At 29.5% G+C, this 60,948-nt stretch overlaps 7 protein-coding genes and 2 pseudogenes across 15 annotated transcripts; 7 read left to right on the top strand and 2 right to left on the bottom strand.

The window, feature by feature from the left end:
• Window positions 1–1,372: 1,372 nt before the first annotated feature.
• On the top strand, window positions 1,373–2,261 carry LOC149894687 (uncharacterized). The gene has a single exon (XM_090088097.1). The coding sequence runs from the start codon at window positions 1,373–1,375 to the stop codon at window positions 2,153–2,155; it is 783 nt and encodes a 260-aa protein (XP_089944223.1). The 3' UTR covers window positions 2,156–2,261.
• Window positions 2,262–5,883: 3,622 nt separating this feature from the next.
• Window positions 5,884–12,951, top strand: LOC145192094 (uncharacterized). 4 transcript variants are annotated; one of them, XM_090089598.1, is made up of 4 exons: window positions 8,566–8,770; window positions 8,845–8,981; window positions 10,894–11,952; window positions 12,235–12,951. In XM_090089598.1, the coding sequence occupies exons 3-4, from the start codon at window positions 10,979–10,981 to the stop codon at window positions 12,623–12,625; spliced, it is 1,365 nt and encodes a 454-aa protein (XP_089945724.1). In that variant the 5' UTR covers window positions 8,566–8,770; window positions 8,845–8,981; window positions 10,894–10,978; the 3' UTR covers window positions 12,626–12,951. The 4 variants fall into 4 exon arrangements, with proteins under 4 accessions (XP_089945730.1, XP_089945738.1, XP_089945724.1 ...); XM_090089604.1 differs by lacking the exons at window positions 8,566–8,770; window positions 8,845–8,981 and adding an exon at window positions 5,884–6,589; XM_090089612.1 differs by lacking the exons at window positions 8,566–8,770; window positions 8,845–8,981 and adding an exon at window positions 6,052–6,589 and having other exon boundaries at window positions 10,894–11,822.
• Window positions 12,926–21,321, top strand: LOC145192093 (uncharacterized). Of its 3 annotated transcripts, none has more exons than XM_090089572.1 (8): window positions 12,926–13,052; window positions 13,162–13,248; window positions 15,434–15,628; window positions 15,722–16,798; window positions 17,013–17,147; window positions 18,378–18,455; window positions 18,756–18,831; window positions 20,635–21,321. In XM_090089572.1, exons 1-8 carry the CDS (start codon window positions 12,968–12,970, stop codon window positions 20,852–20,854), a joined length of 1,953 nt encoding a protein of 650 aa, XP_089945698.1. In that variant the 5' UTR covers window positions 12,926–12,967; the 3' UTR covers window positions 20,855–21,321. The 3 variants fall into 3 exon arrangements, 2 of the variants coding, with proteins under 2 accessions (XP_089945698.1, XP_089945704.1); XM_090089578.1 differs by having other exon boundaries at window positions 15,434–15,638; window positions 15,759–16,798; XR_016453102.1 differs by lacking the exons at window positions 18,756–18,831; window positions 20,635–21,321 and adding an exon at window positions 17,932–18,010 and having other exon boundaries at window positions 18,378–18,460.
• Window positions 21,322–21,397: 76 nt separating this feature from the next.
• Window positions 21,398–25,357, top strand: LOC145192095 (TNF receptor-associated factor 6-like). The gene is made up of 7 exons (XM_080069268.2): window positions 21,398–21,795; window positions 21,879–21,930; window positions 23,577–23,681; window positions 23,805–23,969; window positions 24,149–24,223; window positions 24,678–24,755; window positions 25,022–25,357. The coding sequence occupies exons 1-7, from the start codon at window positions 21,509–21,511 to the stop codon at window positions 25,277–25,279; spliced, it is 1,020 nt and encodes a 339-aa protein (XP_079925394.2). The 5' UTR covers window positions 21,398–21,508; the 3' UTR covers window positions 25,280–25,357.
• A 3,981-nt stretch (window positions 25,358–29,338) lies between these two features.
• Window positions 29,339–39,615, bottom strand: LOC149894686 (uncharacterized). The gene is made up of 4 exons (XM_090078928.1): window positions 39,535–39,615; window positions 38,543–39,200; window positions 35,807–37,688; window positions 29,339–31,540 (listed from the first exon to the last, which is right to left on the bottom strand). Exons 1-3 carry the CDS (start codon window positions 39,613–39,615, stop codon window positions 37,681–37,683), a joined length of 747 nt encoding a protein of 248 aa, XP_089935054.1. The 3' UTR covers window positions 29,339–31,540; window positions 35,807–37,680.
• LOC145191979 (uncharacterized) lies at window positions 33,912–45,788 on the top strand. 4 transcript variants are annotated; one of them, XM_090095842.1, is made up of 2 exons: window positions 33,912–34,199; window positions 44,657–45,788. In XM_090095842.1, the coding sequence occupies exon 2, from the start codon at window positions 44,690–44,692 to the stop codon at window positions 45,662–45,664; it is 975 nt and encodes a 324-aa protein (XP_089951968.1). In that variant the 5' UTR covers window positions 33,912–34,199; window positions 44,657–44,689; the 3' UTR covers window positions 45,665–45,788. The 4 variants fall into 4 exon arrangements, with proteins under 4 accessions (XP_089951968.1, XP_089951989.1, XP_089951980.1 ...); XM_090095863.1 differs by having other exon boundaries at window positions 44,652–45,788; XM_090095854.1 differs by lacking the exon at window positions 33,912–34,199 and adding an exon at window positions 35,984–36,114 and having other exon boundaries at window positions 44,652–45,788.
• On the bottom strand, window positions 41,827–42,887 carry LOC149894685 (uncharacterized; annotated as a pseudogene).
• A 10,331-nt stretch (window positions 45,789–56,119) lies between the features above and the next one.
• Window positions 56,120–57,402, top strand: LOC149894684 (uncharacterized; annotated as a pseudogene).
• A 767-nt stretch (window positions 57,403–58,169) lies between these two features.
• Window positions 58,170–60,901, top strand: LOC149894683 (uncharacterized). Its single transcript, XM_090078917.1, has 7 exons — window positions 58,170–58,214; window positions 58,331–58,429; window positions 58,550–58,877; window positions 58,952–59,186; window positions 59,285–59,568; window positions 59,762–59,906; window positions 59,992–60,901. Exons 1-7 carry the CDS (start codon window positions 58,170–58,172, stop codon window positions 60,899–60,901), a joined length of 2,046 nt encoding a protein of 681 aa, XP_089935043.1.
• Window positions 60,902–60,948: the final 47 nt, after the last annotated feature.

Here is a 60,948-nt window from a genome sequence, read left to right as displayed (position 1 = left end):
TCTTGTTCATAAAATGTACCTTGTATTTCTTCGCTGTGATGGTCTGATATTTTATACGTAGGCGGGTCTGTGTACTGAATTTTTGATATAGTAAAAACCTCCTCTGTCCATCTCGGTGTATACCCCTTTTCAAAATGTGATTTCTTTTTAGTGATCCTCACTTTATCTCCAATGGAAAATTTAGGTTCTTGTCTTTCTGTTCTCACCTTTCCATTTAGGGTTATCCATACCCTGCTTTTATTCTTTTCATCGCTAGCTTCAACTGGAGTCATTTTAATGGAAGAGTGTTTGGTGTGGTTGTAGTTATCAACCATTTTGTCTAAAACGTCAATGTATTTATTGGTGTTGTTAGCTGAAAAGTATTTAAACATTTTCTCTTTCATTGTTCTATTCCATCGTTCAACAACGGAACTTTTTTCTTCATTTTCAGTGGAGTATAATTGAACACCTAGAGCTTTTACATGCTTGTTATAAAACTCTTTACCTTTATCCACCCACATTTTGACGCACTTTCTCTCCTCAAATATTTTGCTTAGAGCGCTAGCTACATCAACTCCAGTTTTACTCTTTAACGGAACAGTCCATCTATACTTTGAAAACACATCAATAACCATGAGCAAGTATTTAATTCCGTTGTTGAATTTTGAAAACGACTGCATGTCAACCAAATCTACAGCCCATATTTCATCAATGTCATTCACAAACACTTTTCTTCTTCTGAAATGATGTATTACTGGTTTATGAAGCTCGTTTGCAAGTTGATCAGTCCATTTCAGGTTCTCCGGTGGTTTTTTTTTATATTCGATTGCGAATCCGTGGAAAAATCTGTGATTTTTTTAACACCTAATCCGAATTTGGCTTTGGCTTTGATGATGGGTTCGATGATTTCTCGTTCGTTTATTTCTCTCTGAGTGGGATTTTGTATAGAGTTCATTTCTTCAAGCATCATTCGATCTGCTAAATTTCTGTTTTGCTTGTCGTTAAAATACTTGTAAGCTAAATCGTGGTGATATGCAGCATTGTCTACTCTATCCACCGGTTTGCTCCAATCTTGATACATGTTTGTGGAAGTGAGTCTTTTATCTAAATTGGTTCCAGGCCCCGCAAAGTTCATACCTGGAACGTGCATTTCTCCCGGAAACTTTGCCCATGGAAGCTTTATTTTGTTTGAGAGTTTGTTGATCGATTCCACCAAGTCTCCTCCGCTAAGCGCATGCGCAGAAATAAATTTGTTTTTGGTTATTCCACAGATGACGCAAGTTCCTTTAAGCATATTTCTATTGCTTTTGCTTATAGCATGTTGCAAGTTGACCGTTTCTGTTATTCTTTTGCATTTGACGCAGTACATTTTTTATATTCAACATAATAAAAAATGGAAGTGATTGATTTGTCATGGAATGTAAATAAAAGCAAAAGGAAAAACAACAAACTTTTGCCTAGAAGTATACGCGGGATCATTATTGGAAAATCAGGTTGTGGTAAAACGACGCTGCTGCTCAATTTACTTTTAAGACCTGGATGGCTAGACTATAATCATTTACAAGTGTTTGGAAAATCTCTTTTTCAGCCAGAATATAAAATATTAAAAAACTCATTCGAGAAGAAATTACCGAAAGAGGTTATTCTTGATTTGTTTAACATTCAAAGCAAAATAGAGCAATTAAACGTAAGTCCTGAATGTGTTATTGATGAAATTTCAAAAAAATGGAATAACACAGAGGATATGGAATGTCAATTTTTTGAAACAGCAGACGATGTGCCAGAACCAGAAGATCTTGATTCATCCAAAAACAATTTAATGATCTTTGACGATTTGCAATTGACTAAACAAAACAAGTGCGAAAAATACTATATCCGAGGAAGACATTCTAACGTCGACTGCTTTTACCTCGCTCAAAATTATTTTATGCTGCCTAGACAAACCATCCGAGAAAACGCTAATTTCATTTGCCTGTTTCCACAAGACTCGAAAAACATTAACCACATTTACCAAGATCATGTTTCAAGCGATATGAAAATAGAAGAGTTTAAAAAGTTTTGTAAATATTGCTGGTCTCAACCTCACGGATTTGCAGTCATTGATTTATCCTCAAAAAAGGATTGTGGAAAATATCGAAGCGGATTTGACAATTTTTATTTTCCCAACTCTATATAAAAAGATGAGCGGATTTTATCTCCTTGCAAAAGCAAAAAAAGAAACTCCAACCGTAAGAAACAGCGTCATCCAAACCGAGTTTGACAACCCCATTGAATTCGAGCCTAATAAAAAGTATGAAATGGCTCTTGTTGGTTTTGACACTGTTCACAGTTACACCAACATCAATTCGACAAATAATGTTTTCAGATACAGCCCCAACGCCGGTTCAAACAGCTACACCATTTACATCGAAGAAGGAGCGTATGAAATTAGCGAGATTAATGATTATCTTCAGAATGAAATGAAAAAACAAGTTGGAAACTTGTATAGAGCGGATGGTGTTGTTATCGGTGCAAACCTAACCACTTTAAGATCTACTCTGAAATTTGGAAAACCTGGAACTACAACAAAATATTGGGTGGATTTTAACGTGAATAACAGTTTATCCACTGTTCTTGGATTTAATAAAGCAGAATATACCTATATAGAGAAAAAGGAAGATCCGACAGATCCAAATAAAGTCACAAGTTGAATTGACTATTACGAGTCTGAATCACTTTCGAGAATAGACGATGTAACCATCATCAGAATCACAAACGATGTTATTGGATCATCTTATGATAACGGAAAAAGAACATCTGACATTTACTCTTTTCATCCTGACTCTCCTCCAGGCTACAAAATTAGCGAAAAGCCTTTCCACTTGATATACTTACCTATCATGGTGGGTAGAATTTCAAGAATGGAAACAAGAATTGTAGATCAAAACGGTAACTTGATCGACTTTAGAGGTGAAGACATTATCCTTAGATTTCACATTAGAGAAAGAATAACCTCTGTGCTCCAAGACCTTTTTACGAGCAGCGCAGTTCAGCGATAATTTTTTTTTTTTTATTTAAAAAATGAGCTACCAAAAAGTAAAAATAAACATTTCACAAAGTCAATCTGACAAAATAAAAAAAGCGATCCAAGAAAAGACTGATGTCAATATAAGACTATCTCATTCAGATCTAGAAGGTGAACATGTTCTCGCTATCACTAATGTGCAATTGAACAAAATTAAAAAAGCGTATGAAACTGGTAAAGGAGTCACACTCAAGCTGAGTAAAAAACAATTATCACACAACTCAACCATTGAAGGTGGATTTATCGGAGCTCTTTTACCGTTATTGGGTATGATAGGCAGCACTCTTGCCACAAAAGTAGTTCCAGCTCTAGCTACTGGATTGTTAGCAGGTGTAGGTTCTTCTGCTGGTTCTGCTATGGTTGATAAAATTGCTGGAAGAGGAATCGTTTACTTGAAAAAGAATGGAAATGGAATGAAAATGACTGCTGCAGGATCAGGAATCTTTTTAAGACCTTGGGTAAAACCTACTATTGGTGAAGGACTCTTTGTTAAAAATGGAAAAGGTTATCAATCTGTTGGAGCCGGATTATTGCTCGGACCAAACTCACCTTTCTCAAGCATTCCTTTTTTAAATTTAATTTTGTAAATTATACAAAGAAAAAAACTTTTTTTCTTGTTATAAAAAAATGTCAATGAGTATTACAGAACAAGATGAATATGAGGAATTTTGTTACAGTGAACTACAGCAAATAATTAATCCCACTTTTGACCCGGAATTACACAGAATTGCTACACAATTCCACAATGATAATCGCAAAAAATTAAATACCTTACCCATTTTAAAAAATGCATTTGAAGAAGAACAACAAAAAAAGAACAGGCACAAAGAATTAGAGAAACGCGAAGAGAAAATTATAAACACCTTTTTCCATACTTGAAGAAGAACCAAAACAACTACATGCACAAACAATAAGACAAACACCTTTTTCATAATGTGAACACATTATAAAAAAATATCAATCTGCCGGAAAATCGACATTATTATGCAAAAAAAAAGTAGCAATGAGCTGGAATCGGCATTTCATAGTAGTATTATGTTCCAGCCGCCACCATTCCAGCCGCCACCATTTTCCAGTTAAAAAACAATGAGACTAAAGCTAGACCTATCTTTAGCGATGGATTGTGATCGCCATGAAATCTCCGATAAAGCAACTGCTGCATTAGCTTTAGCACTCACGGAGGATTTCGGGTTTATATCACCAGAAAAAAACAAGGTGAACTTTATTGATAAAGGTAAATTAGATGAACACGAAAAAGAGAAAGAACTATTTTAACAGCCAAAAAAAATATTATGCTGCCATCATTCTTTGACGAAAGTAAATACCTTACTACCAATAATGCACAGAAAGGAAGCAGATGGTACAGAAGGAAGCCAGAAGAACATACGTCATTGGTAGAAGAACTAGGCTCAAATTATCTAGGTAATGTAACGCCTCCATCAGGGACTTCTGAAAATATAAAGTCTATTGAACTTTTTGAAGGAAAAATATGAGTCATTTGATACATTCCTTGTTATTAGTTAAGACGGTAAAAACGTCAATGGCGGATAAATTAGAGTCGTGAAATTCATAAAAAAAACTCAAAAAACCATTGCAGTATCTCGTATGCTTGTTGCACGCAGTAAATTGCCACTATGTTACCTATTGATACATATGAATGGTGCTATATGAGCTCATCTTGCTATTACAGGGTTAATTAATTAGAAAAGGCAGGTTTTGAAAAGCAGCTAATAGTTAGCTTTAATGACACCATGAATTTTAAAAGTCTATGCATCAATCCTATTAAAATTATAAGTAAAACGTCTTGCTAAGATGGTGCTTGTTATCTATTTCAAACTATTTCCAAATCGCGATATCTTTCTAAGGAAACTTTAGACCCATCAAATGATGCTACATTTTAGTATAAATGCTCAATATTGCATATTAATTTGTTTTTTATGTTTATCTAATAAATTGCATGAAAATCTTTATTTTGTCATTATCGAAAAGTTAGTGAAATTAGCAATTTCAACAATGCAACAGCATAAAGAACGTTAAAACTTGGCATCAACATTGGCTAATGGATAGACTATCAACATGATGAGAGTTCAAAAAAAGGAAATGAAAGAAAAAAATCACAAAAATGCGACACTACATCACATATGGCTTGATTTATACTGTAAAATGAAAATGGTTATAGCGCTAAAATGTTTTTCAGCTACTAAACTTATCTCATATTTTAATTTCGCTCATGATGACTTGATAGTGACATAAAACCAATATAGCTTAATTAATTTAAATAGAAGCGTATTTTTTAGGAAATTATTACGGAATAAATTTAAAAAAATAATAATTTCAATAGATTATTACATGGAAGTCAAGAATTTAAAAAGAGGATGTTTATAAAGTTATCTGCTTTTTAATTAAATTTCTGTACGCCTTCCCATATTATCAATATAGTTTCTTATTTCCATTCATATGTTTGTTTATTCTAGGATTTTGTATGCCTGTGAAATTAGAGCGTAATTTATGAATAAAGTTCACCATCTGATAAGCTTTTATTATTGCTTAAATACCCTAATCAACAGAAGCCGGATATGTGGGCCATAAGAAAGCCTACATATGTATTTACCTTGTTTACAACAAAAGTTAATAAAAATTCATGAAATGTATTTTCTATGAAAAATTAAAAAAGGTATTTTTTTTGTAAGAAAAAATTATGAAATATAATGTAGCAACCTGTTTTTATAAACTCTAAATAAAAGAAACTTTTTCTGTATAATTATGCATAATTATTAATAATTATGCTCAAAATTTGTAACTATTTCTAGGTTCATGTTCTATTACTCTATCAACGTAATAAATTAAAATTTCTTAAAATATGTTAAACTCGTTTCGAAGTTAAATGTTTTGCCTCCTCACGAATCAAAAGGAATTCTATTATCACAACCAACATTATTTAAGTTGATTCTTTGCGTGAAAAACCTGAATTTCATTTAACAATTTAAAAATAAAAATTTGTTTCCTACGAATGTTTGGGCACTAGCCAAGAGGTTAATATTAAAATCGTATCGCTAGAATTTGTAGGTACAGATTTAAAAAAAAGTTTTTTCTGAAAAAATCTATTTCTGCCAGTTCCATTCTATTTTAATTCGACACAAATATCCGGAACGTGGCACTTGAGGTAATTGTTAAGCTTGCTATTCGTCCTAATTTACAGGTACTAATGAAAATTCGCGCCTTTGAAAAATACGCAGTAAATGAAGATCTAAACAAGGTTTAATGTTAAAGAAAGACGGCAATAAATGACACTGAGAGTCCTATCTTTCTTTGCAACACGTGTGTGTGTGTGTGTGTGTGTGTGTGTGTGTGTGTGTGTGTGTGTGTGTGTGTGTGTGTGTGTGTGTGTGTGTGTGTTTTATTGTATCTATTTAACTTTGTATTAAAATATTTTGTCTTTTTTTTATACATTAGAGTTATAAATGCATTATATAGGTATAAGTTATTGTAACAAATGTACCAAGTGAGCAAATGAGCAAATTCCAAGTGGTTGCTCTAATAAATATTGTAAGTTGAACAGCTTTTGTATTTCTTTTTTTCCCCTTATAATAGATATCTTATGAATAAATGTCGCATCAATCCTTCTAACTGTTACTTTAGAGTAAAAGTTAAGACATTTTTAAATTTAGGATATCAGTAATATTACGTTTGTTCTCTTAAAAAATTGCTTATGAGTATAAACACAATTATGCATTTTTAAAGATAAAATGAAGAATAGAAAGTGGATCAACTAAGTTTACAAGCTAGTAGGTAAGGTAGGATTCAGTCTAACCAATAGAAAAACACCATAAGGTTATCAATATCTAAGAATCGTGTCAGACACACTTTAAAAATTCTTAAGACAGGTGTCAAACACATCTCAATAAGTAATTTTAATACCATACGTGAGAATAATCTTATAAAAATCTGTGTTCAACTTTTGCATTTAATAAGATTTCAAAAATTTAAAGTGTATTTTACATTTTTTAGAAGCTCCTGTTTTCTAAACAGTTGTAAATTTTTTGAGTAATGTGTTTTTGTGTTGTTTTCCATTACAGGCATATCAAAGCACCATTTTTCAGTTTTTAACTTATCTTGACCAAGTTCTTATAAGTGAGACTTGGTAACATCCTTTAACATTCAAGTGTAATATTTATCTTTCACTTTTACAGTTTTAATTGAAGATCAAAAAGCAAATAATGTTTAAAGCAATTTCTGTTATTAAGGGTAGTTTAGATTATGTTTTATGAATACGCTTAACATGCTAATTTTGTCTACTTTTTTTTTACCACAACTTCCCATAGATTTTGAACTAAAAATTTATAAAAAAGGGTCATTAAACAGATTTCAAATACTTTGATTTGTGGGTCAGATCATTTTATTTCAAGCAATTTCAAGAAAACTTTGTGGGGCGCCATCTCTGATATTCCTGATTTTTACATATTATCTACGTTATGTAAATAGGTTAAATTTATACTTTCAGAGCTCCAACTGTAGCAGTTTAGAAATTAACCAACATATTTAGAATTATTTTTATAATAGCATAATTACATTGAGTGATCTAGCAGTATTTGCAACAGAATTACACATTTTGTTAACTAATTCACCTATAATACTTAGAAATCCTAATCCAAAAGCTTTAGCTTCAGTAGCTGCTACTGCAGGTGCTGCAACAATAGTGGATAATAGTCCACCACCAGCAATACCTAATAGATATAGCACTAAGTGTCATATTGCTAATTCTATTTGAGATTCTATGGTATTTTTTACCCAGCTCTTCTCTAATGGATTGCTTTGATAAATACTGAATTTCATTTATCTTTTGTAATCTATATCCAGAACTAGCAGCATAAGGATCATCAATCATCATCAACTGAGGAGCAGTTGGAAGTATTGGATAAATTTTTGACTCTTCCTTAATTTCCATTTTCATAAATGAAAGAAATTTTTTTTCTCAGAGCTAACACTCACTCCAAATAATGCAACATACAAATGCCTTTACCTTTTTCAATGACTATATTAGTATTTAAATTTGGATTCTATGACTACATTAATTAGAATTCTTCCTAATATAAAGCAACAATATTGAAAGTTAGCCTTAAAATAACAAATGATGTCAGTAACCATACCAATGAATTTTGATTCTTCTAACTATTTCTGGTAAAGTTCTGATATATTGCATAATATAACTTGCTTCTGAATGTACTGTCTACCATCAACTATCTTTATTATAATATAATCCTTTACTCCTGGCAATAACCTGCTGTTATTATCATCCTCATAAAAGTTGACAATTTGATTTACAATCTCAGTAGTCAATTTTTTAGGATTCTTTTAGCTCTGTTAATCTTTCACCAAGGATTCCTTTGATGTTCTTCAAAGCTCAAGCTTGCTTCATATATTGTGTTGTTTTAAATTCAATTTATTGTTTCCTGAATAGTTTGATGGACTGGAACTAAAGTGTGCAATTTTATTGTTTGTGAAATATTGATCTCATGAAACTTTTGTTTAAGCTGTTCCACAGTAAAATCTAAAGAGGAACTTTTAAACATAATAATTTTTGGCTCTGCTTTTTCAGATGCATTTGATTCTTTTAGCAATTTAACTTTCTTTTTATTTTATTGTCTATTTGTAGCATACTCATGCTGGATGATCTTTTAACAGGAGAAACACCAAATTTAATAAGAAAGGGATTTATTGTATCAGGTGGTATGTAATCTGGGTCAAGTCTCTGTTCAATTTCTTCAACACTTTTGATTTTTCTTGCATGTTTTTTTCCCCAGGAACTAAAGTAGAGTTCAGTTGATTATGCTCCAGTGACAGTCATTAGCTTTTATTTAACAATCATAGAATAAATTAAGAGAGGGTCACAGAATGACTTATGGTATGTTGAACAGTAATTAATAAATTATAACCTATGGTGAGTACAAGTTGTATGCAGATGAATATTTTTTATTTCAGTTCTTTAGGTATTTATCTTTATTAATTATTTCCAAAATTTCAAACTGGCTGCAGTATGTATTTCTATAACAATCTAACTTAAGTTCAATACCAATAGAATGAGTACTCATGACAAAGTTCTAAGAAATTTACTTGAGATTAATTATTATTGAAACTTCTTCTATATAATTTTTTATAAAGTTAAAATAATATAGAAGGTTAGAATTTGATTCAAATAATATAATGAAAAAAAAAAACTGAACCAAACTGCAACAACAAAGTTTATTGAACAGAAAAATATCAAGATAAGTTATTTTGAGTTACAAACATACACATATATATACATTTGCAAAAAGGTATATTATATAAAATCATTGTATTTTTAAATAAATAGTTAGACTAACAAAATTGAAACTCATGTTTTGTAAAAAAAAAAAAATGATTTAAACAAAACATCAAATCAATATTGCAATTGCTTGATTAGTCTTGTTCTACTTTATATTGCTTGTAATGCATGACTCTAATGTCCTACTTTTGCATTGAATTATTAGTAATTCAATCAACTATAAAAAAATCTATAAGAAATAATGATTAAATTGCTATTTCAAGATTAACTAAAATCGTTTTTGAGTATCACATTTGAACAATAGTGCAGGGCTCTATATAGTTATGAAAAAATGCTCCCATTTTTGTTGTGAACATGACAAGTTTATTATGTTTACATTTTTATATAGTTAGGCCTACTGGCCTTATTTGCTGTTAATATTAGATCAATACAAAGTGTTAGAAAAATTTTTGAGCTGTTCCAAAATGGTTGAAAATGGGACTTTTTACTCGTGTGAACTATATTTTTAGATACACTTGATTTCTAAAATGTAACAAGCTTTTTATGTTTTGCCCATTTGTTGCAGACGATAGTAGCTAATCAGAAAGCTAATATGTAAGGACTTGTTAATGAATAAAAAAAATACTACAGTTAACTTCATTTTGCTACTTTTTAGCATTTTTCAGAATTTTCCCAAATTTGAGGTTATAATTTTTTTCTAATACAAGCTAATAAAGCTAATAAAAGTCATTATTTTTAAGACAGAAATATCCAGAAAGTAGTTGTAGAAAAAATTAGTCATTTGTTGAAAGTTATAAAAAAAGTTATAAGACTTTAAACTTGTCTATTTTTACCATTCAAGAAACTGAGGGTTGCCACCTGAGAGTGTTTTTAAGGCTCTAATTTCTAAACTGCTGCACTTGGAACTCTGAAATTGCAAATTTAACCTATTTTCATAATGTAGATAAGGATATGTAAAAATCATGAAAATTAGAGATGGTTTTCCATAGGCTATTGGTTGAAATATAATGATCTTAACCTTGTATATTAATTAAAACAAAGTTTACCAATGCTAAAAATTAACTATATACAAAACTAAAACAAGTTTAGCATAGCTATCTGAATCTACTTTAACTATTTCTTGCCTAGATATGTAAATCACTGCAAAAAATTTGATATTAAATGCAAACACTTTTTTATGCCCTATCAGAAGTTACTAATTCATAATATCAGTTAATCAATTTTGATAGAGTGTAATGCATTGCACAATTACTGCACACCTGAGGTTCTGATTAAAAAATGCTCATTAAGGTGCAAATATTTCCACACAGAATTATATAGTCCTTCCCAGCATGAAGGAGTTAAATAACTAAGAATTGTTGCACAAGTTCAGAAGGCAAAAAAGAAGGCTTGAATTTCAAAATAGCATCGCCATCTGATTTGTCTTGTTCAGTTATCCCTAAAACTGATCTTAGGTCATTTTTGAAGAAAAAATTTATGTTTTTTGTTGAGCTTTATTTTTAATAAAATATTTTGTTTTCAAAATGCTATTAATACTTTGTTTCAGGTGCTGTACTCAGTTGTTTTGATTGGTTGGATATTTGTAATTTATGCTGGGTACATAATGACAGAGAAAAAGCTTTTGTAAAAATATGAAGAGAATGCTTGCTAATAGATTATTATCAAGAAAAATTCATCCAATCATTTGGCTTATGCTTACAGTTTTTGTGGTTATAGTTTGTTATTACAGGAATTCTATTTTAATCTCTTTAAAATCATTTTATGAAACCCAAAATGATACAAGCATGGATTTTTCAGATTTGAGAAAGTTATGTTTCAAGGGAAAGTACATAGATTCTGTTGAGAGTCTTGGAATATATTTAAATAATGCAATGTTAAGTAAAAATAAAAAATGTCGACAGAGTTATGACTTATTTCATTCTATATACAATATTCGCATTAAATACACTCAAATTTATGTTAGCAATACATTTAGAGAGAGACTAGAAAAGTGGCTAAATGGTGACAAAAATCTTATCAAATCTACAGAAAATCAGTCATTGGTCTTTGTTGATAACTTGTATTCTCATGAAAGTGTTGTTTTTAATCCAGTTCGTTCTAACAGACCTGGTGTTTCCTCTAATAGTACTTTTATATATTTACAAAAATTGCTTGATTCTTCAAAAAAAGAATGCGATTTTTGCTCCTATGAAAAATATACTGCTAGTGATTCATTTGGGTATATGAAATCAAAGCATGCAGTTGTTGTCTCTAATGCATTCAAAATTGAAATGTTTCATGGTATGTTGTTATTGTTTAATCATGATTATAAAAACATTTCTGAAATTCAGTTCTTGAGTGGAATAAATTTGGCACTAAAGTGGTTTCAAAAGACTCATTCCTTGATACCAAGTCATGAGTATCGAATAATTTATTGGGATATTTTGCCAAAAGCCAGCGCCAGTCAAGTGCATCCGCATCTCCACCTCACACTAGGTGATTATTCATATTACTCTAAATGGAATAATCTTTATCACACTGCTCTTCATTACTCTAATCAAAATAAAGGTAGCAGCTACTTTCAGCAATTGATTGATATTCACGATACATTGGGGTTAGTTTTCAAGTAAGAAATCATTTTCATTATTATTGTTATCATCATCATCATCATCATCATCATCATCATCATCATCATCATCATCATCATCATCATCATCATCATCATCATCATCATTACTATTATCATTATTTATATTGTTGTTATTATTATCATGATTAATATCATTATTGTCATTATTATTAGTAGTATTATAAGTATTATCTTTAATGTTATATTAGTATTTTTTTATTATTATGTATTTAATAGTTACTACATTTAACTTATATTAAATATTTGTTTTTTATATAGATTTGGTAAAGCAACACTACTGATGTATTTGACACCACAAAAAGAGTATGAAATCTTGGTAATTTCAAAGCAGCCATGCCTTGATTTTTTTCGCCTCTCATATTACACCTATCAAGCATACATAAATGTACTAAATGAGTATGCTCTTAGTAGTGGATATGTATTTCCAAAACTGAACTCAATGTCTGAAGAAGAGTTGCCAATGATGATGCGAATTATTTCTCGAGGTCCTGCTGATAACATAAGGTCTGATATTTCTTCATTTGATCTATTTGGAACTGCAAATGTGAATAGTGATCCATTTAATGTTATGCAGAAAATTTATCCGTATATTGAGAAGAAGATGAAAGAAACTTTTCAATTTGATGAAGTATGGTCAGAAGAACTTTAGAATTTAGGAAGGATTTGAATTATAAAAAAAAAAATTCTGTATTTTGTTTATCTATTCATTTGACTTTTGAAGTAATATTTTGTAAATATGAATTTATGAATTAAAAGGTTGAAGTTTTTTGTATGAGAAAACATTTAACATTAAGTTTATTTCTTGAATATTTTACTGTTTTTTTTGGTAAGTTTTAAATTTTTTTTTTGTTATTATTTTTGTTCAAGCATTAAAATTTTTTTATCAGCTTTTAAAAGGAGAACTTTTTTGCAAAAAAAAAAAAGCCAACCAGGCATATGTATATTTATTACAAAAAGAATATATTTTAAAACTCAGGGTATATTTTATAAAATGCATCTTGACACCTTGGAAATGTTATGTCTTCATTTTATTTCCAAGAATGAGTTTGTCCATTGCTACATAAATGTTATTAAAGGTACTTGAAATTTATATTTTCCTGTTAGCATCATTTTCTCTGATCAGAAAGGATAACTGCTTTAGTTTTTCCTAATGACAATTTACTAAATTAGCTATTTATTACTTAGATATGCCAGCTATACTTATTCAGAGACTAGCCTATCATTTGTCTCCTTATGGACTGTACTTATTGGAAAAAAATGGGGCATTTCAAGGTTAGCATTAGGTTTTTCAAAGTAGATTTTTAAAGTTTGTTTGAATTAGTGGTACTCTGTTCACATAAATTTTACCATATGCAATTTTTTATTTTAATATAGCTCATTATTAATAAATTAAATCAGTGGTAATAAATTAATTCAATTAGTTAGCAATTAGCAATTGTATTCAATTGAAATGATGTTAGTTGAATAAAATGATAGTAATTTGAAATGGTACAAATTAGTTGACATGGTTAAAGTTTAAATGAAGTTATTCAATGGTAGCAAAGAAGAAGCTTTTAGAAGAGTTTTAAAATGAAAGAGAGTTAAAATAGAGTAGGAGATAACAAACTTCTTAAAAAAAAGTTTAACTGTACTAACGGTTTTTAACTTGAGTATTGGAATTTTTTCAAATAGCCTTATGTATTGCATCTTCTGTTTATCTGAAGTTGTTGTTTTCTTATGTATTTTTTGGTGCTGAGTGAAAGTGACCTTTTATTTTTGCCTATGTTTGATATTTTTAGAAATTATCTAAGTTCTGAATTTAATTTGCAAATTTTATGTTGAGCTCTAGATGTTGGTTGTTTTTTTGTTTGTTTGTTTGTTTGTTTTTTTATGTAGGTTAAGAGAAAAATCGATCAAACATTTTATTCTTACAAATCTCTCCAAATAAATGTGTATAAAAAATTATTATATTTGGGACCTCAGAAGTGCTTTGAAGATAGCTTCTTTTTTTCTTTTTTTATTTTATCTTTTATAATCAGCTACAATATAATCTCCATCATCGCAGCATAGCAAATTTGGAACCGTTCTTTTGGAATTTTATGTGCTATCTGCTTTTGTTCAACATAATATTAAAAAATGTGACAAAATTTTTGATTGTTTTTGGATTTTCAGTATTCCAAAAAGTTAAATAATATGCAATACCAGAAATCAATCTGAGACAGAAAAATGTTATTTTAGAAATTTGAGATTTTAATTTGAGATTTGTAGATGAAAAGGCTAATTAAAAGAGTATTAATTAACTATGCAGGTACTTAAATCATAAGTATAGGTATAGGAAGTGAAAGTAGAGAAAACTAATAATAGTTTCAGAACTACCCCATTTAATTAGAAATACTTAAAAAAATTGTTAAAAATAAAAAATCTTGAAAGAGACCTAGAAATTGATATGCTTCTCTATTTCTTATATTTTATGTACAATTCATCTGAACTAAAATCTGAACTAGAATCTGAACTAAAAAAAAAACTTTTGTACGCAGATTTTTTGACACAATAAGTCTGAAAGAGGAAATTTTCCTCTACTCAAAATGATGGAAGTTTTTTAAGATGAAAATTTTTTAAGAAAGTTTTTTTAAGTTAAGGCTTTAGAAAGTTTACTTTTAAAATTTTATTTTTAAAAAATCTCAGAAAATGTTCTATATATATTTTCAAAAAAGGACATTTTTTCAGTTTTTCCAATTATTTTGGGTAATATTTTCTGATTTTTCTCTAGCTTTTCTAAAACTGCTTGAAGCACTGATATACTGAATCCAAAACTTGCTTTGTTCCGTAGTTAAGGCCAAAAAGAATATATGACCTATTGATATTTATTTTAAAAGATATTTCCACATAGCATAATACAGATGGCTTTTTTGGCCTTGGTAAGGTTATACCTACCATATAAATTTGTAAATACAGCAGAGAATTGATTGTGTTAGGTTCAGCTTCTGACAACATAGGTGCCTCATTCTCACAAAATGAACATTCATGTTTTAAAAATTTGTAGCTAGATGTTATATCTTCTAAGAGTGAAGAGTTCTGAGGTTCCAGAATGAGTTTTCCCACAAGCTTTTTTTAGTTTATATACATTGATTTATCTCACAAGTTAGTCTTAAAGATACTTGAATCCTCATTCTCTTCTTCCAAATATTCTTCAAAATAGATAAAACTTAAAAGGGGATTCCCCTTCACCCCAATTTCTTATAAGATCTAATGTTTAAACTAATAAATAGAGCTCCTATCACTTGCTTCACTTGCCTCAGAAATCAAATGGTTTATATATTTCTTTTAGCAATGAGTTACTTCTCTATACTGAACCCAATTCTCTAAGCAGATCAATAGTATATGCCTTCCCAGAAATGCTTTTTAATGGATTTTCATTAGAATAGATTTCATAAGAAAACCTTTTGCAGCATGCTCCCTTTAAATTGTTCTAATTTAGGTTCCTGTTTAAAAGAAAAGTGGTTAACCCAATGGCAACTCCCTATTTGTTGCCGTTTAGATATTCGGAAGTATCTAGAAGAATCAATCAAATGGCAAACTTATGGTTCAAATAAACAATTTACTGAGCAAGAGATTTTCTATAATTGTCTTATGAAGGATATTATTGAAAGTCTTCAACTTAGAAAACCTGTTGGTAAAAACCTGTAAATTAATTTTTATTCATTTTATATATTTTTTCACTCTAGCTTATTATTATTCTGCGTTTTTATCTTTTTTGTTGCTTTAGAGCAATGTCACGAGACTGCACTTTTACATTTTTTAAGCTATCCAAATTGTTGTTGGTTAAGAACTTCCAACAAATGCAAAGATAAAGGTTTGTCTGAAAAATTTTCCAAAATTTGGGATCTCAAATCCTTTCTAATCTGTTTATCAAGTCATGTGAATCTATTGCATATAACAGCTTCTACAGCAACTATAATTTTTGAGTGCATGGATGTTTTTCAAGTTATTATAAATAAGATTTTTAGGATTTATATCAATTTGATACATGGACCCTATATGAAACTAAACAGTTTATGTTCAATCATAACTCAAGCAAGAAAATATAACTTGCAATCCATAAAGTTATCATACAATTCTAATTTGAAAAATTTTGATTCAAGTGGTGTTCAAAAAATTTACAGTTCAATTTGTGATGGTTTGACATTGGCTAATAGTTTTTCTGTGGATGATTATGATAAAGAATTAATTTGTAACGAGGATGAAACAACTCTTAACTGTAATGATGATTTATTTGATGTTGCAGTTGAAAGCCTTTTAAAAAGTAAACCTGTTGATACTAAAATCACTGAGCTTGAAATTATAACAAATGATAAAGGATTTTCGAATGTTCTTGTAGCATACTTACCAATGTGGACAAACCTAGAAAGTTTGCATATTAATACTATCAGTATGGAAGAAAACATTTTCAGTTTTTTTCAAGAAAATAGACTTTCAAAATCCAGTTTGAAACTGTTAGAAATCAGCCCATTTGATGTTTTTCCTGATTCAAATATCTTAGATATGCTTTATTCAAGATGTTTAGTTCATCAAAGAAAAGAATTTCATATAACAAAATTTGTGTACCATGGTCAAATACCGTTACCTGTGTTAGCAAATATCTTAAAGACACCTGTCTGTCTAAATGAAAAAAATCACAATAATGAAAGTTGTCACTTTACTGGTATTACCTCATTAGCAACATACTTGGGAACAGATTTTAATATAGCCCCATTTCTAGTTGGAAACATTTTGCTGAAAGAATTAAAACTCTACCAATCTTGTGACTATCAGTATGATAATGATATATATGAAGCACTGATAGGTAAGAAATATTTTCTTATTTTTATATGGTTATTTCATGTTTTTATAGAAAAAAAAAAACTCAAAATAATCTCTCAGTAGCAGATACTTACATTTTTTAAAACAGTTTTTTTAAAATAATATTTTTAGTATTTTTGTGGTAAATAAATTTCCTTTGGCTTCTAGTGAGTCACTGATCTTTTTATTCAGGTTTTTTTCTTTTACTATTTTTTTAGATCATCCTTTTTTGGAAACATTTAAAATGGTGGCAAACTACAGGAAGATACCTTCTCCTATCTTTCCATCTTTTTCTTCATTTTTATACAACAAGAACTTAACTCAGTTATCAATAGAAAGATGCTTTAATTCTGGTAAAGTTTTTAAAATTTTAATTCTTTCACTTTTTATCAATTTCAGTAAGCATGTAATAACTGCAACTTTTCCAACAAATATTTATTCACTTGTTTTTAATCTTACACTTACTATGAGCTAAATGACTTTTTAATGTTATTTCATGTGAATTTACCTTTAAATACCAAAAAACTAATATTTCTATTTTTTTTTTTCCTTTTGTTATGTGAACATAGCTAAAATCTGTATTTAAGTGATAATTCTAAACAAGATGAACCATTCAAAATCCATCCAGTGATCTTTGATCATGTTTTCATCCAGTGATCTTTGATCATGTTTTGCCAAAACTGTAATTGAACAAGAGCTTTAACACTCGATTGAAGAAAAAATGATTCCTGCCAAAACAAAATTTAGTGTTTTTTTTTTTTTGTTTTTTTTTTTTTTTTTCATTTCTTCCTAAAAATTCTTAATTTTTATTTAAAGTTACTTTCTTACAGTATTATGTTTTTATTTCTATTCCATAAATGTTCAGAATAACCATAATTATTGACAAAAATGCTGATGCCAGCAAAAAAACATGATCTGATATCAGTATCATAAATAATGAACTTGTTCTAAAGCAACAAATCTTCATTCAACCCTAAGACATGGTGAGTTGTAAAGGGAAAAAAATGTTTTTGATTTTTTAAGGTAATAATAGAAAGAATATTGTTAAAGAACTTTGGTTCTTTAAAGATGTTCCCTCTATCTTTTAAGAAACAAAGTGAACTTATTTTGCTGAGCCCTTTATATTCTTACCTTTAGTATAATCATATCATAGTGTTACAATGTGCTTGATTGTAGTTCATTTCTGTTTTGATGCACATTTTCATGTCATTAATCAGTAAGTTCATGAAAATTTTTAAACATGTTTTCAAATATGACAGCTTGTCTTGAGTTTTTATTATTAGGAAAAATTATTCAATATTTAAAATTAGAATATAAAGTAAATATAAAACAAAAAATGTTTAAAAACTTTTGAATTTTTTTTTTTTAATGTATACATATATTTTTTCAACATGTCATTTTATCAAAGGAATAAAAATTTTTTTTTCTCTCTAAATTTATTACTTAATCATTAATTAATATTATAGTTGTAAGTCATGAAAAAGTGGAAATTGTGAAGTGTTGATGAATTTTTAAATTAAAAAAAAAACAACTAAAATGATTCGACTTTTGAGTGAATTCTTCGTGCTTTTCTTAATTTTCAGGTAGTCTTGGTGAAGGGGTATGCTCCGCATTATCTGTTTCTAATCTTGTTGTTCTTATTTGGGCTGATAATGGTTTGGGTAACTATATTATATCTTTTTATCATTATACGGTTAACTTATGTAGTGAATTTTTAAAAAGATCTTAACTTATCTATTGAGCTACCTTGGAGAAAAGTTGTTTGGCATTTTCTATAAAATAATAATTGATTAAAGTAAGGCATGCAAATCAAGTTTTTTTTTATACAAGTCTTTTTGTATACAAATCAAGTATTGTTTGCAAAATGTAAGTTTTGCATAACTAAACAATACACAATGTTTTTGCAGTTTGTTTGATTTTTACCTGTTTTTTAGTTAATATTGAAGAATTCTTTTGTGTAGAAAACGAGGGTCTAAATGAAATTTCAAGTATTATTATGAGAAATGGTCTTCTTAAAATTCAAAAACTAGATTTAAGGTCAGTTTTATTGAATGTGCTTTTTATTTTTTTAAAGTATTTTATTATATTTTGCATTTTTCTCATTTTTACTTACTCTTGTGTTATATTTTTGTGTACTTTTCAAAAGATCAGGATTTTGAAATCATGTTAGTCATTTAGGCAAGTAGTTTATTTTTCTACCTACCATTTAGCTTCAAATGATATGTAATATCCACATACTCCTCAAATGTGTCTCCTCTTTGATTTGATGTCATTTGTTGACAATCAACAACAAAAAAGACTAATTAGCCAGGAATTTTTAAAAATGTTTTTCCTATTTTCATTTTATCATTTCTATGATCACAAATTATTGAACTTAACTTAAGAAAACTTTTTCTCGTTAATTTGAAGTAATTGTTTAAATCGCAGGGTGAAGATAAAACAGTGCTTACAGACCAATTTTTCGACTATATTTTAATTTGTAAACTACATAACATTGACATAATTTTATTTACTATTTAATTCATATACTGCATACATTTTCATATAAAATTATTTAGCAAAATTAACAATAAACAGGTAATTCAGCAACATTCATTCTCCTCTTCTATCCTACTTATTAATACTGAATTTCTTTTCACATTTTTATTTAAAGGGGTATTTTTTTGGCAAATAAAATAGCTATTTATGATTTACACAATCTTTGACATGAATTTTAGTTTGTTACATTTGTAATACACTTTTATGTAATATGTGTTACATTTTATACTCACTGAAAGCAAAATATGCAATATAAATAACATAACTTTAATATAAATACAAATCACAGGACATGCTGTTACAACCTGTTCCCCAAAGTGAATAAATCAATATTGGGAAATCCAAGAGAAATTTTTCAAAATAAAAATTGGTATTGGTAAACAGAAATTTTATAATTCTTAATTTGTAATTTTCTGTTTGTTTGGCATAAATTGATCTGTGCTGCATTCTATTGCCACTTACAGTAATATTACAAAAAGTATGAATTTGATTAATAATCAGTTTTTTCTTGACAAACCTTTAGCATTTACATGAAGTTAAATCAGTCTATACTTAGAAACAGTGCACATAATAAGATAGAAAATATGTAATCCAAAGTGGATTTTTTTTTATCAGTTGTTTTAAAATCCAATTCTATAAGTTTATTAACTTTTAAAAAGGGGAAAAAGAGTAGAATTTTAAAAATTGTTAGAGAGAAAATGCAAAAATGAAATCCACAATAATACATAATTTTAAAATGTTTAGCTATGATAAAGTTTGCTTAATGTACCTACAAAATCATATAGCTCACTATTCAATTCAAATATTATTTTGGTTTGAAGCAAAATGGGTAATTAGCTTCTTTTTTTTAATTTCAATCAATAAATGAAAAAAAGAATTGATTAGTTTTTCCAGATTTATACTGAGTTCAACCAATCAAGTTGATAGTAAATTGCTAATTTTTTAACTACCTTTACATATCTTGTAATAGTGCTTATAAAAATTTTTTTTTTTTTTTGCTGAGATCATTTTAAATTTCAAACAAAATTTGTTTTTTGATAATCTAATGTATGATAAACTAATGTAATAGATTTTTATTATTTAGAAATAATAAAAATTGATATTATTATATACATTATACTTAACAATATTAAAATTGCAAATTTGTAAAAAATCTTTTGCTTTTACTTAGATTTTTGTAAGTAATTTTGATTTATTTTTTTTGTTTAATTTATGTTAAAAAATTCAAGTAAATAAATAAATTGAATGATTAAATAAATGATTTTACAAAATTACATTTAGAAAGTAGTTCTTGTAATTTAGAAATAACTTGTTCGATAATCAAGCCGTTAGTCTGTTTGCTGATTCATTAGTGCTGAGTTGCCGTTACTTGCATAAACTCGTCATTAACCTTCAACATAAAAAGAGAGAAGAGAAGTCTTTTTTGATGAATTTGCAAGATAAATTGCATCATCACGTGCAGACCATTATTGGATGCTCACCTAAGGTAGTTGATAGCTTAGATTATGTCAGTGAAATGTGAAAATTGAGTTCTTCATCATGATTTTAATAAGGATGCCACAAAAAAGTACAAATTATTTACCCTGAAAAGACTGAGCTGCTTAACTTTGAATGGTTGTGATATATGACTTATTTGCATTACAAGTTCCTTCATGCATTTGTGTCTAGAAAAGCTGGGCAAAACTTTTTTTTTCTCCATGTAGCTTACACTATATGCCAGCAATAAAACAGTTATGAAACAATTCTATAGATATCTTAGTCAAGATTTTTTTGTGAAAATATTTGGTTTATCAATTAGCAATCCAACAGAATATTTTGTTTATCAACAGTTTTGTTTATCAAGTAGCAATCCAACAAATCTTGAACTACGAATTGTGCAAATCACAGCTGAGTAATAAAGGATTTTTTGAAATATTGAATTGCAGTTGTGTTTTTATATGCTTTTTGTTTATTACAGAATAGAAATATAAATGCTTTTTTAAAATAAAAGTATACAGATTTTTAATTTACTCTTGATAGCCATTTTGGAAGCAGTTCTTTTGTGTTTTATTTGTAAAAACTTTTCAGAACAAATTTTTGATTAACTTCTTGTCTTAGAAAAAAATGTTTTAATGAAGAATACTTTGCTCAATAAAAAATGAAAAAATGATTGAAGTATAATAATATTGAATCCTCAATGGATATTCCAAGAGTTTTGATAGAAAGTGATTTTGATTTTTCCGATTATGAAGTATCTGATTCTGAATCTGCAAATAGTGTGAACTCTTGGCCAACATCAGATAATGAGTTATCTAGTAAAAATAATGTTGGAGGTTATGATGTTGAGGTTGATGGCATTATATTAACTGAACTTGAATGCCCACTTTGTAGTCTGGTACTGAGAAATCCTGTTCAGTTGGAGCAGTGTGGACATTGCATGTGTCACAGTTGTTTGAATAAATGGAAAAGCCATTCCAGAAGCAGGTGAGCACTATCAATTATTTTTACACATTTTTAATTTTCGAAATTTTTATTACATATAAAGAAATCATTTTTGCTTTTTGCAGTCATACAGCATTTAGATGCCCCATATGTCGTGTTGATATTAAAGAAGAAAGGGTGAGCAGTTTATATATATATATATATATATGTATGTATATATATGTATATGTATGTATATGTATATGTATATATATGTATATGTATATGTATATATATGTATATATATCATATATATATGCATATGCGTATACATATGCAAGTGCATACAGTAGTGTGCAAAAGTTTAGAAAAACCTTTTTTTTTAAGTCTTTAAAAACATAACTTTAATTTTTCACACACTTTTAAATCAGCTGAAATTTTTACCAAATGTTCTTTACATTAATTTATTAAATAACACAAACCACAAACATAAATTATAACAGTTGATTAAAATTTAACTTTTTATTGAAAAAGTTTTCATGCAAAAGTTTAAAAATTTTTTTAATTCAGTTACTTTGAGATATTTTAAAAACAGTGAAGTATAACCAATCGTCAAAATATTTCTGAACTTTTATAATTCTATTACTTTGTGATATTATTAAAGAATGGGAAAGGCTAATGAAGTTTCAAATGAAACAGAAATTAAAAACTGAAAAAAAAAAGGCTGAAAGATTTCTAAACTTTACGGTGTTTTAAAACTAAGAATAAGTCACAACAAGAGATTTTGTCAGCATAAAACTATTGAAAGCAAACCTTGCACCGGAAGATTTAAAGTTACAACTGAAAAGGTCGATATTTTTTTGGTAAGGTATTCCAAGAATGATCTTCACAAGACTGCTGTTGAACTTAACTTAAAAATATGCATCAGTTTCATGGTATTAACTGTAGCTTCGATACAGCTGTATGTTGACTATGTCAAAATAATTTGTATGGCCACTGTCCATTTAAGAACCTGTTAATATCTGCAAGAATTTTGAAACCCAGAATAAGCTTTGCAATAGATTATATTAGTAGGACAATGACTGGTGAAAAGTCCTTTTCTCTGATGAATTAAAGTTTATGCTATTCAGTAGTTACAGAATTAGAAATGTCAGTCGTCTAGTAGGAGACAGACTCAATCCAAAATATCAGTTAAACATGGTGGAGGAAATGTTATGGTATGGGAAAAACAGAATGTGGGTCCCATTCCTTCAAAATGACAATGTGAGTCCCATTAATTGCATAGAAGGTGTTATGAACCAGAGAGTTTAATTATACATCATGAAGAATGTTATGCTGCCATAATGCAAAGAATAAAATGACTTACAAAATCTGTTAAGGGTTATTTTAAATCACAAAAAATCATTCTTTAAATCATGGCCCTCACAGAGCCCAGATCTCAATCCTATTGAGCATCCTTGGGAGTACATCAACCGCCATTTAGTTGGTAGAAAACCAACCAACAAATACCATTTCTTTGCTTTGATTAAAGAAAGTTGGTATAACATTCCTCAGGATGTTATAATCAACTTAGTTGGTGTCTCTAAACATTTGCACACTACTGTATATGTATGTGTATGTTTGTTTGTATGTATGTATGTATGTATGTATGTATGTATGTATGTATGTATGTATGTATGTATGTATGTATAGATGTATATATAGATGGCCACATGCACACATTGTTAAAGTATATATTTCTTTCTTTTTAAATTAGTTTCTTGCAGCATCTTTAATGAAAGCGTTATTAATCAAATTTTTATTATATTCACTTTTAGTATAAAACATTTGTAAATATTTTTTAGATTTTTGAAAATAAAATGGTGCACAGAATGGTTTTGAACTTGCGCGTTTTTTGTACAAATAAAAAAAAGAAGTGCAGTTGGGTTGGAGAACTGAGAGATCTAAAGGTTATTTTAGATTGTTCAAAAATCTTTAACAAATACTTTCAATTTTTTTTTGATAAAAATGTTTATAAAATGTGTATTCTTCGATAATGCTTTCATAGTATTTACACTTTTCATGTTATATAGAAACACAAAGAGCGCGACTGTGAATATGAGGAAATAAGTTGCATTTACGAAGGATGTATCAAGCGTTTTTTGCGCTGTTATATGGGATTGCACGAAGAAAGGTGTCCTTATCGAGTTACGCCATGTGATTACTGTGAAGAAAGAGTACGTGTTCGAGATGCAAAGGTATAAAATATTGTAAAAAGAATTTCATAACTATGATCAAGATATGATCGTAACTATGATTTTTGAAGTCCGCGTCCTAAACTGTATGTTTGCAAATGAATTTTTCATTCCTCACTGAAGTGTTTAAGATAAAGGTAATTTTTTTTTTTTTTTTTTTTTTTTTTTTTTTGTCTTTCTAGAATCATTTAAAAACATGCGAACGAGTTCCAGTTGACTGTGTGGAGCATTGTAATGCTAAAATTGCAAGATGTGAGGTAAATTAAACTGAAAATACATATAATAGCGCATCTTTTTCCCCCATCTTGTAAACTAGTTAATTCAATAAATAAGCAATAGGAGCAACAAAGGGCAATCAATATACAAAAAGATATCATATATGATCCTGGTAACAGTCAAAAACTTAATAATCGTTAAGATGCATTGGTCGCAACTTTCGATTGGTTAAATAACCTGGTGAATAACTTTTTTCGAATTAGTAATCGAAGTTGAATGAAATTCGACTTTTCTGTCGTAATTTTCGCGTTCGTTCTCTTCTCTCGCGATTATAGTTCTTTCCCCTTTTTAATGTTATTTAATATTGAGATTGGTAAACTGTGGGTTTGAAATTTGTGATCAAAAATCTATAGCATATATACATTACATACAGAAAGTTAACTATGAATTCATAATTATGTAAAAAGGGTTTTATTTTTACAATGACATGTTTAGATGGACAATCATTTAGCAAACGAATGTCCTTTACATACAATTCAATGCAGTTTCCACTCAATTGGCTGTGATTTTTTGGTAAGCGTACTTTTTCACTTACTTTTTTTTTAACTGTTCCTTTTTTTTTTTGTATGGGATTTTAATTTTTGAACAAATGGATTTATTTTTTTATTTACTTATTACTTTGCCGATTAAATTCTGAAAACTTTTATATCAGGTCTACGTTCAAATCACAAAATTAAGTCTAAAATTGACACATTAACTTACTCTCTTGCCCTTAGGTTTTCTTAAAAAAACGTTTTTCGTATTTGATTTACTGTATTTGTATTTGGTTTATTTCTCAGGGTGAACGCAAGTCTATAAAAAATCATATGGAAGAGAGTGTTTGTAAACATTTAGAACTTTCTGTTAAGTCGAGTGAGCAAATGAAACGAAGTCTTCGTGCACAAACTAATTTGATTAGTGAATTGGAAGATAACATGCGTCTTATTCAGAAAGAAATGTCTTCGTATAGAAAACGTATACGTGGCCTTGAGATTGGGGTGCTTCCGCGTAGAAGATCAGTAAGCTTATCCTCCGACGCATCAATTGAACCCTCTTAAAGAACTCTAAAAGACAACATGGTTTTAAAAATTTTATTATTTTATTATTATATAAATTCTATCTCTTAAATTAAACTTAAAAGAAAATAATTTTTATTTTGAATTACTGTACTGTTGCTGCGATAAATATTCGCCAATTCATCTTTGCTACAGTCACTATTCCTGAAATTGTCGAAGAAGTAAGAAAACTGTCTAAGGAAAACAGCGCATACCATCTTTTTCTACATGGTCTGAGGTTTACAAAATGGTACAGCAGTAAATCATAGTACGAAGGAAACCTGATTATAACCCTACCACTGGTAGCGGTTGCTAAATAACGTTAAATTTTCATTCTATTTTTCAAAGAAATAACTTGTATCTAATGTAAATTACTTTTCCAAAGGAGGGAGGTGGTAATTAAGCACTTCATTTTCGCCAGGAGCCTTCATCTATTAATAGTTCATAAGAAATTCTTAACATAAGAAAATATTGAAGGGGAAAACCCAGTAGGCAAAAACCCCTAAATATTCTCGTCAATATTCTAAATAAAAGAACATGAGCCGATGCATGCCAATGCCATTTCACTGTAGTCTGGATTAGGGAATGTCCGTGTCCCGATAGGAACCGAACGAGACCCGACCCAATAAAAGCTAAAAATAATTTTATCGGACTCTGATTAACCGAACGGGTATTGCCCGATAACGCCGATAAAATTGGGTAGTTGAAATTTTTCATACTCGACCCGACTCAATCTTTCGGATACTATCTGTACCCGATTACCCGTTTAAAAAAGTAATTCCCGAACGGTTCTGTCAATTATTCAATGAAAGGTCCATTTTGTTCAAAAATAATTGATTTCTAAAAAATAAACCAAAATGGAATATTACCGTAATAAACATAATTACATTTTGACTTGGCCTCTTAGCAGTTAAACAAAGTTTAGTATATTTCCTCATGCCATTCACGCAATCCGGTTGACAAGATTGCTGTACCTCATCCTTTATTTGAAATGCTTAACTCTGATTAATTGTTACGAAAAATTCAAGGTAAGCAAAAATCAGCAAAAGTGATCGTTAAAGCATGATTGCTTTTAGAATTGTTTTCTTTTCCGTTTCTTGAAATGTTAGAAAGGTTGTAATTTTAAAATTTTGAAATTAAAATCGGGCTTGCGTAAAAAAGCAAAACACTTTGAAAATGTTTGCTAGCCAGTCAAGTGCTCAGTCATAGGGTCTAGGTGATGTTGATACTGAAAACGAAGAAGGAAGTGAACATGAAAAAGAAAATCCAACACTATCTTCAGATCCAGATGACCTGCCTCTCCATGGCAACAAAGCCGAAAAACCAGGCAATATATTGCCAATTAATTTAATTTCTTTGTTTAGTGCCCGTAAATTTTACACAGGGTTCTAATTTCCTTCAAGCATCGCTTAAAGTTGAAAAAATCCAGACAAGTTGTCTACCTGGTTGCCAACTACTTGGACACTTGTTACAAATGTGAGTGAAAAATCGGTTAAAAACATTATTCGTCAAAAATTGCAATATAACTGGTTGTAGTCTACTTTTGTGCAAGTTCCCAATCCACCGTTACACGTGCCAATTATCAAATATTTCATCTAAAGTTCCGCATATAAATAAGTGCTGCAAATGATCTGAAGTAACGCAATCAGTTGCGAATAATTAAAAGAAACGCGAGTAATTGGGAATAGTTGCGAATAATTCCAAAAATGCAAATAGTTGTAAATATTAGGACACAAAATCAGTAAAAATTGGTTAAAGTATTCGCCCATAAAAGTCAGGATTTTTTAATTCTCTTTTTTATTTTTCAGACCAATGCGCCAAGTTCTTGAAATTCAAGTTCAAAGGAACTATATTTAGTTTCCAGAATTTGGCCAAGGTTCCTGAAGAAGCCATCAAAGAGTTATTTTCAAGTTTGTTCAGCAAAAGTGGGGAAGAAGACTCCGAGATTGAACCATTCCCTGTCGATTACTACCTTTTGCACTCACAACTTGGAATCTTCTTTTTAAACTGTATTCAGCTAAAGAAGCAGAAGAAGAGCGCGATTGGATTGAAAGGAGAACTTTTTGCCTATGAAAATGATCTTTAGGCAATTTCTGCATGGATGGGAAAGCCAATGCAGTTCTGGGTGACAAAAGGGAATGTCTAATTCTTTACAAGGTTGCCTTTGCTACCCTGAGCATTCCTGCAAGTTCAGCATCCTCAGAGCGCTTGTTTAGCATTGACAGCCACAAAGGGAAGAAATTGCATCCTCTGAAGACTGAAAAACTGCTCTTCATAAAACGCAACTACTCTCAGTTTGAAAGAAAAATGCTGCTCAAATTCTACTCAGATACAAAAAGCTCATCATCAGTTCCAAATGAGGAGCTAGATGATGACATCTAGGAAGTCCCTGTTGATGCAATTAACGTTATGGACATGTATGACATTGAAAAAGACATACACTTTTTCGAAAATGATTTTTTAAACCTTGGTTCAGATTTCTTTTAATTTATTTCATGCTAAGAAACTTATGAAACTCATGATTTCATGCTAAGAAACTCATGAAGACAAACAGTATATCTCCAAATTTTAAATGTTTTTTCTGTAATCAGTGTTAGGTAAAAATTCGAAGGTTAAAATGCTATACTTGCCAGTGTTTTAATACTATGATGACTGAGGCAAGTAATGTGTTAAGAAAGTTAAACTTTTGGTACCAAAACTCCATTTGTTTTCACATCACTTAATCTGTTTCATTTACTCATGTTGTTTAATTAACTGTGGACCTTAAATACTTCATTAATTAACTCTTAGCTTAAGTAAGTTTAATTTAGTATGTTTTATCTTAGTTTATACATTTCACAAACTTTTCCAAAGATGCTAAAATAACCGTAAGCAATAACTCGTAGCAAATTTTAGTGACTTTTAGCCGTTTTCGCAATTTTTAAAATTTTTTACTAAGTTTCGGGACCCGAATGGTGATAAAAGCCAAAAACCGTACGGGCTCGGGTTTTCAGGCATTAAAAAAATTTAATACCCGAACGGGTACCCGATAATTTATCGGTTTCAACTTCTTAGCTATCGGTTCTCGTCAACTCATTTGATCGTTGTTTCGGGTTATCGAGCTATCGGGTATTTGACGGCTTTATACCCAAACGGGTTCAGGACCCGAAAAATTTTTTGGAATTACTCGTTCGGCGGCTGAATGGGACCCGGTGACATTCCCAAGTCTGGATGGCCGAGCTGTCTCATAAACCTTTTACTTTTCCAAAATGATTTAAAATTATGGTGCACTGATTCAGCTGTATGTTCTGACCAATAACCCAGGCCCATTTTTGGGCCTGTTGACCTATGATTTTTGAAATCCAAGAATTGTTTAAAATGTGAAAATAGTAATGAGGTTTGGAAGTGAAAATTTTTATTACTGCCATCTAAAAGTGTCCAAATTGTTCAATTTTTATTTGATAGTTATCATTAAGAGTTTGGGAAGAGCATGCATTTCTAATCCCCTCTAAAGCTCTCATGGTATTCAATTTTGAATCAATTTTTCAAATACGAAGGCATTGTTTAACAAGCATCCTCAATCTGCCTTTGTTTTGCTACTTTGATCATGTGATTGCTATTGAATTGGCCTCCATAATGCTCTGACTTACACAAAAGGTCTTAGTCAATTCGCGATGTTAGAATTATTTTATTCTATCTCCAATTTTAAAAGTTGGGAGAAAATGAGTTATTAATTTTAGTAAGTAATAATTACTTTTAAAATACGCTCTATTTTACAAATTTTTTTCTAAATAATTTGTTTAAACATAAATTATTTAAAGCATAAGTTATTATTTCTCCTAAAAAATTAAAGCTAAAATTTCAAATAATTTTTACTTTAAGAAAAAAATCAAAAACTTTCTTCCAACGTTTAAACTTGGAGATAGAACAAAATAATTCTAACCTCGCGAATTTTTAAAGGGTTTCTTTAAAACACATGACAACTAAAACGTACTCATAAATACTACCGAAGCATGCTCAATCCAGCCTATTAAAAGATTAAGCTTGCAACGAAAACTATGCTTAACGAAAAAAATGCTGAAATTGTTTCCATCTGTCTGGACGCTTGGTCATCCTTTCATCATGAGTACTTGGCATGATGGCACACTTCATTTAAGACAAATGGGAGCAGATCAAAGTCTGCTTGTCATGTTCCAAGTTTAATGAAAAACATGCTTCAAATATTTTTCAAAGACTTGAGAATGTTGTGAAAGAATGGGAGCTTAAAGACAAGATCACAGTCCGCTTAAGAGACAATGCAGCAAATATAAAAGCAGCTTTTCAAGTCTGCTCGGCGTCTAAACCATACACTTCAACTAGTGATTAAAAAAGAGTTTTTTTTCTCCAGAATGTTGTAAGCTTGATAGAAAAATGTAGAAAGCTTTGCACTCATGCTACTTATTCAAACTCCTTCTTTGCTGAGCTCTACAAACAACACGAAGTTTAAATGAACAATTTAGACAGGCTTGGGCTCAAAAATGATGTCCCAACACCCTGGAATTCAACTTATTACATGCTTGAAAGAATTCTGTACTTGAATTCTGAAATTGCTGCCACACTACAAACCCGTCCTTCCGGCGGCATTGAATTCACTGTACATGATTGGAACCTGTGTGAAAAGCTGGTAAACATCTTAGCGATTTTCGAAGAAGCCATTAAATTACTCTCTGGAAAGAATACTTGCATCAGTGCATGCATTCCAATTATGACAACTATCGTGAAGTCATTTGAAGTTCCCTCTGATGACGAAGAAGTGATTGGCATGAAAAATGCTTTAAAGAAAACAATGGAGGGAGGCACGTTTTTTTTAACTTAGAAACCATAGATCATTTTGCAATAGCAACACTTCTTGATCATAGATTCAGACAGCACTTCTTTAGATCTTAAGAAGCCTTTCAAGCTGCTAAAAAACAAGTTTTTTTGGAAGTAATTCCAAGTTGAGCCAACATGAAACTATTCTTGTTATGAAAACTACATCTATTGAGAACACTGGGTTTTCTTCAATGATGCAGAATATCATTGCACAGTCACAAAGTACTAGGCCCAAAAGTCCAACTTCAAAATTGGCAAGGAAGTTTTAAACGAGTACCTAAAAAGCCCAACGTCTTCATGCTGTTTAGCTTTAACTCGGTGATCATAAAAGGTTCAGGGATTTTTAACATGCAGTACTAATTCCTAAGAAACTTAACTTCAGTTTCATGTCAAAAGCCGGATTGAACTTTTTCAAAGTTGAGACAAACCTTTAAAAATGATTCACCATGGTCAAGACCTAAAAAGAGCTCAGTGTTGTAGAAGTGACTCCTCTCATTTAAAAAAAAAAAAAAAGTCAATAAGTTCTGGAATGTTGTCACAGTAAAATAAAGATCTCCAAACCTTTCCATTAGGATTCAGAATTTCAGTTTTTTTTAGTAGAATCAATTTCAATTAATTTGACCTAAAAAAAGGTCTCAAACTCTTTGCAAAATCATGAAGTTTGTCTCTTGTCCTTAAACCTGTAGCTTCACTGTTTTTCTGGTTGCTTGTCTCTCCAGCAGCAGTTGCAATCTTATTGCAGGAATTGGCTGATTTGGATAGATTACCTGGCTCCTTCACCCTTGCTTAAGGTCAGTTGTACTGAAGAGCTGGAAAAAGTTGCAGCCACGTAAAGCCGTTAATTTCTAGTTTATCACGTTAAATTAATAAAGAATAAACGATATTAAATTAATAGTTATTTTATTTATCTAAAAAACGACCGATAGGTTAAGAGTTATTTACCATAAAAAGCTTTTTTAAAAAACTAGCGCTACGAAAAACAGAAATATTGATGTTAACGTATACTCGAATATGCTCAACAACCAACGGAGTATTGTTAGTAAATAAACCAAAGTTAAAAATAAATTAAGTCTAAAATAATTTCGAATAGAACCTTCGAGTAAAAAAAAAATAAAAAAAAACTGCTATTAGCAAACAAAATAATCTTCATATAATTACATTAATTTCCCAATCAAAATAAACTTCCTTTTAATTCATCTTTAACAAAATGCTTGCGTAAGTTACGCTAAAAACATTCCAGTTGATAATATTGTTGCTACGTGGAAACAATATTTATTCTAAAATTGTTGTATAGCACAAAAAATCCCAACGACCGAGATGATATATCCTTGTTATCTTAATTTACCGAGGTGACCTCTCAACGCCGTTAATGCGTGTACTCAAACTTTCTTGTCTTGTTTGTTCTTGGTGATAACATCGAAAGAATTTATTAAACTGTTATACACAAAAATATTATTATTTATTATTTAAGTAATGTTGCTAAATGATTCTTCAATAGTTTTTACATATATATCTGTATACACATGTGTATGTATATATATATATATATGTGTGTGTGTGTGTGTGTGTGTGTGTGTGTGTGTGTGTGTGTGTGTGTGTGTGTGTGTGTGTGTGTGTGTGTGTGTGTGTATATATATATATATATATATATATATATATATACAGATATATATAGACACAGTGACCTAGAAAGATTAAAAAAGTTAGGACGGGGTGGGGGTGCTGAAACAGAATATAAGGGGGCCTAAAGCAGCTAAAACTTTTAGATTTTAGTTGCGTTAGGCCCCGTTATATTCTATAATTAAACATATTAAATATATTATAATAATTAGTGTTTTAGTTACCTAGTTAATTATACGTATTTGATTCATAAAACGTAATTAAATATTTATAATTAGCCGCGTTTCGTAAGTGTTTTTCTGTTAAGAACCTTTTCATAAGCTGCGGTGCGAAAGAGTTTCGTTTCGAAAGAAATTTGGTTTTTTATCATTATTTCAAAAAATAAAACCTTAAAATGTTCATATGTTGCAATACTGAAAATAAAATTTTATTATAAACATTTTGGTATATAAAAATTTTATTTTTTACAATTATATCCGTTGGGCCAGCAAAAATTTATTATAGGCTTCAAAACGTCGTTTAGCGAAAGAGCTCGTTCCGCAAGTGCGACTTCCGTAAGCGCTACTTTCGTATGTAGCAAAATAGTTTTATTTCGCAATTCAACTTGCGAAAGGCGACATTTCGTAAGTGGCATTTGCGAAATGAACATCGACGGTTTTTTTTGTTTCGTAAAATTCGGTACGAAAAAAAAAATTCCTGATTCTGAATATCCTTCCGCAAGAATTTTATTTTTCCGGAATTGTACGAAATATTCCGGTTAACAACTCTATTCTGCCCGCTATTTTACATCTTAACATTAATCTATGGTAATTTAAAGACCGGAATTTTAGTTAAATAGTTTTATGGCATTATAAAATAGGGGTGGCACATATCACAGTAATGTTTAAATTTTAAGCCTAGACTTTTAAATAAATCTTAAGAGGTTTAACTTTAAAAGTCTAACTAGTCGTATGTCAATTTGTGTGTTCTTCATACTCATATTAATAAAAACTTTCATAAAAAATGGAAAAAACAGATTTAAAACTTGAAATAACTAATTTTTTTCGACCTTTAATATGTTTGCAGACATATGACTGGTTAGAAATTAAACATATAACTGAAAACTTGTTTGAAAAAGTTGTTTTCTCAATTTAATGTTTTATCTTCATTAAGAGCAGCACCATTTTAATACCAAAATATGGTTCATCAACTGTAAAGCAAAATTTTATATCTAAACTTGAGTAATTTAAAAAAAATTTAACTTTGTTTGATTTTAGACAAACTAAAGCGCTAAGAGAGAAAAAAAAAATTTTAAAAAAAAATTATTTGGTTAAAAAAATACAGTGAAACTTAACCTTTTTATAAAAACGCAAAATTCGTGTATTTTCAAGAACATGCATTAACGGCGTTGAGCTGTCAAACTCCAAATCATTTAAGTCACCATTTTCATGTAAGTCCCGAGTGTTTGAGGGTTTTCTTAGAAATAAAGCTCGCCATTTTCTCTTCAAAATTTAAAAAACGATTAAAACAAATTAACATTAAAACTTTACCGAACTTTTAATACGTTAAAAAGCATAAAAAAGGTGTGGTCTGACTAATGCACAAATAATTTGGGGATTATATTGAATAGTAAAAATTTTAGACGATGGAAACAAAATAAAAATTTTGACTTTTGAAAATGTGAGATTTTTCAAAAGACAGCTTTGAGAAAACATGGCTGTTTCTAAAAGTGATGTTTAGACGTTTAATAAAAATTCGACTTTATTTGTATGTCAATAACCATAAGAGTTAGTCTTTTTGCAAAAATGTAATACTCTCTCTGTCCCAAAATACTTTTCTGATTTCATTAAAGATTTACAATAGAAAATCCTTCTGTCTCCAAAACAGAAGAAATATGAAATATCAGAATGACGCACGAGTTTTACAGATCAGTTAGTTATACAATAGTTATACAATATAAGGATTTAATGAACTTCCAGAACATTTTTCGGTTGTTTAGGCCATTGACGTCTAAGAGATGAAGGTGCAACGATATTGTTTTTTTTTTTTGCGAACCATGCTCGTTGTGTATTGTTACAATCCTTTTGTTTTTAACAATAGAAATTAAATTATATCAAAGTCTATTGGATTCGTCTAATATTTTTGGTCTCGTCTAACCAGTCACATCTACTCCCTTTTAATTACTAAAGATAACAGCAATAAAACCAAGTTTTAAGCCTTATTTTATATAGCTAGACATTCTTAATATTTTAAGAAATAACGCTGATGATGATATAGAAATTGAGATCATTTACTTAACTACTTTAGTACATGTATAACTAGTAGTGTTGCGACCAAAACTAGAAATTGTGACTAACTTAACTAAAAAAATTATTTTCGGATTTCCTTTACATAATACTTGCAATGATTTTTTGAGTTGATAATACGCAATTTATTTCGTTTTACACTCAAAAAAACGCAGATATTTACAGTGACAACAATAAGGCAATAAACAGTAAGGCAATTAATGTTTTTTATTATTTTAATATTGTGTAATTGAATATATATCTTGTTCAACTCTCAATTTTGTTTTTCTTTTAAAAATTATTGTTAAAATGCTAATTACTAATCATGTTTTCGGTACAAACCATTTTTTATTTTATTCAATAAAAAAAAATTTGGGCCAATACTAGGTACAAAAAAAAACATTTTTATTACCTACTTGTCACAAATTATATCAAGTATTTTAAATTTCTTAAAAATGATAAATTTTGATGAATGTCTTTAAATTGATTTATTTGTCATAATTCATATTATGTTCATTTAATTTCATGGTGTAGACTATTCAGTTTTTTTTAGCACTAAATCTTGTTTTAGTCAACTAATTTTAGTTAGACTAAAAAGTTAGTCGACTAGTATTAGTAAGACTAAATTCTTAGTCGACTAAATTTAGTCGACTAAAACTAATTTTAACTCCCAGCCCTAATAACTAGAGATATAATAAATAATACAAAATATCAACTAGTTATAAATAATACAAAATAACAGCAATAAGATAACAGCAATGGAACCAAGTTTTAAGCTGAATTTTATATAGCTAGACATACTTAACATTTTAAGAAATAACGTTGATGATGATATAGAAATGGAGATCGTTTACTTAACTACTTGAGTACATGTATAACTAGAGATTTAAAAAATAATACAAAATATCAACTAGTATTGTAGCTACCTAGAGCATAATGGTTTCATGCCCAGGGAACTACTCCATCTATTATATTGTCGTAGACTTCCAATATTATAGGATTTCCTATTTTAATGTTTAACAACAGAAATATATACAGTTAAGGATAAATAACTCATACATAAAATGAATGTAAATACAATAAAGAAAAAAATAGTTTGTCACAGTTTTAAAGAATTTAGCAAAGCCAATTTATGGCAAACAGCAAAAATAACTAAATATTTAATATTAACATTATATGCTTTACCAGCTACATCTATACTAATTTTTATTTGACAAAAACAAATAGGTTATTATGTGCTTTTTATGACAAATGAAATAATATATGAAATATGAAAAACAAAAACATGGAATATCTGGCCGTATTTTGCAAGATAATTATAAATTTGTATAACTTTTTAAAAGGTTTTGCTTCATCAAATAAATTATAAAAAGCCCATTAGAAAATACACCATTAAAAAAATAATGCATTGTGGATTATATATTATAGAGCTTATAGAGTAGTCGAGACAAAAAATGGCGACATCGGAAAAAATACTAAAAAAATACACAAAATTAAGGCTGACGAAAGAAGGAGTCGAAGATCAGATCTTGACAAAAAATTTTATTTAAACTTTTTTATATTTTGCTATACTTTTTTTAGTCATTTTAAAATTATCTTTACAGGTCTATATTATAATTGACAGACTTCGTTTACACGAAAAAAGTTCCCAAATTTACAAATGTTCATCTTAAAAAAATGATGAAAATATGTTCCTGTCGACAACTAATTTCCTTCACCTTGGTGTAATTTTTTTAGTAATTTGTCAACGCGTGAAAAGGTTACTTTATCCTGAACAGTCTTATTAAACAAATGCTATAAAAATTTAAACTAATACCATGTGATCAGAGCTTCTGTTTTAAAACTGTGGGCAGCAATTTTTTTGTTGACGGGTGAAAATTTAGAGTTTGTCGGAAAATCGCATGGCTTGCCGATTTCTGAGGTCTTTTTAATGTAAAACAATGAGTTGCACGCCCATCTCTTATACGTCCATGCTTACGCAAACATTTTCTTTACAAATTAACACAAAGTAATTAATTCTGTAGCATAACCAATGTAAGTGTTCAAGGTCGGTTTGCTTACTGGTAGCAAATTTCTGCGAAGATTTTGAAGGAAAATAATTTTTTAATTACACTATTTATTAAGGTTAGTTAAGTTTATTTACTCAAAAGGCTAAGCGTTTCTAGCGTAGGGGAAAACCGGGATTAGTTAGCTACAATTAAATTTTTGAGCTCTGTACATTTTGGGTGAACTTTTTGAAAATATCAAACCGCAGTTCAAAAAAAATTTTTTTTTTTGGCGACTATGTCTAAGTGTCAAACGTTATTTAAAAAAATATTTGGTGGCCAAAAAGGGCCTCCAAAAAGAGAAAGCATGAACAAACTTACCCCATCCTGGGATAAGTTGGTAGACCATATAAAAAGAGACAAGTTTAGCAACATTAAGTATCATTTTTAAGTGCATTTTTTAATGAAAACTGTTAATAATTTTCATCTAACAATATTTTTGACCATAACGTTTTTTGTCCATAAGCCAATAAAATATTCAGAACAAAAAAAGAAATATCAATTAACTTAATTATTTCCTCAGGTTTACTTTTAGAAAGAGTTCCAACAAATTATAAACAAAAACATTACTCATAATCAAATTCATTTTAATGATTCAGACTTTTTCTCATTAGGTATCGACTTCTTTTACTAGTTAGCTTTTTACTCGCCTCAATTTTAAAATAAACTTTCTTCTTTTTTTACTTTTCCATATCTAACATTTGCTTCTTCACAGATAGTTCTTCTTTTTTTTTTAAAACATATTTCATAAATCTGTTATTGTTGATGTGCTTACTTTTTTTTCTTGCTCTTTTTAAAACTCTTTTTCTTACTTCAACTTTTTAAAATGGTCTCAAAACTTCAGGAGTTAGAATTGCACTAAGGAAATCAATATTTTCTGAAGATGAAATATGGCAAATATGGTTCTAAATCTTTTGGGGAATTAACTTCTGGCTTTTCTTTCTCTATTGTTAAACCAACATGAGTAACATTATTTACACTTAGCATTAAACTTTCCATAGCATGGCCTGGTTCTAGATTTGATATCTCGAAAGTGCAGCTATAGAATCATGTTCACTGAAAATGTTAATACTTTGTAGAAAAACTACTGTTTTTTTAAAAATAGCTGTGATATTATTTGGAATACATGCCAGTGGAAAGGAGTTACCACAATCTCTGATATACTGTAAATTGTTATTGTTGAACTAGAATACTTTGCTATCCATATATGGCTAGCTGTATTTGTGTATTTTTTAAAGAACCAAATACACTGTGTCTACAGACTGCAATTTGTGGCTGCTATGAGGTGGAAATGAACAAACTGATACATCATTTTCTTTGAAGTAGTCTAAAGCTTTTATAAGGGGACGGAAGCCATGATTATCTAATAGTAACAAGACAAATCTTTTTTTGAGCTTTTAGTATATTTGACAAAATGATGGGAAAACTGTAAAAACTGAACTTCAGTCAATTAACCAGAAAGGTTTGCAGTGTCTACACTTCCATTGAGAACAACATTTAAAAAATACACTCTAACTTTCACTTGTGGAAATATACACCTCTGAATCTTTTTGAGGTAAGCTGTAAATAAGTCTTCTCCAGCTGCTTCACTTTTACTTAGATTTTGTGGCATTCTTTTAGCACAAAAAGATCTTCTTGTAAATCATTAAAGACCTAAACAAATCCACAAAGATATTAATTAATGTATTAAAAGTGAGATACTTTACCCCTGTAATATATATATATATATATATATATATATATATATATATATATATATATATATATATATATATATCAGTATCTCATTTTTAATACATTAAGTAATGTTTCAAAATAATTTTTGTTTATAATTTGTTGGAACTCTTTCTAAAAGTAAACCTGAGGAAATAATTAAGTTAATTGATATTTCTTTTATTGTTCTGAATATTTTATTGGCTTATGGACAAAAAAAGTTATGGTCAAAAATATTGTTAGATGGAAATTATTAAAAATGATACTTAATGTTGCTAAACTTGTCTCTTTTTATATTTTCTACCAACTCATCCTATATATATATATATATATATATATATATATATATATATATATATATATATATATATATATATATATATATATATATATATATATATATATATATATATATATATATATACATATATATATATATATACATATATATATATATATATATATATATATATATATATATATATATATATATATATATATATATATATATATATATATATATAATATGTGAACTTCAATAAATACGAATTCTCTCAATACTAATTTTTTATTTTATCTAAGAAATTTTCGCTAGATTATTGATACTAGCATCTTCAGCTTTAATTACAAATTATTAATTAAATTAAATTACAAACAAACTTTAACGGTAATGTCACTTTTTAATGGTTTCTTTAAACTTCGCTTTAATTGGGCTTCTTTAATATTACGTAGGTATAAAAAGTATGGCGTCCAGAATTGCGTTTTTACATATTGACCATCATCTAAATTCATACCTCCATTTTTAGGTCCGCATTTGTTGAACTGAATTTCAATTGCCTCTCGAACTTTTCTTTCAAATTTTTTGGGTTCTACTTTAAGCGTCTTTACTTGATCCCATTTTATATTACATGAACATTTAATTTTATGATGGCCAATTGCAGATTGCTCTAATTTTTCTTCAAAAACATTTTTTTGGTGTTGTTTTGTTCTTGTTGCTATTTTCATTTTTGTTTCGCCGATGTATTTTTGTTTACACTCACATTCTATTAGGTATACTCCGGGATGGCTATTTGATGGTAGTTTTGTTTTGTTGCGCGAAGTTAGCAAAGATTTAAGATTTGCACTGGATTTAAAGACTGCCCTGTAACCTGCTTTCCTAAAGATTTTTCGAAGTTTTGGTGATAATATTGGGATCCACGGTAGTGATATAGTTGGCATAGTTGCTTCGTTGTTAGATAAAGCTATTTCATTATTTGAGTGTCGTTTTTTTATAACAATATTTGCAAGGTCTTGTAATTTCTTCTTTTCGTATCCATTTTCAGCAAACACATTTATTAGGAAATCGATTTCTTTATTTAAAAATTTTTCAGAGCAAATTGATAAAGCTCTATGGATAAATCCTTTAAATATTCCTTCTAAGATTTTTGGATCGTGGTTTGAATTGGGCTTAACCTGAATATTTGTTATTGCTTTTTTTCGATGTATGTTAAAATCATATTTACCCTTTTGGTTATTTGTTATTTGGATGTCTAAAAAATTATATATATATATATATATATATATATATATATATATATATATATATATATATATATATATATATATATATATATAGAGAGAGAGAGAGAGAGAGAGAGAGAGAGAGAGTGAGTGAGTGAGTGAGTGAGTGAGTGAGAGAGAGAGAGAGGGAAAGAGAGGGAGAGAGAGAGATGGCGCTACTCAACTTTCTCCCCATCCCCTAATTTTATGCTGATTAAGAATCGTAAAAAATAAATCGTATAAAAACATGGGTCTCAAAATCAATGGAAAATGCTCTAAACTGAAGTTGAGTGTACAAAATAATGAGACAAATCATTATTATCGCCATCTTGATTAAACTAACGTTACGGTTGAGTTAGTTCTCAAAAGCAAAACATTGCTAACCTGGTTTTTATTATTAAAAAAACGTTTTTTTCGGATTAATGTAGGCGCGAAAGTTCTCTCGAGCGTAATTAGATATCGTCACGATCGTAGCACAATCGCCTAAGTCATTTTTTCTTGTTTTGAGAAAACTAAAAATAACTGAATAACTTCGGTATTTCTTTTGCTACGTCACTTTGGTTTATTTTGTGGCATCTTACAACTTAGATGCCTCCATATATTACTTTAAAAGTGATTAGTGTATACGTTGAAGAAAACAAGTCGCCTAAGTCAAGATGCGGATTTAGGCAGAAATGAAAAAATTAAAAATGAAAGGCGATTTGCCACATAATAGAAGACTGTATAAGCTTTTTATATTACAACTCTTAATTCAAAATTCCCCAAAAATGACTTAGGCGATTGTGCTATGATCGTGACGATATACAAACGAAAATTAGACATCTTACTCATGTGAAACATGTGATTCTTTCTTGAAAATTTAAATTTTAGAAAATAATTTCAGAATATTTTTTAAATAAAAGCTTGCATTATTATTAAAGAAAAAAGTAATAGAAAAGATGAACTTTCATTAAATGATAAAAATGAAATTCTTTAATCTTTTTCGCAAAAAATTTTCTTAATGAAATTGTGTGTCTATGAAATGAGCCGTTTTTAATTAGCAAGATCCTAGGCAACAGGGCTATTGCGTCAATTGTTGGTTTTTGAAGAGCTATGACATTTAATAAATGAAGAAACAGAAAAATTATACTGAAACATTCCTTTTTGTATGACGGACATAAGGAAAATAAATTTTTACAGGGGGTTAACTTGAAGTATTAAAAGAAAGTCTATAGTTTTAAACATATATACTTTGCTAATAAACAGTTTTAATTGTTTGAAAATTTATTTTAGTATATAATCAATAAAAGAATTTTATTCCATAAAAAAATTTAAAAGATTTTCTAGACAACAAAGAATCCCAGTTAAACATATTTGCGTCATAATTTAAACGTAAATAAATTGTATGTTTTACAAGAGAAAAACAGACAAGGCTACTAGATCCTCAAAATGTCATGAAAAAGTATATGAAAAAATATACCCAGTTAAACATATTTGCATCATAATTTAAACGTAAATATATATATATATATATATATATATATATATATATATATATATATATATATATATTTCCTTTTTAATTTTTTTTATATCTTTTATATTTTTACATATACCTTTTCATGACATTTAGAGGATCTAGTAGCCTTGTCTGTTTTTTTCTTGTAATTACGTAATTGTAGGTAGATCAGAAGTATTATCTAACTCGAGTGAATTTGCGACTAATGTGAATAAGAGTAAGTTCCAGATCCCTAAAAACACGAAATATTGAAAAACAAAATGTAAAAGGTTAGAGTGAACCATACACCACTTATATCTGATCGAGTTTACTTTTAGCTAATACTATTGGTTTTTAAAATTAACAAAACTTTATACTTAAAAAAATAAAATCGTTCTAACTCATGTGTGGATTAAGGGTCTGCGTATCGTTATCGGTATATCGGTATGAACCGATATTTTGAACCGATAACGATAAGAAATAATAACGATATCAAACGATATAAGTTTGTCTATGAAACGATAATATCGGTTTAGTTATCGTTTGAACCGATAACCAAACGATAACTTACCGGTTGAAACGATATTATCGGCTTTTTTTTATCGGTTTATCGGAATACATAAAAATAACGAGAATACCGATATTTATCGGTATAATAACGATATTTTTTACAATATTCCAATTTTTTTTTTTTTTTAAATAAATTTTAGTTCAAATATATCATATATCTTCAAGTCGAGTCAAGATGTCGTTTTGCCTATCTTTACCAGTTTTAAAAATTAATCCTTCCCAATTGTATATATTATCTGAATGTCTAACTTCACAAAAATTCTGTAAAGAAAAAGTGAAGCAACACTATTCTCCAAATTGAACCCCAGGTTGAAACTCTCCCCACTCCTGATTTTTTTTTACATTTAATCAATCATATGCATTAGTAAACACAATGTATGTTGTCAAAAAAATCTGTACTATGTGTTAAATATGTATACTTCCAAAATTAAAACGTATAATTTTTGACTTTTTTTCTTACAAAGTTTTAATAAAGTCAGCCATTATGGTAGTCAAAATAACCCATTAATATTTATTTACTTCATTTACAAAAAAACCATAATATAAATACATTTGTATCACAAATGATGTTTGAGTTAATGCTTGTTTAAATTAAAATTTACCGCAGCAGATTTTAGCTTTTCTCCATAACTTTTTTGTCCTATGTTTCTTTTATAGTTCATCCAAGTTTTTTTAAATTTGTGATGAACTGATTCACCACATTGTTCTGCATAGCTACCTAAGCTAATATTATTGCAATCTACAAAGGTGAGAATGTGACACACTAAAAAATGTATTTTCCATGAAACTGTCAAGTCATAGCTAAATACATCTTTTGTATATAGTTGAAGACTAGAAAATGAACTTTTGAAATCTTCAATTTTAACAGAAATATCTGTACCCATTTCCAAACCAAACACAGCTGATTTCACTAATGAAAACTTACGCAAGCAATTCATTATTGGTAAAATATTGATTGCTGCAGTTAAGGTAACATCCCTCTCCAAAATATCTAACAGGGGCATAAATCAATTATCATTGTTTCCATCTAAACCTACACCATGATACCCTCTCATTAATTTGTAATGTGTTTTCAACCAGCTTTCAAAAGCTGGCCAAACATATTAAAGCAAAATACAAAGTTTGTCCACAACTCCCATCATAATGTGAAGCTCAGGTGGAGGAACAATGTGTTCAAGAAAAATTTCTTGATCTTCTTTTAAGTAAATGAAATGAGGATTTATTACATTTTTGTATTCCTGCATTTTCAATCTTTTTTTTCCACCATATACATATTGATCATAACATAAGTCTATGGAGCCCAACGTTCTTAGTTTCCCTGCTTCAAGGGAGCATTCTCCTTCACAATACAGACAGGCATATTTCCCAGAGTGACTTGAAAGTTCTAAAAACACTTTTTACACACTTTAGGTCAAATGGCAAACTAAAGTTTACTTCTTCAAGTTGAAGAAGTGCCAGTAATTTTTGGAGATTGCCATTATCCTCTAAGACCATCTCCACAATCGCAAGAATATAGGATTGCTTGACACCAGAATCTTCATATATTTCAAAGGAAGAATAATGATTTTTTGGATCGAAAACGTTAATAATAATTTTTAAGAAGTTTTGACCACCATTTAAAGATATTCAGAGTTTCCTGCAATTCAGTCATTTTAACATTAATAATCAATTCTACAACACAATTTCATTTACTCAAACTGTAACAGAGAGAAGATTTCCACCTGTAGACATCTTGAACTGCTCTACACTTACAATGCTTTCACCCTCCATTTTATGCTTTAACAATCCAGATGCTACTTGTTCTGCATGTTTATCTCCAAGTGATTCACTAATATCTACGATATTGGTTACAGCTTTACTTTTGCAACAATCATGAGAAACTCCTCTAAAATTAATAGAAAGAATTTTATAACAGTTTTTGAAATAAGTAAAAACAATAAAAAACATATTGAATCAAACTATAAAATAACATAAAGAGAAAAAATGTTTTAACTGATCTTATTTTAACCTTATTTTTAAATTATAAAATCATAAATATAAATAATCTGTACTAAGATTTAAATAGCAGAGTCCATAGATTTTTTCAGCTACACTTAAAGTATTTGACCCTGGCTAACTATTTGTCTGGATACATATCAGAGGTTCGCCTAATAGTACTCCTATTTAACTGAAATACATTACTTTCTATCGAATACTTTATTCTACCTGAAGTATATTATATAATATTGATATGTATATGTGTGTGTTAATATATATATATATATATATATATATATATATATATATATATATACACACACACACACACACACACACACACACACACACACACACACACACACACACACACACACACACACACACACACATATAAATATACACACACACAAACAAACTGACTTTATTAAAACTTTGTAAGAAAAAAAGCCAAAAGTTATACGTTTTAATTTTGGAAGTATACATATTTAACACATAGTACAGATTTTTTTGACAACATACATTGTGTTTACTAATGCATATGATTGATTAAATGTAAAAAAAAATCAGGAGTGGGGAGAGTTTCAACCTGGGGTTCAATTTGGAGAACAGTGTTGCTTCACTTTTTCTTTACAGAATTTTTGTGAAGTTAGACATCCAGATAATATATACAATTGGGAAGGATTAACTTTTAAAACCGGTAAAGATAGGCAAAACGACATCTTGACTCGACTTGAAGATTTATGATATATTTGAACTAAAATTTGGCATTTAAAAAAATAAATTGGAATATTGTAAAAAATATCGTTATTATACCGATAAATATCGGTATTCTCGTTATTTTTAAGTATTCCGATAAACCGATAAAAAAAGCCTATAATATCGTTTCAACCGATAAGTTATCGTTTGGTTATCGGTTCAAACGATAACTAAACCGATATTATCGTTTCATAGACAAACTCATATCGTTATCGTTTCATATCGTTATCGGTTCGAAATAATAACGATACGCAGACCCTTAGTGTAGATTGGCTCATTGCGCTGGAACTACACTGGAAGATCAATGAGTTTAGTAGGAAGGTCACGTGAATTTTGATAAGTTCTGATAGGAAACTTGTAAGTTAAATACCGTGTGTACACTTTCCCTTGTAGTCAACTAGCCTCGGTTTCCCATACAGATACTTTAGTTGTCTGTAAATCAGTGGGTAACCGGTAATCCTATTAAATACACTGATTGCGATGTTTTATACATAAAAGAATTTAACTTCAATAAGTTCGATGCAACAACTATCATGCATTTCTTAAAATGTATTTCTTAAATAAATTTTATTTTCTTCAAGTAAAGCTGCATTGAACTTGAACATTTACAAATACAAGCATGCTTAAAGGACCAATCTCGAACTTCATCGAAACGCATTACAAACACTTTAACGCTGCTGCATTGGTAAACGCCGCAAAAGGTTATGAAACCCACCTCGCCGACGGCGGTAAAATGATGATCACATTAGCAGGAGCTATGAGCACAGCTGAACTCGGTAAGTCGTTAGCGGAGATGATTCGTCAAGGAAAAGTAGATATTATCTCGTGCACGGGTGCAAACTTAGAAGAAGATATCATGAATCTTGTTGCTCATTCACATTACAAGCTTGTACCTAACTATCGCGATTTATCAGTACAAGACGAACTAGACTTGTTAAAGAATAACTACAATCGTGTTACCGATACATGCATCCCAGAAGAAGAAGCGTTTCGTCGTTTACAAAAGCACATACACAAAGTGTGGAAAGACGCTGACGACAGCGGTGAACGTTATTTTCCGCATGAATTCATGTACAAAATATTGTTGAGCGGCGAGTTGGAACAGTACTACGAGATTGATCCTAAAGACTCGTGGGTACTTGCTGCAGCTAAAAAAAATCTACCGATAGTAGTTCCAGGATGGGAAGATTCAACGATGGGAAACATTTTTTCTTCGTATGTTATTAAAGGAGAGATTAAAGCATCTGCTGTGAAGTCAGGCATAGAATACATGGTATGGCTAGCTAATTGGTACATAAACAATTCGTCTGGAAAAGGCGTAGGTTTTTTCCAAATTGGTGGCGGTATAGCGGGTGATTTTCCAGTATGCGTTGTACCTATGTTATTCCAAGACATGAACTTAGAAAAAATACCTTGTTGGAGTTATTTCTGTCAAATATCTGATTCTACAACCAGTTACGGTTCTTATTCAGGAGCAGTGCCAAACGAAAAAATAACTTGGGGAAAACTAGATGCTCACACACCAAAGTATATTGTCGAATCTGACGCAACAATTGTTGCTCCGCTTATATTTGCTTGGGTTCTTGGATGGTAAAAGTACAAACTGTTTTTTTAATCAAGTATCCAGAGGATTTGTTATTCTTTTTGTGTGTGATGTCCCAAAACTTTTACTTGATTAACTAACTTGATGTGTTTCAATATATTTTTATTTTGTTTAAGTGGTTAAGTTCGTATTGGTAGTAGGGGAGAGTATGCACCCATGATCCTAAAAATCTATCCGGCCAATTTACTGAATATATGTTTTCACTTTGACCTCTAAATTAACAGTAAATGATAGCAAACTTTATATTTTATTATAATTTAATGATCATTTACTGACCAAAATATTTAAAATAAATAAGAAATAATAAAAATTAATAAAACTCAATTGGGATCAAGGGTGCATACCAGTATGCTCCCTTGATCCTACATATATGCACCCTTGATCTTATTTTTGTATACTTGATCCAAATCCAAATTTATACCGTAAATGTGTAAAAATTGTTTTTAAGTCATTCAAACAATGTCTATATTAAAAACCATTTAATTTTTTATTAATTTTATTACAACTTTATTCCTCTTATTAGAAGAAAGAAAAGCAAAATCAATGAAAGAAAAAAAATTAATGCAACAAAAATAGAAAAATCAATGATAAAAAATGTTATCTTTTTACTGAGGCTCTATGTTTCCTCAGTTGTTGAAGTAAGAAATTACTTCTTTACAATATCCTTGTGTAAATCTACAAGACAATTCATTAAAATGGTGTGCTTCTAATATATCACTGTCACTGTTATAGCTGTTCAAAATATTATCATTTTTTCTTTTATAATTTTGGACATCAAGTTTTCTCTTTCTTGTCATGAAGATTTTTTTTTTTGCATAAAGCTTCCTGATTTTTTTGTCTTTTTAAACTGACATTTTTTTTTCATTTCCTGAATCTATTTAGTTCATTTGGAACAGGAGTATCAGTGAGTATTAGGGTGCGCTGACACTTATGTCTTTTAGCAGACTTTCTTGATTGAGCCTTTGGAAATGGCTTGATTTTTTCTAGACTTGCTTGATGAGCAATGTTAATAGTAACACTGTTGACTCCCAGGGTCAGTTATTTTTAAAAACTGATAGGCAATAAACTAGAAGGTGAGTCTAATGGCAGACTTGACATTGAATGATTAAAGGCTGGGACATGAAAATTAGCAGAAACTGAATCAACAGCATCTTGAAATGAATTAGCAGTGACTGATTGGCCATCAAAAACTGCATCAACAGCTGCTCGCATTTCATTTTCATTAATTTTACCCCTGGTCGGTCTTTCAGTTTCATGTTAAACTGTAAAAAAAAAAAAAAAAAATCTGTTTAATTTTATTCTATTCATAAGTTGTTGAATTAATTTTTATAAAGATCTTTTTATAAATACAAACAAACATAAACAAAGATTTTATACACACACATAAATTATATATATATATATATATATATATATATATATATATATATATATATATATATGTATGTATGTATGTATGTATGTATGTATGTATGTATGTATGTATGTATGTATGTATGTATGTATGTATGTATGTATGTATGTATGTATGTATGTATATATGTATGTATGTATGTATGTATGTATGTATGTATATATGTATGTATGTATGTATGTATGTATGTATGTATGTATGTATGTATGTATGTATGTACGTACGTATGTATGTATGTATTTATGTATATATGAATACAAAATAATATTATAAGAACAAAAATAAACACAAAATAGCATGAAAATCTTTATCATAACACTTTATCCTAAAAAAAAATTACTAAAATACAATATGACATATTGTACAAAAATGTTCATGTTACTCTATAGTTTTTACATTTTGTTATTTTCTTTTTCTGTGTATGCACCTTTGATCATAGGATCAAAGGTGCATAAACGCATTAGGATCAAGGGTGCTAACCCACTCTATTTTCACAAAAACTTTTTTTTTGTCATATTAGATGGTTTTACAACATAACAAAAACAACCATAGAAGAGGTGAATAATTTAGTTACAAAATGGTATAAACAAAATTACTCAACACAAGCAAATGTTAAAGATATGAGGCTCCTTGTAAAAGCAAAAAAAATACTTTTTGCCGTCAAGATAAACTTTTTTAGAAATAACTTTAACAATGGCCTATTTTCTTACCAAAACACAATAAAATTTGTAGATTCAGTATTTATAACACGATGGCTATCAGCCATTTTTAAATAGTTACATAAGTATAGAGATAACACACCTGTCCGGAGACTCTCAAAACATAAATGTCATGCTCAAAAAATAAAACCAACTGGGTTAGGTAGCCCATACATCCATGTTTCAAAAAATAAAAAAATTGAAATCATCTGCCTACGTCCAAGGAAAAAAAATGACTTTGATTTTTTGTTCCTTGCTTTATCGCCCGGAGAGCCTCAAACCACAAATGACACACTCAAAAATAAGAAATAAATAATAAAACTGATATTACTATTACTGATATGCATAGTCTATACATAGAGGCTTTAAAAATAAAAAATTAAGCCATCAGTCAATGTGTAGGAAATCATTGTTACTTTGAACTTGTCAGTCATTTTGACCTTACTTTTAATGGATAAGATTACTTTAATCACCATTTTTTCTTTGAATTTTAATCATTTCTAAACTTAAAACACTGTCGCAAAATAAAAAAAACTATTAAAAGAGTGTCTATAATTAAACTTTGGCAAATGCTGTTTCAAAATTCTAAATATCATAGGTTTTATTTACTTTGGGTTTTTTTACAAATTACAATTACACACAGGTTAAACAAATAAATATTTAAAAACATTTAATCTCATGAATAATTTGTGTCAGTTTAAATAAATCCATAGTATTTTCTCAGTTGATTTTTTTTGTCACAAACACTTATTCTAAAGTAGCAAGGTTTCAATGTTCATTAAAGATGCAACAGACATATTTCACCTATATGTGCTTGCTATTGTATTCAACCACACATCTTTCAAGCCAATTTCCATGTTGTGCATGTAGTTTTGAATGTTTTTATCTTTGCCACTGAACAGAAAAATTGTGATGAAGAGTTTCTAAAGATTGTTCACTGAAAGGACCAAGGGATTTCTTTCTTCATTCTAATAAAATCATCAATGTGAAAAAATACGATGTGCACTTTTGGGGTCACACTTATAAATCCTAGACTTAAAAAGGATGTCCGAAATTCTTCAATTTTATTTTCATATTCCTTGTCAAGGACTTTTCCAAATCAGGCTCTAACAACAGCACTGAGTTTTTTGAATGATAGCCATGATGAATCTAGGTTCTCAAAGAGCTGATCTATCATTTCAATATTTTTCAGGAGTTTTTGGCATTCATTGCCAGCAAATTGTCCGCCATGATATGGTTGGATTGTGATGTTGAGTCTTTTTGGCCACTTATCTGCTTCTGGCAATGCTTCTTTTAGTGCTTTGAACAAGTGATTTACTATCCCAAGAAGCAGATGAAGTTCCATTGGGGGAATTAGTTCGAAAATGAATTAGCTTGGATCAACTTTTAGAAGCGGTTTATGGACAACATTGTTGAAAGACTTTGCCTACTAATGTCACCACCTTTAGAAAGAAAGTCTGTGTAACAATTTTGAAGGTCAGACAGCGTCCTGAGCGCACCTTTTTCAGCTAAGTTCTTTGCTTCACTTTCATAGTATAAACATGGATGTGAGCTAGAGTGACATTGCAAACCACATAAAATGTTAGCAACTTTCAAGTCGCAAGAGACCACAAAGTCTACATTTCCTGGTTGAACAAGCTCAATAAAGTTTTTGATGTTGCTGTAATTCTCATGTAGATCCTCTGCAACTGCAATTAGAAATTAATTTTTAACTTCACTGTTTTTTAGAGCTCAATAGGTGACAATTTCTTTTGAAGGTGGGCTGCTTGAATCATCTTCATCATTAATTCTTTGAAGACTTACTGTAAGCTTTAGGAAGCCTTGACTCCTTCAATCCCAAGTTTCATGAGATGACCTGCTTAAAGTTGTCTCTTAAGAGAAATTTCTGCTAGAAAGTCAGAGACGTTTTTGCAGTGAACAACTGTGTACTCTGTGTGGCTTTTTTTCGCCTGATGATGCAAGTGTAGTTTTTGTAAAAAAATTTGCAAGTTGCAACCCTGCTTCATGAAAATTTGCTCGATAGTTTGGCTCAAAAAGAGGGGATTTGTAAACCAAATTTAGTGTTGTTGCAAGTTTTTTGACTCCAATATTAGACATGCCTGTAGCTTGCTAATTTTGCACCAGGTCTTGGGCACTTAACTTAAACTTTTCTGCAGTTGTTGATTTTGAACATGATGCTCCTAAAGACAAATTTTAAAAAGCCTTGTTATGAAATGTAATCTTAAGATACAAAATTTAAGATACAAAATTTAAGTTACTGAGGGAAAGTTTTCTGTTGAAATTTCTAAAAGGTTTAAATTCAAAGAAGTAGAGTTGCATTTATGAGGTAAGCCTTTCCCTTGTGGTGACAAACAATCTGAAAATCTTTTCAGGGGATTTGTGGGATTTGAAGTTGTAGAATTACAGTTGGAACCTCTTGTCACAGTCTTGACATTGATAGTTTGATAATTGTAAAGAGAAGGCAGCTTGACAGATACTCCTCTTTCAACCCTTCTAAGTTGATTTCTACAAGTACCACACATTCCAGTTGGAACTCTAGAGTCCAAAAAATCAATGTCTGTTGCAAAAATATTTTTGAATCTCTCAAAGGCTAGACCAGAAATTGGTGAATTGCACTTTTTCATACATAAACACACACTGTTTTTCTACACTTTGTGAGACTTGGCACTATTTGGCATTTTGAAAGAGTCCAAATAAAGTTAAAATTGCAAAAAGTACTTGTTTTTGCTTTCATTTGATATTTTATTGTCAGCAACTAATAAAAAAATTTATGTTTTTACAGCTTCTTTATTTCACTATTAAATGACATAATTATGTAACACTGTAACATTAAGTACTAAGCAATAAAATGGACCTAGCTATTCAAAAAATATAGGCTGAAAAAAACGTTTAAAACACTTGACTTTTAAGAGAAAGCGAATTAGCAGGTAAAGATATCTCTAGGGTTGTGCAAATTAAAATGGATTTACAATAAAAGTAATCTAGTTTCATTTTGTTTATTATATATAGTTATTTTTTATCAATTTTTATTTTTTCTAGTGATTATCTATCAAATTTTATAGGTATTCATAAATAATTATCATCTTTTATTCCTTATGCCAATAGGAAAGGAGCCAATAACATGAGAAAAGTCAAAGTCATTTTTTTTTTCCTTGGACGTAGGCAGATGATTTCAATTTTTTTATTTTTTGAAACATGGATGTATGGGCTACCAAACCCAATTGGTTTTATTTTTTGAGCATGACTTTTATGTTTTAAGGCTCTCCGGACAGGTGTGATAACGCTGTAGGATCAAAGGTGCATACGGATCAAGGGTGCAAGTTCTCCCCAATGGATATTTCCTTAATTGGAATCTCAAAAGGAATTTCAAAAATTTCAAAAATTCCATTTGAAAAAGACCAAAGGTTCTCAAAGGAATATCTATTAAATATCTTTATAAGAGGAATTTAAAAAAAAAAAAAAAATACTACAGCAAAAATGAAACAAGGTTATACAAGCACTTTATCAATTTCTAACAGTGAATTTAATAGTTTCAGAGATTAAAAAAAAAGGTGGTCTCATCATTTTGATCTCTATTGAAAAGTATTACGTTGCATGATTTTGATTTTTCATCTGATTTTTTTTTTTTTAATTTACAAAGGTTTGCAACCATTTTTTTTTTTAAAACGTTTTTTAAACAGTTATAATATAAACAGTCAAACTTCGTAAGAAGACCAAAAGGAACCTCTCAGGAGAAATACGAACTTCTCATTTAACGAGTTTTCTTGTTAAAAAATGAGTTCGTACTTTATTTAACGAGTATTAAGAGGTTTTTAAGACGTTAATCTCAGTCTTAAGCTATAGTTGCTCTCAAAAGCTGTAGTTGGATTTATAGCTCTCAAAATAGGACTTTGCTAGGAAATGACGTGACCAACTTCTTCCGTATCGTTGGAATGACGTTGAAGCAATGTCCAAAAGTTGTTGATGTTATTTTTATACATAGTTGTTGATGTTATTTTTGTACATAAATGTACAAAAATGACATCAAAAACTCTCCAGAAGTCAGGCCAAGACTTTAAAAAAAGACAGATTCGTTATCGACTTAACAGCGACGTGAACTTAAAAGTTTTGTATAAGTAGTATATCTTAAGCAAAACGAAATAAAGTTGTGAAAAGATTTTGAATTTTAATAACAGCTTGCGGTAACGAAACTGTTACGTGTGTCGCTTATTTGCAAAAAACAGTTGAATCAAGTTCTTTTAATATTCGGCAAATCAAGAAAAATACTTTGCAAATACTTTGCTTTTACACATTATACAACGTCCTCTTTGTATTATTTGTTCTTTATCATCAGACTGCTGCTTTGAGAAAAATGCACCTAAAATTTGAGAGGACTTAAGTTTACCCCTGAATGACGTTTAAACTAATTTTATGTTTAAAAAATGTTTAAGGTGGCACACAACTGAAAACAAGTTTTTTTTAAATAATCAAAGTTATGATTTTCTTTTTTTGATAAGAATTAAATTTATATGAAAATAAAATAAAAAAAAGCGACATTTTTTTTTTTTTTAATTTTACTTTCCTTAATGGCCAAAAATGTGTTGTAAAACACGTGTTTTTAGTAAATCTTCAAAACCTAATAACTTGATTTTGCCTCAACAACTCAATCTAAAACTTTGAACATAGTTTCCTAGCCATATTTCACCCTGATTAAAACTATTTTCCAAAATATTGTATTTTTAACAAAATCACCTAATATAAACTGAAACATGAATAAATCCAGCACTTTAAACGTCAGTATTTCACTCTCTATAGATTTTCATTAAAATTCTGAGGTTAAAGTATTGTCTTATAATAAACAAATTCTGAAAATTTTATTATGTAATAGAGTTTCGTTCATGAGAAAATATGTTTCAAAGTTTAAAAAAATACATATTGCCAAAAAAGCAAAAATAAGAAAAAAATATATAATAAGAGCATAATAATTATCAAAATCCACCAGGGGGATGTAACTGCCACTTGTTTCTTTTATTTGCTGATTATCTATAAATCCTTTTTTAACTGCTCTTAGTTTTTTCTCTGAATTTTACTTTTATCAATTAACTTTGTCATCATACGTCGAGTTTTGGTTTTGTCAATTTTTTGTCAACACCATTTTTTTTTTTTTTTCTTCTTGATTTTGTTCTTTCAATTTTATTTCCTCGTTTATTCATTTAAAAACAATTTTATTTCCTCGTTTATTCATTTAAAAACAATTTTATTTCCTCGTTTATTCATTTAAAAACAATTTTATTTCCTCGTTTATTCATTTAAAAACAATTTTATTTCCTCGTTTATTCATTTAAAAACAATTTTATTTCCTCGTTTATTCATTTAAAAACAATTTTATTTCCTCGTTTATTCATTTAAAAACAATTTTATTCCAATTAAGTTGAAATCACTTTTAAAATGATTTGGTACAAAATGAGAGAAAAGTTACAGTAGAAGAGACTAACATCAACAGACCAAAAAAACACTCGTATTTTTATATTAAGTTTTGAATTATTATTTTTAAAACGGAAAACCAACCAGAGTCTGCATATAACACATTAAAATCATGGATTGTGATTTTATTTCCCTGTTTTGAATTCATAAAAACTCAAATGTTGGATGGTTGCTTAGGCATTGTTAGGGAATTTATTTTTAACTGTAATCTACCAAAATGTTATTAAACCAACTTTTACATCATTTTTAAGATTAATTGTTTTTGTGTATGTTGAAGGAATGATTGTAGAATCAAAATACCAAAAAAATCAAATAATTGATTTTTTTCAAAAAACTTACTTATTTTCAGTTGTATGCAACCTTAAGGGCATTTGAGTGTAAACGCTAAAATGTTTTTTAAACAGCTTTAATGTAAAAATAAAATGAATAGGAAAAGTTTGTAGCATAAACATTTTTATTACAAAAATTTATAACATAAAGAGTAAAGGGAAAAATTGCTAATAAATAATTTTTTTGCGAAAATTGTAATTAAATTAGAGATTGAAAAGAGAATCATTAAGTAATAAAACAAATTGCCATCAAATATGAGAATAAAAAAAATTTATATTTATGATTTTTATTAAAATAATGTTTTGTAATATGTGAGTAAAAAAGTTGAGTGCAGAACACCAGCCACATTGATTTGCTATAAACGTCCAGTCTCTTTCAAGCATGTGAAATTACTGATGTGTACGGCATCAGTAATTTTTAATTGAGAGATTTTACATTTGTCAGACCTATTTTCCCTCTTTGTGCTGCAAAAAAAAAAGTTAAATTCCTCCAAAAAAATGTAAGGCTATTAGTGTTTCTTTACGCTCCTTTTAATGACAAAATTGTTCGTATAGCTCGTATAGAGGTCTTATAAACTGTTCAGACTGTTATTGACAAAGTACTTCCTTTTTAAAATATTGTGGAAGTACTGTAAGTCTATACCTTTTATATAATCTCTGATACCATCTCTGACTTCATCAGCAGTAATGATAGTATTACTTCATCAGTATAAAATGATAAATTTGAAAACATTAAGATTATGAACACGTGACTGTGTTCAAACGGTGGTTAATTTTTTTTCAACCATTTTTTTTTTTTTTTTTTGCATAACCTCATATACATGTTCAAAACTCAATATGTAACTATTTTGCAATTTTGCTCGTTAGATTTTTTCAATCGTCATTTTTGCATATTCTTAAACTCATCCAGCTGTAATTATTTTATAACATTGCTCATTGAATCTAGTGAGCAATATTATAAAAGAGATTAACATATACATATAAACTTTAGTTTTCCACTTTAATTATGTCAAAAAAAATTTTATTATCTATCGATTAGTTAAATGAATCTGGATAACAAACTCATTTTACTAATGACTCTGTTTTGGTTTTCTTAATACCTTTTCAAGATTTTCTTTTACTAATTTATCAACTTGATCAGTTTTAACAAACTTTTCAAAGTTTTCTTGACGAGCTCGGTATTTAAGCCTAGTTTTAATTTACTCTAAAATGTTGGTTTAAAGAAAAAAAGATTAAAAATTTAAAACATAAAGTTCATGCTACATGAAACACGAAATTCATGCTACATGAAACATAAAACTCATGTTACATGAAATATAAAATTTACGTTACATGAAACATAAAACTTATGTCAGATGAGACAAAGTTATCATTTAGTACTTTTAACACTGTCATTAATAGTGCTCAACATTGCCTCTGCTAACGTTTTTATTTTTTTATATTTTTCACCCTTCTTAATAATCTTTTTGTAGTTTTCTCGCAAAATCGATGGCATGACAACAATAATCTGTTCACAACAGAATTACACTTTTTATTAATAAACTCACCTATAATGCATAGAAATCATAATCCAAAAGCTTTAGCTTCAGTAGCTTCTGATGGTGCCGTAACAATAGTGGATAATAGTCTACCACCAGTAATACCTAATCCCAAAGATATACTCTAAGTTTTGTATCAATATTGCTAATTCTGTTTTATATTCTAGTAAACGTTAAATTTCATTTATCCTTTGTAATCCATATTCAGAACCAGCAACATGATCATCAATGTCTAATTGAGGAGCAGTTGGAAGTATCGGATAAGTTTTTGTCTCTTCCTTAATTTCCATTTTTATAAACGAAAGAAAATATTTTTTCTCAGAGCTTTATCTTTTTCAATGACTACATTAGTAATTAGATTTGAATTTCCATGACTACATTACTAAATAGATTTGTCTTAATAGTAATAATAATACCATCAATACTTTCAAGTGAAATCTCAATTTATAAAGATACTCTATGTTTTAAAGTGTTTTTTAAAGAAATTATCATCATTCCTTTTGACATGGATACACCAAAACATAAAGGCAAGACTTTAGTTTCTCAAGCAGGTAATGTATATCTTCTTGTTTGGTCCTAGTAGTAAACCATTTCTAGCTTTTTTTACCTTTTACAAACAATCCATCACCCATATCTACTCCAAGACCAGGACCAGATTCAGTATATGGAGTGTAGAAACTATGTAAATAAGGAGTGTGTGAGCATGTTTTATAATTTGGAGTGCTCTTTCTTTTGGCGGGCTTTTTAATTTGGGGTTCGAAGTTTAACAATGGCGTAACGTTGTAGTTATTTTTTTTTATTCTAAGAAATATATTAAGGTTTACACTTGTTTATTATTGATATAATTAACATTTATTAAAGTCCATAAATGTGGATTTCAAATGGTGACCTCGACGTGATATAAAAATAAATTGATATTGGTTTACTGCTGAATTATCTGTGTATTAAGTAAAAGTGAAGTCAATACACAAAAAGATATATAGTTGATTGAAAATCGTTTTAAAATGAGTGTAAATTTAAATAAAAAGAAAAGAATTAGAAGCGGGCATCGACAATATGTTGCTAGAATAGGAGAAGAGCTTGAATACATTAAGGACAACGCAGAAAGGTTGAAATCATGTTTGGAAAAATTAAGTCTAAAGTTAAACCTTATACAAACATTGGATAACGATATTTTAGCCATGATAGATGATGAAGAAGCCATTGATATTGAAATTAACGAAAGCTCACATTTTCTTGATGAAATTCAGTTATTAATCATTCGAGCTCAAAATTTTTTAAAGACAGTAAGTAAAGGAGAAATTTCATCCAAGTCAATAGTCAGTTTGTGTAACAGTAATATAAATTTACCTAAAATTGCACTGGAAGAATTTGATGGGAACATTTTAAATTAGAGAGAATTTTGGGAAAAGTTTAAAACAACTATGGGTGAAAATAACACTCTAAGTGACATAGAGAAATTTACTTATTTAAAAACATTGCAAAGGAAGTGCCCATGATTTAATTTATGGATTAACATTAACATCAAATAATTATGAAAAAGCTATAACCATGTTGACTCAACGGTATGGGAATACTCAAGTATTAATTTCAACTAATATGGACAACTTACTTAAATTACCAAAGGTTAGATCAATTGATGACTTGGTTAAACTTCGTATGGTCTATGATAAACTTGAAACTAGTGTTAGAAACTTAAATGATTTTGGAGTGGAAAAAGCTACATATGGATCAATGCAAATAAATATTTTATTTGATCGCATTCCAACAGAATTAAAAATTATTATCTCAAGAAAATTCAAACACGAAAATTGGAACTTAAATGAACTTATTGAAATTTTTAATGAAGAACTTTGTGCTCGTGAGCGTTGTTCAGCAGTTGGTAGGACATCAGATATTGATGATGTAGATTTTCAAAATGAATTCACTGCTCAAACACTACAAAAAAAACTTTGGTTTGCTACTTTTGTAATAAGAATCATTTTTCTAATAAATGTTTAAATGTGACTGATAGAGATAGTAGGAAAAATATACTAAGAAAACAAGGGCATTGTTTCATTTGCATGGAAAAAGGGCATATTTCCAAAAGTTGTAAAGTGTTGTATAAGTGTGTGAAATGTAATGGAAACCATAATGTAAGCATATGTAATACCTCCAGTAAACGAAAAAGACAATATTTTAATGATTCCCAGTCAAAGGAAACTATTACAAATCATGTAAATTGTTTAAAACAAACGATATTGCTACAAACAGCAACTGCTTTAACTAAAAATACTAATGATAAAAAGAGGAAAATTCAAGATCATTATTTGATTGTTGTAGTCAGCGAACATATTGTACCGAAACACTAAGAAAAAAACTAAATCTTAAAGTATTACGACAAGAAACAGTTTTAATGAAACAATTTGCTTTAGATGAAGGAATTCTGAGAACATAAAATGTAGTACACATTTGTGTGCGTGGAAAAACCAAACCTGTCAATATATATATCGAAGCTCTTTGCTTACCTTTCCTGTGTTCCCCGTTGCAAAATCAAGATTTGAAATTGACATTAAAAACCTATCCTTATTTTAAAAATTTACAATTAGCAGATAATGATTTAGTGGGGAACAATCTCGAAATTGACATTTTAATTGGAATGGATAATTATTATAAATTTATGACAGGGCGTATTATCAGGAAAACCTTTGATGGACCAGTAGCCTTAGAAAGTAATTTGGGGTGGGTAATTTGTGGCCCAACAAACATGACCGTTAAAAGAAGTTATACAGCTTCAAATTATTATTCAACACATGTCATACATATTAATACCTTACAGGTTGACAATGATAGTTTAAAATCTAATCTAATGAAATTCTGGGAAATTGAAGTTTTAGGAGTAGAAGAAAATGTAGTTTATTATAATTTTCAAAATAAAGTGTACCATGATGGAAAAAGATATGTAGTTGCCTTACCATTTAAACCATTTCATGACACTTCCTGATAACTATTCAAATAGTGAAAAAAGGCTTGAATCATTAAAGCGGCTCTGGCTTGCCAGGTAGAATTCATTATATGCTTCATACAGCTGTCATTCGTTTGGATAAAGATACAACGAAAGTGAGAATAGTGTTTGATGCATCGTCAAAAAATGATAAACATCCATCACCAAATGACTGTCTGTATTCCGGTCCCTGTTTGTTGACCTTGTTATTTGATATATTAGTTCGATTCAGACTTCACAAGACATAATATCAGACATCAAACAAGCATTTCTGAATATTGGTAGTAGTCCTTCTGACCAAGATTATTTGCGCTTCATTTGGTTTGATGATGTATTCTCACAAAATCCAGAAAAAATAATATTTCGCTTTAAATGTGTTGTTTTTGGATTAACATGCAGTCCATTTCTACTAAATGCAACAATATGAGAATATTTAAAAAACTATGTTAAGGAATTTGAAAATTTTGTTTCACAAATTCTTTGTAATCTATATGTGGATGATACTACAACTGGATTTGATAATGTTGCTGATGCCTTTGAATTTTTTCAAAGAGCCCATAAGCTGATGAAAGAAGTTGGATTCAAATTAGCAAAGTGGGCATCTCAACTCAACTCAAAAGAATTAATAAACTTAATAAAGTCTCAGGTTGATATACCTAACACTGAAAGGAAAGTTTTAGGACTCAGTTGGGACACCAAGTTGGATGAACTTGTTTTTTGTTTTGATGAATTAGTGGATGAGGCACTTAAATTGCCACGAACTAAACGTTCCTTATTAAGTATCAGTTCAAAAATATATGATCCTCTTGGACTGTTGATTCCAATTACTATTCAATCAAAAATGATGTTCCAGAGAATATGTACAGAAAAGATGACAGAGTGACACAGTGGTATAAATGGTTATACGGACTTAAAGAACTTAGTAGTTTACACATACCAAGATGTTTATTTATTGACATAGCTAAACAAGTAAAGTCTGTTCATATTCATGGCTTTTGTGACAGTTCAACACAAGCATACACAGCATTGTGTTATTTACGAATTGAAGCTTATGATGTGGTTGTTGTAAACTTACAGCAAAAGCGAAGGTTGCTCTGTTAAAAAAGCAAACGGTTCCAAGACTTGAACTCTTGGGTTGTCTAATGTTGAGCAAGTTAGTAAATTCTGTAAAAAATGCAATTAATAGTGTACTTCATATTGAAAGGATTTACTATTGGACTGATTCAAAAATTTGTTTATGTTGGATTCATGGAGTAAATAAGGAATGGAAATGTTGGGTTGAAAACCGTGTTAATTTAATACGAAGTTTATCTACAATTAATGATTGGCATTTTGTTTCTGGAACCAACAACCCTGCTGATATTCCAACTAGAGAAAATGATTTAAATGTAGTTCTCAAAAGTAAGAGTTACTGGAATAGACCCGAGTTTTTAAGGCTTGACCCTACTCATTGGACTGCAGAAAACAATTGTAAGATGAATTAACAAAATCGTCTATCAATTCCGAGATGAAAAAAACAAAAAAGTAATTTAAATGGAATTGCTGATTTGGAAAATGTTTGATCAATCCAGTATTGATTGTACTGTTTTTAGTATGCTGGAAAATGCCACGGTGGTGGAGGGAGTTTTAATAATTGTGAACTTACATGAGGTAATAAAAATAGATAACTTCAGCTCAATGAACAAACTTTTATTAGTAACATCATATGTGGTGCGAATCATAAATAATTTGTTATATCGAATAAAAAGAAGAAAAAAGAAAGCTATAGGTTATATTAGTACTGAAGAAGTAACGCATGCTGAAATTATGTGGGTTAGAACAGAACAATTGTTAGCAAAAAAAGCTTAATGAGTTTCCTGATATTTATCAATCTTTAAATTTAAAATATGATAGTGATGGTGTTTTACGATTACATGGACGTTTACCTAATGCAATTGTGGAAATTGATATTAAACATCCTATTTATCTCCGGACTGATTCTACGTTCACAAAATTGCTAATATTACAAGCACATGAAAAAACAGGCCATGCTGGAATAAACAGCACCTTGAATGAAATACGATCAAGGTATTGGTTTTTACGTGATAAACTTAAAAATTGGAAATTTATTTTGCCGCTTTCCCCATGGTGGGGAGGGTTTTACAAGAGGTTAATACATATAATTAATGGAACATTAAGAAAAACGTTGGGGAAAGCCCAAATGACCTTTGATCAACTAAACACAGAATTAGCTGAAGTAGAAATGATTGTAAATAGCCGACCTTTGTGTTACGTGTCTAATGAACACGACGTGGAACTGTTGACCCCTTCTCATTTGACTGTGGGGAGAAGACTTCTTAGTCAAGCAGGGTCGGTTGATACAGAGGATCCTGACCAGATTGAAATTAATGCGTTGGAACGTTTTGAACATCTGAAGACTTCAATTGAATATTTTAAAACAAGATTTTACAAAGAATACTTAAATGAACTACGGGAACACCACGTTTATAATCGTCGGAAATACGATGTTATAAATAACATTCAAATAAATGATATGGTGTTGATTAAAGACGACAATAAATTGCCTCGAAGCTGTTGGAAAAAGGGTGTAGTGATCGATAAAATAACTGGAGGCGATGGGAAGGTTCGGGGGGCTGTACTACGCGTAATTGGAAAGAATGGGATTGCTGTAAAGTTGAAACGTGACTTAAAGCGCTTGGTTCCTTTGGAACTTCAATCGAGCTGTGGACCTCCAATCGATCTACCGGAGAAACGGGTGTCGGCGAAAACTGCAGAGTTAAAGATGAAGCTGACCAACCAGTGATTAGAGATAGTGATCTCTAAGGTGGGGAGTGTAGAAACTATGTAAAT

The sequence above is a fragment of the Hydra viridissima genome, unplaced genomic scaffold (genome assembly GCF_058129835.1).
Source record: "Hydra viridissima isolate aposymbiotic clone 2 unplaced genomic scaffold, HvirCarnegie_v1 scaffold_1, whole genome shotgun sequence".
Classification (NCBI taxonomy): Eukaryota; Metazoa; Cnidaria; class Hydrozoa; order Anthoathecata; family Hydridae; genus Hydra; species Hydra viridissima.
This window is presented reverse-complemented; position numbering and strand designations above follow the sequence as displayed.

Bases quoted from the DNA above. Each gene is read 5' to 3' on its own strand.
- LOC145192095 (XM_080069268.2), top strand. From the start codon at position 21,509: ATGGATATTCCAAGAGTTTTGATAGAAAGTGATTTTGATTTTTCCGAT. The intron at 21,931-23,576 runs GTGAGCAGTTTA...AATATTTTTTAG, and splicing joins TTGATATTAAAGAAGAAAGG to ATTTTTGAAAATAAAATGGT. The intron at 24,224-24,677 runs GTAAATTAAACT...TGACATGTTTAG, and splicing joins CTAAAATTGCAAGATGTGAG to ATGGACAATCATTTAGCAAA.
- LOC145192093 (XM_090089572.1), top strand. From the start codon at position 12,968: ATGCATCTTGACACCTTGGAAATGTTATGTCTTCATTTTATTTCCAAG. The intron at 15,629-15,721 runs GTAAAAACCTGT...TTGTTGCTTTAG, and splicing joins TCAACTTAGAAAACCTGTTG to AGCAATGTCACGAGACTGCA. The intron at 18,832-20,634 runs GTCAGTTTTATT...CTTGTAATTTAG, and splicing joins ATTCAAAAACTAGATTTAAG to AAATAACTTGTTCGATAATC.
- LOC149894683 (XM_090078917.1), top strand. From the start codon at position 58,170: ATGCTTCATACAGCTGTCATTCGTTTGGATAAAGATACAACGAAA. The intron at 59,187-59,284 runs GTTGCTCTGTTA...TGCAATTAATAG, and splicing joins AACTTACAGCAAAAGCGAAG to TGTACTTCATATTGAAAGGA. The intron at 59,907-59,991 runs GTGGGTTAGAAC...AAAATATGATAG, and splicing joins GTAACGCATGCTGAAATTAT to TGATGGTGTTTTACGATTAC.
- LOC149894687 (XM_090088097.1), top strand. From the start codon at position 1,373: ATGGAAGTGATTGATTTGTCATGGAATGTAAATAAAAGCAAAAGGAAA.
- LOC145192094 (XM_090089604.1), top strand. From the start codon at position 10,979: ATGAAGAGAATGCTTGCTAATAGATTATTATCAAGAAAAATTCATCCA. The intron at 11,953-12,234 runs GTAAGAAATCAT...TTTTTTATATAG, and splicing joins ACATTGGGGTTAGTTTTCAA to ATTTGGTAAAGCAACACTAC.
- LOC149894686 (XM_090078928.1), bottom strand. From the start codon at position 39,615: ATGGCGATAATAATGATTTGTCTCATTATTTTGTACACTCAACTTCAG. The intron at 39,201-39,534 runs GTTTTTATACGA...ACAAATATTCAG, and splicing joins CCATTGATTTTGAGACCCAT to GTTAAGCCCAATTCAAACCA.
- LOC145191979 (XM_090095842.1), top strand. From the start codon at position 44,690: ATGCTTAAAGGACCAATCTCGAACTTCATCGAAACGCATTACAAACAC.